Genomic DNA, 60,948 nt, shown 5'->3' on the forward strand with positions numbered 1-60,948 from the left:
GCCTTGCACGCACTTGTATAGAGCAGCACATGCTAATGCAACTGAAACCATAAAAAAACACACCCAAAATTACAAGAGTAATTAGAAGAACAAAATGTTGGGGTTAGTGCGGTTGGAGAAGTACGTAGCTGTTGTGCCTGCAACTGCAACTACGACAGTGATTAACAAAAGAGTACTATGAAACAGTAAATAAAACGTCCTGAGTAAGGTCACATGTAAAAGGGTAGTCACCGCCAGTACAAGAATAAGTAAAATTATCCAAAGCCTGTATTTTTAGCCCTTCTCCGGGGTTTTGCAATCAAATGTGGTTTATGTGTTCTATTTTACTTTTTGATGAAGCTGCACTTAACCGCCGGCTTGAGGTTCCTTTGGTATTCCTCATTAGTGACAAATGTTTACCAGTAATGAAGGTTACCGGTAAGTAGTATAACATTAATAGCCTATTTTTAAGTACATTGACGAACAATGTTTATAAATGTGTTGTCAAAGGATGACCTTGGAGTGTCTGGTTTTAACACCACAGTAACCGGAGCGTGGCCATTTCTGTATTTTCATGTGTTCTAAAGTAGCTGAGAGGCCCTATATATAAAAGCCAGCTTCAAAGACATAGCGATGGCAGAATGCTCACTATACAAATTTGCAGGACGTATTCCACCAAAAGGTGAGGAAAAGCACTGCTCTAATGTGAAACCAGCAGGAAGCCTCAAACAACACGGTATTGCAGATGAGAGCTGAGACTCCCCATCCTCTTGGCCGAGATTGTGAGTTTTCTTTTTTTTTCTAGTGAAGGATACTGTGCTGTCAAGCCGAGATTGTGTCGTTTTTTTAGGTCTCGAATGCGCTGTCTCTTCGAGACATTTAGTGAGTGGCTTTTAAAAGTGTCACCAGAGGCTTTTGCTGGCCTACAGCTTGCGTTACGAGCTTGTGCATGTGCAAAGCTGCCATCTGTGTTTTTATTGCTGTAATCAGGCTCCTCTGCTTGCACTACCCCCTCCCTTTTCCCCCTCCCTACCGGTCAGCTTCATTTGTATCTTCCAGCTGTGAATCATGCACCTCTGTTCGCGCTCCCCCCTCCCCCTTCCCTTCTCCCCCTCCCTCTTTATCAGTTTAATTTGTGTCTTCTATCACTGTAAATGCTCCTGCTTCCACCAGGCACACACATCATCAGTCGTCAGTGCACGCTTTCACAAGGCACACACACCATCAGTCGTCAGTGCACGCTTCCACCAGGCATGCACACCATCAGCTGTTGGTGCATGCTTCCACCAGGCACACACAGCACCAGCCGGCAGTGCACACTTCCACCAGGCACACACACCACCAGCCATCAGTGCACACTTCCACCAGGTACACGCTTCTACCAGGCACACACACCACCAGCCATCGGTGCAAGCTTCCACCAGGCACACACACCACCAGCCGTCAGTGCACACTTCCACCAGGCACACACACCACCAGCCGTCAGTGCACGCTTCTACCAGGCACACACCACCAGTCGTTAGTGCACGCTTCCACCAGGTACACACACCACCAGCCGTCAGTGCACGTTTCCACCAGTCACAGACACCACCAGCCCTAAGTGCACGCTTCCACCAGGCACACACACCACCATCCGTCAGGGCACGCTTCCACCAGGCGCACACACCACCAGCCATCAGTTCACGCTTCAACCAGGCACACACACCTCCAGCCGTTAGTGCACACTTTCACCAGGCACACACACTACCAGCCGTCACACACTACCAGACGTCGGTGCACACTTCCACCAGGCACACACCAGCAGCCGTCAGTGCACGCTTTCACCGGGCACACGCACCACCAGCCATCAGTGCACACTTTCACCAGACACACACACCACCAGTCGTCAGTGCACGCATCCACCAGGCACACACACCACCAGCCATCAGTGCACGCTTTCACTGGACACACACACCACCAGCCGTCAGTGCATGCTTTCACCAGGCACACACACCACCAGCTGTCAGTGCATGTTTTCACCGGACACACACACCTACCAGCTGTCAGTGCACGTTTCCACCAGGCACACACACCACCGCCGTAAGTGCACGCTTCCACCAGGCACACACACCACCAGCCGTCAGTGCACACTTTCACCAAGCACACATACTACCAGCCATCACACACTACCAGCCGTCGGTGCACGCTTCCACCAGGCACACACCACCAGCCATCAGTCCACGCTTTCACCAGGCACACACACACCACCAGCCATCGGTGCATGCTTTCACTGGGCACACGCACCACCAGACATCAATGCACGCTTTCAACAGGCACACACACCACCATCCGTCACTGCACGCTTCCACCAGGCACACATACAACCAGCCGTCAGTGCATGCTTCCACCAGGCACACACACCACCAGCTGTCAGTGCACGCTTCCACAAGGCACACATACCACCAGCCATCAGTGCACGCTTCCACTGGGCACACACACCACCAGCCGTCAGTACACGCTTCCACCAGGTACACACACCACCAGCCATCAGTGCACGCTTCCACCAGTCACACACTACCAGCCGTCAGTGCATGCATCCACCAGGCACACACTACCAGCCGTCAGTGCACGCGTTCACCAGGCACACTCACACCACCAACCTTCGGTGAACGCTTTCACAGGGCCCACACACCACCAGCCGACAGTGCATGCTTCCACCAGGCACACACACCACCAGCCGCCAGTGCACGCTTCCACCAGACACACACACCACCAGCTGTCAGTGCACGCTTCCACCAGCCATCAGTGCACACTTCCACCAGGCACACACCACCAGCTGTCATTGTCGCTTTCACCGGGCACACACACCACCAGCAGTCAGTGCACGCTTTCACCAGGCACACACATCACCAGCCGTCAGTGCACGCTTTCACCGGGCACACACACCACCAGCAGTCAGTGCACGCTTTCACCAGGCACACACATCACCAGCCGTCAGTGCACGCTTTCACCAGGCACACGCACCACCAGCCAACAGTGCATGATTCCACCAGGCACACACAGCACCAGCCGCCAGTGCACGCTTCCACCAGACACACACACCACCAGCTGTCAGGGCACACTTCCACCAGGCACACACCACCAGCTGTCATTGCCGCTTTCATCGGGGACACACACCACCAGCAGTCATTGCACACTTTCACCAGGCACACACATCACCAGCCATCAGTGCACGCTTTCACCAGGCACACACTACCAGCCATCACACACTAACAGCCATCAGTGCACGCTTGCACCAGGCACACACACCCCACCAGCCGTCGGTGCACGCTTTTACCAGGCACATTCGCCACCAGCCGTCAGTGCACACTTTCACCAGGCTCACACACCACCAGCCGTCAGTGCACGCTTTCACCAGGCACACACACTACCAGCCATCACACACTAACAGCCATCAGTGCACGCTTGCACCAGGCACACACACCCCACCAGCCGTCGGTGCACGCTTTTACCAGGCACATTCGCCACCAGCCGTCAGTGCACACTTTCACCAGGAACACACACCACCAGCCGTTAGTGCACACTTTCACCAGGCACACACACACACACACTACCAGCCGTCAGTGCACGCTTCCACCAGGCACACACACACACTACCAGCCATCAGTGCACGCTTCCACCAGGCACACACACCACCAGCCGTCAGTGCACGCTTCCACCGGGCATACACACCACCAGCAGTCAGTGCATGCTTTCACCGGCCATGCACACCACCAGCCGTCAGTGCACAATTTCACCGGGCACACACTCCACCAGGCGTCAGTGCACGCTTCCACCAGGCACACACACCACCAGCCGTCAGTGCACGCTTCCACCAGGCACACACCACCAGCCGTCAGTGCACACTTTCACCAGGCACACACACTACCAGCCGTCACACACTACCAACCGTCAGTGCAGGCTTCCACCAGGCACATGCCACCAGCCGTCAGTGCACATGTTCACCAGGCACACACACCACCAGCCTTCGGTGCACGCTTTAGCCGGGCACACACACCACCAGCCGTCAGTGCACGCTTCCACCGAGCACACACACACCACCAGCCGTCAGTGCACGCTTCCACCAGGCACACACACCACAAGCCGTCAGTGCACACTTTCACCAGGCACACACACCACCAGCCTTCAGTGCATGCTTTCACCAGGCACACACACAAAACCCGCCATTGGTGCATGCTTTCACCGGGCACACACCACCAGCCGTCAGTGAACACTTTCATCAGGCACACACACACCACCAGCCGACAGCGCATGCTTCCACCAGGCACACACACCACCAGCTGCCAGTGCACGCTTCCACCAGGCACACACACCACCAGCCGTCAGTGCCACTTTCACCGGGCACACACACCACCAGCCGTCAGTGCACACTTTCACCAGGCACACACACCACCAGTCGTCAGTGCATGCTTTCACCAGGCACACACACCACCAGCCATCAGTGCACACTTACACCAGGCACACACACTACCAGCCGTCACACACTACCAGCCGTCAGTGCACGCTTCCACCAGGCATACACCACCAGCCGTCAGTGCACGCTTTTACCAGGCACACACACCCCACCAGCTGTCGGTGCACGCTTTCATCGGGGACACACACCACCAGCAGTCAGTGCACACTTTCACCAGGCACACACATCACCAGCCATCAGTGCACGCTTTCACCAGGCACACACTACCAGCCATCACACACTAACAGCCATCAGTGCACGCTTGCACCAGGCACACACACCCCACCAGCCGTCGGTGCACGCTTTTACCAGGCACATTCGCCACCAGCCGTCACTGCACACTTTCACCAGGCTCACACACCACCAGCCGTCAGTGCACGCTTTCACCAGGCACACACACTACCAGCCATCACACACTAACAGCCATCAGTGCACGCTTGCACCAGGCACACACACCCCACCAGCCGTCGGTGCACGCTTTTACCAGGCACATTCGCCACCAGCCGTCAGTGCACACTTTCACCAGGAACACACACCACCAGCCGTCAGTGCACACTTTCACCAGGCACACACACACACACTACCAACCGTCAGTGCACGCTTCCACCAGGCACACACACACACTACCAGCCATCAGTGCACGCTTCCACCAGGCACACACACCACCAGCCGTCAGTGCACGCTTCCACCGGGCATACACACCACCAGCAGTCAGTGCATGCTTTCACCGGCCATGCACACCACCAGCCGTCAGTGCACAATTTCACCGGGCACACACTCCACCAGGCATCAGTGCACGCTTCCACCAGGCACACACACCACCAGCCGTCAGTGCACGCTTCCACCAGGCACACACCACCAGCCGTCAGTGCACACTTTCACCAGGCACACACACTACCAGCCGTCACACACTACCAACCGTCAGTGCAGGCTTCCACCAGGCACATGCCACCAGCCGTCAGTGCACATGTTCACCAGGCACACACACCACCAGCCTTCGGTGCACGCTTTAGCCGGGCACACACACCACCAGCCGTCAGTGCACGCTTCCACCGAGCACACACACACCACCAGCCGTCAGTGCACGCTTCCACCAGGCACACACACCACAAGCCGTCAGTGCACACTTTCACCAGGCACACACACCACCAGCCTTCAGTGCATGCTTTCACCAGGCACACACACAAAACCCGCCATTGGTGCATGCTTTCACCGGGCACACACCACCAGCCGTCAGTGAAAACTTTCATCAGGCACACACACACCACCAGCCGACAGCGCATGCTTCCACCAGGCACACACACCACCAGCTGCCAGTGCACGCTTCCACCAGGCACACACACCACCAGCCGTCAGTGCCACTTTCACCGGGCACACACACCACCAGCCGTCAGTGCACACTTTCACCAGGCACACACACCACCAGTCGTCAGTGCATGCTTTCACCAGGCACACACACCACCAGCCATCAGTGCATGCTTCCACCAGGCACACACACCACCAGCCATCAGTGCACACTTACACCAGGCACACACACCCCACCAGCTGTCGGTGCACGCTTTTACCGGGCACATGCACCACCAGCCGTCAGTGCACGCTTTCACCAGGCACACACACCACCAGCCGTCAGTGCACGCTTCCATAAGGCATACACACCACCAGCCGTCAGTGCACGCTTCCACCAGGCACACACACCACCAGCCGTCAGTGCACGCTTCCACCAGGCACACACACCACGAGCCGTCAGTGCAATCTTCCACTGGGCACACACAACACCAGCAGTCAGTGCACACTTTCACCGGGCACACACACCACCAGCCGTCAGTGCACAATTTCACCGGGCACACACTCCACCAGCCATCAGTGCACGCTTCTACCAGGCACACACACCACCAGCCATCGGTGCAAGCTTCCACCAGGCACACACACCACCAGCCATCAGTGCACGCTTCCACCAGGCACTCACACCACCAGCCGTCAGTGGACGCTTCCACCAGGCACACACCACTAGCCATCAGTTTACACTTCCATCAGGCACACAACCCACCAGCCGTCAGTGCACCCTTTCACCAGGCAGACACACTACCAGCCGCCACACACTACCAGGGTCGGTGCATTCTTCCACCAGGCACCCACCACCAGCCATCAGTGCACGCTTTCACCAGGCACACACACACCACCAGCCGTCAGTGCACCCTTTCACCAGGCAGACACACTACCAGGGTCAGTGCATTCTCCCACCAGGCACCCACCACCAGCCATCAGTGCACGCTTTCACCAGGCACACACACACCACCAGCCGTCAGTGCACCCTTTCACCAGGCACACACACCACCAGCCGTCAGTTCACGCTTCCACCAGCTACACACACCACCAACCGTCAGTGCACGCTTCCACCAGGCACACACACCACCAGCCGTCAGTGCGCGCTTCCACTAGGCACACACATTACCAGCCATCAGTGCACGCTTCCACCAGGCACACACACACCACGTCAGTGCACGCTTTCCCCGGGCACACAGACTACCAGCCATCAGTGCACGCTTTCACCAGGCACACACACCAACAGCCATCAGTGCACGCTTTCACAAGGCACACACACCACCAGCCGTCAGTGCAGCAGGCAGGCTCTTCTCAGAGTTTCTTGATAAATATGTGTTCGATGCCTGGGAGGGAGTGGGTCGAGTTTCCTTAAACCATGCTGAGTATGCAGGTGCAGTGCATTAACTCCTTTGTGAGTGAGTCATGCTGCCTGGGGCTCACTCACTCCACACTTGTAATTTGCGCCTACACCAGGCTTTTGCTCATGTGCATAGTTCGGCGCATGCGCACAGCTAAGCAGCCCCCACACCCCCGGGAATGACTGCTTTCTACAACCAGAATGGAAACAACATTCAGAGCAATGAAAACAAGTTAATTTGATGCAAAGAACTGTTAACAAAAACCATGTCCAGCTATTGTAGATCTGGCAACTTAAACAAAAAAGCAACAAAAAACAAATAAGCATTGGCATAGCCAATAGGTCTCGCTTTTTGGACGCTATAAGTATTTAGTTATGCAGCAGAATATCCTTGGTGCAACAACACCAACTGTTGCATGGTTAAGCACTTATAAGGTCCCAAAAGCGAGGCCTATTGGCTATGCCAATGCTTATTTTTCTTTTTTCTGGTGGAGGATACTGTGCTGTCAATAACATAGGAAAACATAGCAGGAACATAATATAACCTTAGACCTCATGATACATACATGCCAATAGACCCGATTCAGGCGGGAGACTCTTGGGGGGATATGTACAAGGAAGTGGCGGAGAGTGTCGTTAGCATTCCTGGCTCGACGACATCCTCCACCACTTCTGAAATGCAATGCTGCACCTTATTTACAAGAAAGTGGGTAGGCGTTGCGTTTCCCCCTGCAATGGCGCTAAGTTAATCAGCTTAGCGCCAATGCAAGCACCCTTGCACCAGAGTGCAAGGGTGTCTGTGTGCAAGGGAGGGTTGTTTATGTGTAAAAAGGTGTCCCTTCCTGCCTATAAGCAATCCTAGAAATGCAGTTTTGTAACTTCTATGTGTGCTGCTTCATGCAGCAGACATGAAAGTGACAAAATGGCATTTTTTTAAAAAGTTTGTTTATGTGCAGGATGGGACACCTTCCTACACATAAACAAACAATGGCATTTTGCTTTTTTCATCCGTGCTGCACAAGGCAGCACACATGGAAAAAGCAAAACCGAGGAGAAATAAAGCATTTCTCCTCGTTTCGCCATCTTAAGACCAGTTTTTTCCTGGTCTTAATTTTGGCGGTGCCTCCTATGTACGGCAGCCTTGTACAAGGGGGCAGCGCCAAAATGAATGGGTGCTGCGGTGGAACGCCCACTGCAACACCCACTGCCCACCCCTTTCACGCTAATCATAGCATGAAAGGGGGCCTTATGTACAAGGAGGCGTTAATGCTGCCTTGTACATATCGCTAGGCCCCTATCGCCGCTGGAACGTCACAAAAAGTAACGTTCTAGTGGCGATAGGGGCTTGTAGATATACCCCTTGTTTTTCTAATTCAAAAATGGCTTTATTTTGGCAGTCAGTCGTCTTACATTGCCTCTCATTCAATAGAAGTCAACAAAGGAAATACACTCTCCCGACTGTGTTTGTCAAAATCTCCCAGTTTCCTCTTCTAAAATGTTGCAATGTAGGAATACAAAATAACACATTATAAAACACTACAAAACAAAATATAAAACACACAGCATAACATTTAATTGAATGACATCGCATAAAGTAGCAAAACGTAACAGAAATTAACACAACATAGTTTCAGAAAGAAACAGAACAGATCAACATCGCATAAAGAAACGTATTATTTAAGAGACAAAGCACAGCCGAACAGTCAGTCATATCTCAGTGCTTTAAGGTACTTTTAGCGTGAGACAAACAGCTGAGTCACTGACAGTCTCCCCGCCCCACACTTTCACAATCCGAGGACAGAGTCCAGAAACAAATATCTTACAGCTCGAAAATTTACAGGAAGCGGTGTAAGTTTAAGTTTCCACGAAGGGCGGAGAAATGAAACCGAAAGCTTATTGCTTTTTTTTCATAGGCAGGCGAACCTCGTCGAACAGCAGACCCTCTCGCTGCAGCAGCTCCCACGGTCTCCACAACTGAAGGTGAGTGGATTTTAAATATTGTTTTAGCTCCTAAAAGTCATAATAACCCCAATCCGCTTCGCCATAGCGAGGCTCCCGGCTTGTCGGCGCGTTAATGACACTTGTGTGAGCTTGCGTCTATCACGTCTTAAAAACACCTCTGCCCAATGCAGATAGCTACTCAATTTCCTCTTTGCTCCTGAGGCAAAATATGTTGGGGGATAGGGAGCGGGAGGTGGTGGTAGTTTTGCCTCTTGGTCGGTTTTTTACCGGTACAAAATAAGTACAATTACCCAAAGCCCGTATTTTTAGCCCTTCTCCGTAGGTACTTCAAACGAAAAATATAATCAGAAAGCACTTTAAAATGCGCTCTACACCTGCGATAACGACCTCTTAAAGAAAACAAAGGCAGAAAAGTCGTGTTACAAATGAATACATACGACTTTGTTTAAAGTTGTATTTAGTGTCATGTCCGGGTCCTTGCACGCTCTTAAAACAACTACAATTAGCCGATATGTTTCTCTTACAAAGTGGCAACCGCGGTGGGGGGATAGTCGGTGCTTGAAATGGAGAAATGGAAGTTCAGGTGCCCTGTACCAGAGTACCTGCTTGTTTCTGAGAAGTGTCTGTACTCAGCGTCTGTACTCTTGAGAAGTGCTGGTACTCTCCCTCTCAAAATAAAAAGGTGCAGGTGCCTCATACCGTACAGTACCGGCCCATTGAAAGCACTGAAGATAGTATAAAAACGTATTAAAATAACATTGGTTCTATTGCAGTGGGACAACTGTCCCTGCATGCAGGGCCGGTCCTAGAACTCCTGGGGCCCCGGGCGAAAGAGAAGATGTGAGGCCCCTCTAATTTGCATATATCTTCCAGTCGCAGCCGGCATGACTCGCGGGTGGAGGATCTCGCGGGAGTTCGGAAGGGGGGGTGGAGAACAGGAAGCAGGCAGCCTCCCTCCCCTCCCTAAGCCAATCATAATGCTGCAATGGCAACGTTGTGATTGATCAGGACGCCGACCAGCCAGGCGCCTATGGGGAGGCCATTTTCCCCATGTAGGCAAAGGCCAGAGTGCACATGACTGGTTTGGCCGAACAGTCAGTGCCCTTAGCAGTTGGCAAGGTAATCCTCTCTAAAACAGACCCGCCCGCCCCCAACGAAACACTTGTGCTTTCTCGCAGTGCTAGAAGCAGAAACATAAAATGGTCGTTTTAGCATTTTGTGTTTCTGCTTTTGCGAGAAAGTAGTGGGGCGTCGCTCCTCCGCCCTAGTGAAGGAGCCGCCCTTGGTAACATCACAAGAAGTGACATCATAGAAAGTGACATCGCAGGACTATTGATCTTATTTGGTATCCCTGAAGAGACCTAACGTGGATATCAGTAACATGGACAAAAAGATAAATATACAAATGAAATAAGTCCATATATTTTAAAATTGTTAAATGGATTACATTTGTCTCATTAGATGGAAAAGCTAGGTGCAGGTCTCACAAAGATGTATATTATTGATCACCGGAGTTTCATGACATTTTTGTTGTTGCCGAAAATTCCTGGAGACCAGGAAGGAGGCAGCAAGTGCTTTTAGAAATAATATATTCGCAAACATGACCCAAAGTCAGCGCTCAATGCGATCTCACCGTTTGCACCGCCCTAGAGCCTCCCTGCTCAAGGGTCCTGTGACCTCAATGACAGAGTCACTGTTGCTCTAGGGTGTGCTGCTTCGTAGGCCTGCCCAAAACACTTGCGGTGGGCTTCAATAGGGATTGTGGTAGACAGGCCTTCAAGGTTAACCCACACTTGCCACTGCTAGGGTTCACCTGCTGGTGCTAAGACACCAGGGCTTCTAAAGTCGTGCGGGTCCTTCCAAGGTCTAGCATGGAAATGTGCTCCCTCAGGTAGATTGGTCTGGTGGACTGGTCATGAAGGCTGAACCTGGCTCCCCAGTTCCAAATTCGGCAGCTCTGACCATAGTGCCACATCCTCTCTCCACTGAACACCATACTACCCCACTGAGAGAAACTCGCACTGCCTTCAACTACAACCCAATTGTGCCCCGCTACTAACACCTAGAGGCGACTCATTTCAAATTACGCACTAGACAAGAGCAATATGCTGCCTAAAAAAAAAAGTGACAACATTCTGGAAAAAGCAAACACTCATAAGGAATGTAAGATTAATTAAAGCATGTGAAATGTAAGCAGGAACAACATGGTTACCTTAACGCTTTAGCACTTATTCAGAAATGAATGAGTGCTTTTGCATGAAAAGTTAAGGCCATGACTACAGGGCCGGAACGGACCTGCTTCAATGCCCATTGAATATATCCTTACAAAACAAAAGCAATATGGTTTAAAAAGATCACATTTGTGAACACAGAGCAGCGGTATGCACTTTATTTTCCAGTCCGCCCATCAAGGAGGTATTGCAGTACATCCAGAAATGGTACACTTCCCCACCTGGGGAAAACAATGCTGTTTAGAGAAAGACAAGAAAACAAAAGTAGCGCTTCACTGGTAAACTCTGTGTAGTGGCACTAATGTGTTTTGGGTGTGAATAAAATCAATCTGGCCCCTTTTCGACCCACTCTGTCTTGCTTTAGTTATATTTTACAGTTTGAATTTTGTATTTTTCTCTTTCCCAAGGCTGCACTTTGGAAGTGAAAAATTTCACAAAAAAGATGACCTTTCCAGCAAAAAAGTTTTTCTTTTTTGGATTCATTTCACAGGGGAACAAATAAAGGAAAGGAAAAGAAAGAGGGAGTAGTGGCTACAAGGCGCTGGGAAGGGGGCCCCCACACCCTGACCTTGCAGATTTCTATAGTGCTTAGAGGCCCAGGGAAAGGGGGGCCCCACACCTGGACCTTGCAGCTTGTTCTAGTGCTTCGAGGCCCAGGGAAAGGGGGCCCCCTCCCCTGGGCCTGAAGCAGTAACAAGGCCTTTCTTAAAACACTGCCCCAGCACCAGTTTCTCTGGCTGCTCCCTCCTCCCCTCACCCACTGCTCCTTACCTGTGTCCGGCTGGTCCTGGAAACAAAGGGGCCTTCTGTCACCTAGCAACAAAATGCAGACAGGGATTGGCAGGTACTTAAGAGAGGTGTTGCCTCGCCCCTGACACTCTGAGCCCAAATTGCTGGCCCTGCCGCTTTGACTTCCCCACTCTGTTTGTCCCTCCCCCCCCCACCCCTGCACCCCCAGGAATGCCACCACGCGGTCGTCGACACCAGACATCTCTGATGTGTATTGTAATGTGTGGGGAGGGGGCCCTGGTGGAGCAGGGGGGCCCCCTGCCTCTCACCTGAGCGTGAGGCCCTGGGCGGCTGCCCATACTGCCCATGCCTAGCGCCGGCCCTGCCTGCATGCCCCTGGGCACTCCCTGTCACAAAAGTAAGCAGCACGGATTGGAAAGCGGGCAGTCAGGCATTGGGCATTGCCTAAGGGTCACCTGTGAGCTGGTTAGGTCTCACTACAAATGCAGCAGAGCTGCTTCGCTAGCGAAGACTCTATTGCTGTGGCTTTGGTGCGCGAAGGGAGACAAGAGGTGGTACGCGCGGACAGGAGATGTGCACTCTGTGCGTGTGCACATCTCCTGTCCCCGGAGGCTGCCATCACGCGCATCGCGCACTTTCAGTTACCCTCCCTCCGCCAGCCAGCTTGTCTCAGGGACGGTGGTGGATCCTTTCTCATCGTCCACAATGACAGGCAAAAGCATTATTTTCACGCGCTTGTATCTTTTCCCCCGTGTGCTTGTCGAGTGCGATTTCGGCCGTAGCGACCTTCTTTTAATAGTCTAGTAATGGTCTATAAGAACAGGTAAGCATGTGATTGCTGAATATTTACACCTCTTAAACATCTCACCCCAGTATGTAATCCGTGTGTCCTTCAAAATGAAGACGGCACCGTTCAGCGACTGACTATGAAAAACAAAAGTGATACTAAATAGTGTGTACAGGAACTAGATCCAAAGTGAAAGCACTGACGAACCCTTGAAGACCAAAACTGCAGTTGAAAGGTGGATTGTATTGCATCCTTGAGGCTGCAGACAGAAGCTGGAGTTGGAAGAGAACACCCTATACGCTTTATCAGAGACTCATTACCATAATAATCCTGCTCTATTGAGCATAGTATTTCGTATCGGGTAACCGTCAAGTATTATCATAAAATTAGGAATATGTACCAAATTAGAGTTTTTCAAAACCATATTTTTTTTTTGTTAGGAGCTCTGCCAACCGGTCCACAGAGCGTTACAGTCTTCCCTGCCAGGCCACTGTAATGTAGGGCCAGTATCATAGGCAGACAGGCCCTGAGGGGGTAGTTTAAGCAGCGTCGCTAGGCCAGTATTGATCTGTCTGCTGTAGACGTTTTCTTGTTTTAATAGTCTGCAAAGACTGGAGCATAATATTGAAAGAGGATTCTTCATACAATAATAAAAACACCCATATTCCTTCTTAACATGGGTTTTCTGCCTTTGTTTAATTTTAACTATTATTTAGGGGCATTAAAGCAGTTTAAAGACCCACATTTGACACTGCTTTTACCTTACATTAACTGTTTAAAGTACATATTGTTCAGAGAAAATATCTGCTTTGGTTAATTTTCTTCATTTTTGTACTGGCCAGGACATTAAAATACCGGTAATGCAGTAAAACGACCAGGTAGCAAACATAGCCAGATCAGGAATTGTGGCCTGTGGGCCGCCACTTCATTTCACCTAGCTCGTCCAGCCAAAATATAGTGCTTCTATTTTTCCACCAATGTTTGTGATGCTATGAGCTTTAAAATACATAATTTATCAAACATTTCTTTAAAAATGAGCCCAATGACACTAGCCAAATGCTGTTTCAAGAACAAGTGTGATCCAGGAATGTGGACCACTTTTTGGGGGTGCCCGGACCGAAATGTGATCCCAATCCGACGCTGAAAGTATTGCATAAACTTTTCATTCACCTAACACTTTAACTATTCACTTATATTCAAATGCCTCATATATGTTGCATCCCCATTACAGGATGACTACTAGCCTGTCATTGCTTATTTTCCCTTTTTTCTTCACAGCCTGTTAAATAAAGACCTCCTTTCCACTATTTACCCGGCCGCTGTAAAAAATGTACATCATCTCTACTGTTTAGCCTGTGTGCGGCTAAACAGCGTAGATTATGTACTATTTGCCAGCCTTTGGTTAAAATGACAGGGATTATGTACGGTTTGGCCGGTGGCTGAGTAAGTAGCTACTTCCTTTATTAAAAGTGATGGTTTTAAACTTTAGAGCTGTTCTTTCCCTGTGCCCTAAAAACAATGCCATTAGCGAGGCTAGCTAGTAGAATGTTATTATAATTGGAAAAACATGAAAGAATTAGTCCAGTAAATCAAACATGCAAGGTTTTTGTACAGCGCACATTCTGAAGTTCCATATTTTGAAGGTGCTTTCATATGTTATAATTAAGGAAAAGGAGTCTTTTTAAATAAAAAAATTGCTTAGGATCACACAATTTGGCCAAACGGGGAAAGCAGGATTGATCCCAGGCTTTCTGCTATCTAAATAGTGCATGTCAGCCACTTAATAAGTAACGTTCTCTCACCTTTTTTTTTAATTCAAAGCTTAATGCTTTGTTTTGAATTCTTTTCGAACCAAGTTAGTGTGTGGGTGGCAGTCAGAAGCCACATGCAAGCTTGGCTTGTTTTGGGCTTGAGGGTCCAAGGGGATCTCGAGCTTTCAGTGGCTTGCCCACATTTACTTTTTATTATTAATGATTTAATTATCATGCCTTCAAGCTGACAAATTCATTTTTTTTTAAAAAAATTTATTTGGCAAACAAGTCACAAGCAAAAAGACATTATAACAAAAAAATAGCATATCATAGTTTAGAGTGATATCAGGGATAGCATCAGTATACTAATCCATCCAGTATTCTTTAAATGTTACAGCTTCAGCCTAACAAAAAGACATTTATAAAGAAAAAGAAAGAGAAAAAACAAGAAAACAAAAAAAAAAAAAAAAAAAAAAAACAAGTAAGTTCATCTCATAACACTTTAACGTTTATACAAAATTAGCCCAAATCCTTTCCATTCTATCTACAGATTTTCGGCTCCTGTTCTTAGCAAGAGCCTTTTCCATAGTATATATTTCATGTAACAACATTAACCACTCAGTCCTATTAGGTGGATTCGGTGAGATCCAAGATCTAGCTACTACCAATCTAGCACAGGAAATCGCTATGTCTAACCAACTTAGATTATTTTTGCCCCTCTCATGTATAGAAAGTAAAACCATAGGTGTAGTAAGTGGAGAACTAATCAGTTGTTTTTGATATAAAGTAATTTCTATTTCTCGCCAGAATAGTTTCAGTGCCGGACAGGAATAGATCATATGAATAAGATCTGCTGCCACCAGATCACACTTAGGGCATTTGGTACGCTCATTATTTTGTGACCATTTAGCAATTTTCTGGGGAGTATGATAAAGTTGACTGACCGTCCTGTATAGTTGAAGCTTTAGACTCGAAGAATGAATAGTCTTATTAAGAATTGTAAAAGCATTTGAGATATTCTGTGGTGTCACATTACTTCCTAATTCCAGCGTCCATTTTTGAGACAGTCGAGGACAATCATCCAAGTTATGCTGAATTAAATGTTTGTATCCTGTACTAATTAGTGATTTCTCTTTAGAGCTATACAAAAATTCCCAAATGTCCGAACTAATATTTTTTTTCAAATTCATTTTCCGTATAAAGTAATCCCTTACTTGCAAATATTTGAGTATCATTTCACTTGGTAGCGAATATATTAATTGTAAAGTCGAAAACTGAAGAAAGCCCTCAGGGCCATATAGGTCTCCCAATCTCTTAATACCATAGCTGGCCCACTCTCTCCCGACTTTATCATTAAAAATACCAGGTAACCCTGGGTTGTCCCATAATGGTAAGTCTGAGTGAAAAAAGGAAGTATCACAAAATTTCATAACTAAATTAAAAATCACTACCAGGTCCCTTGCGGTCTTGAATTTGACTCGTTTGAAAAAATTTGGGTCTTGTATTCTTGTTAAAAATTGAGATGAGTTTATGCCTAGCATAAATTGATGAAAAAAAAAGGTTTTATTCTTATTTAATAAGCTCCTAAAGCGTCCTATAAAAGATGCAAAATAATATGACTTGAAATCCGGAAAATCCAATCCTCCCTTCTCTAGGGGTAACTTTAGTATCGCCATAGACCTCCTAGGTTTTTTGTAGCTCCAGATAAAGCTGCTGCATATTCCTTCTAGCTTCTTAAAAAATATATTATTGACTCGAAGGGGAATAGAACGAAAAAAATATAAAAATTTGGGCAAAATATTCATTTTTATCAAATTAATTCTTCCCAGATTATTCAATGGAATTTTGTGCCATTTTTTAAGCATCGATGTAACCTGTTTAAGTAAAGGTTCATAGTTCAGTTTGATTATTTCATTTATTTTAGAAGATATGGTCACCCCTAAGTAAACGGCCGAATTACATAGCCCAGTAACTGATTGGTTAGTTTGATAGTTCATGATAGTTTGGGTTTTATTAAAGTTTAATTTATAGCCGGAAATGTCTCCAAATTTTTTCGCTTCATCTGTAATTCCTGATAAGGCATCTATTACATTGGTGGTAAATATAGCTAAATCATCTGCATATGCAGTAATTTTGAGAGTTTTATGTTCATGTTCTACCGGTGTTATCTTCTCTTGATTCTGCAGGGCATTTATGAAAGGCTCCATAGAGAGGGCAAAGAGCAGGGGTGAAAGTGGACACCCCTGTCGAGTCCCCCTTAATATTGTGAAAGTTGATGAAAGTACCCCCGCATAGCTAATTTTAGCGTTAGGATCCCTGTATATGGCCTGTATACCTCTAAGGAAGCGATCTTTGAACCCATACTGCATTAAGACTTTCCACAAATAATCCCACCCCACTCGGTCAAACGCTTTTTCTGCGTCCAGTAAAATCATACCGAGTGGGGTGAGATTAGTTGCCGCTATGTCGAATGCCGTAATCGCCATATTAACGTGGGCTGTAGTATCCCTTCCAGCTATGAAACCATGCTGTTGATCATTGACTAACTGCGGCATAAGAGATGCCAATCGGATTGACATTAGTTTAGAGTAGGCCTTAGCATCAGTATTTATTAAAGAAATAGGCCGATATGATCCACATTCCATTGGAGGTTTGTGTTTTTTTTTAAAAAACATAATTTTCGCCGTTTTCCAGGATTCCAGGGCCTTGCCAGATGTGCCTATTGAGTTCACAACTAAGCAGGAAAGAGGGAGTAATTCTTCGGCACAGATTTTATACAATTCAATGGGGATCGTGTCCTCCCCTGCCGCTTTATTAGAAGGGAGTGAGAACACAGCTAAACGTAGTTCCTCTATTGTATAGTTCTGTTCCAGATTATCTAATATCTCCTGATCTAAAAAGTGTCTTGCAGGGAGATTATCATTTAAGTAAGATTGAATCTGCTCTGGACTAGCCCTAATCTCTGGAGTGTATAATTCTTCATAGTAAGAAACAAATTGCTCCATTATATCTACTGGCTGTGTATATATAATACCATTGGGGCCTTTTATAGATTTAATTAATGTTGAAGCTCGGTCTTCGGCTACCTTATATGCCAGAAGCTTTCCTATTTGATCCCCGGATTCATATTGTGAAATTTTATATTTAAGTATCTTGCAGCTGTTTTTTTCCCTAAAAGAACTTTTCATGTCTGTGCGTATGTTCATAAGTTTATTTTCCAGAAATGATATATCTATGCTATTCCGATCCCCATCTCTAAGCCTGTCGGCCAATAGTTTTTCGATATGTAAAATATTATCTGTCATTAGCTTTGTTTCTTTTTTCCTTGTTACATTTTGTTTAAATATATATTGTTGAGAGGGGCGTGGCTAGCAGCCGATCATGGCGGCAGCATAAGGGACAAGCTCCGCGGCTGAAGCAGTCTCTTCGTCGATCCGCCACACTATCCGTCACTTTTGCGAGCCCCTCAGGCGGGTGCCAGAGCCCAGGACCGGGCGGTGTGAGCAGCGACAAGCGGCAACAAGATCCGACGTCTGCTGCCGGAGATACGTCGGAGCCTCGGAGCGGCCTGCAGCGATCTCCTGAGCCGGGACCTCCCCTGGTCGTGGCCCCAGCAGGAAGTGAGTGCTGACCGGGAGTCTTAGACCGGAAGTGCCCGCGAAGTGCCGGAGCTGGCGGACTAGGTGCGAGCTGAGGGGTCGGAGGTGAGGACCCGTGCAGATCGGGGGAGCGGTGCCTGGTGGTGCGCTCTCTGATGCCCCGACTGTCTCTGCGGTCGTTACTGGAGGCGCCGGGAGCACGGGAGACGGGGACGGAGACGGGGACGGAGGGGACATCCGCCATCTTCCTGCCTGCAGTGATAGCTGAGCGCCCGGTGCTGCACGGGCGCCTCTCGCCTTCCGGACTGAGCCTCTGGGGCCTGATAATCGAGGTGCTCACCTAAGCGAGTGTCTGTACCGCTCTGCATATCCTGGAGCGTAGGGGCGCAAGGAGCGCGACGCTTCGCGGTATGGGGGGGAAAGGCCCCAAGGGCGGCGTCCTGCAGACCCGCATTGACCGCTATACCTCAGACAAACACACTGTCTCCCCAATGGGGAAGGAGCTGGGTGGAAAGGCGGCCGACACCCCGGGAGAAAAAAAAAAAGCGACTTTGGACGATGTCATGCTCGCCCTGGCCCAATTACAAACGACTGTTGGCGCCATATCCACGGATGTCTCCCTACTCAGAGCAGACCTCCACAAAATGTCGGAGAAAGTTAAGGACATGGAGGTGGTCACAAAATCTCTTGTGGAGGACGTATCGGAACTCCAGCGGGAGATGGGGAGGATGGCGCAGGACAATAGAGTGCTCCGAGAGAAGCTGGATGAGCAGGAGGGGCGCTCGAGGCGCAACAACATCCGCCTTATAGGAGTGCCGGAGTCGGAGGGCATACAGGCCATGGATCTTTTTGTAGAAGGCCTGATCACGGAGGAACTGAAGCCAAAGGGACTGTCAAAATTTTTCTTAGTGGAACGGGCCCATCGGGTCCCGGGGGGGCAACCGAAGCCGGGGGCTCCCCCTCGACCCATAGTGGCACGTTTGTTCAATTTCCGAGACCGGGACGCGGTCTTACAGGCGGCCAGAACCTCCCCTCCTCTCAAAATCCAAAACGCTACTGTCGCCATCTTCCCCGATTACACTGCGGAGGTTGCACGTCGACGACGGACGTTCTTTGAGGTGAAGAAGGAATTAAGATCCAGGGAGCTGCCGTATTCAATGCTCTTTCCTGCGAGACTACGGGTGGTGGCGGAGAACAAAACGTGGTTCTTCGACAACCCTGAGAGCGTTCTGGAGTGGCTGGAGGGTTGGAGACCGGGACAGAGTCACAGACGGGCGAACCGTCCCAAAAAAGATCGAACTGGAGGCCACCGCCAGGACTCCCAGGCCTCGGGAGGTGGACCAGACGCCGGTGATTCGTTGGGAGCAGAAGGCGGACGGGAGGACATCGAGGAACAATGAACATTTGACGGTTATTTTTGCCGAGGAGACTTTGACGCTGTGTAAGCGCTTCCCGCCATTGGACACTGGGTGATGGGCCTCCGAGGGTGTGAATGAGAGACTGCCGGCGGCGGAGAGTCCCTCACCCTAACGCGCAAGTACACTGTTTTGGGGATGGGATATGCACTCTGCTCAGTTGGGGGGGCGGGCAGTTTTGAGTCCGTGCAGCAGGGGGGCAGGGAGGGGGGGGGAACGGGTGTTGGGTAAGTTTGCATCACGGGTCTTCTTGGGCCTGCAGGTTTTTGTTTTAAGCACACATAGGTCCATAGGTATGTTTCACTCCACTGAGGAATTCTGGTCTATTCGGGACACTGTGAGAAACTGTTTTTCCTATGGCTGTGACAGATAATCGCACCGCACCGAGCCCTTTACTTGTCATGTCATGGAACGTTAGAGGTCTCGGGGATAAGATTAAGAGGGGGTTGGTGCTGCAGGGGATTAGGAGACAGGGCCCTGCTCTCACTCTCCTACAGGAGACACACTTGACCGGGGCAGCCACGAAGGCCCTAGATAGGAGGGGGTATCACATGGTAGTGCACGCTGAGTTTACCTCGGGGTCCCGTGGCACGGGTATCCTGCTGAAAAAATCGTCCCAGTTTATTGTAAAGTCCACAGCGACCGATACCCATGGCCGCTTCGCTGCAGTTCATGGTCAGTGGGAGGGAAAACTGTTCAATGTAGTCTCTGTGTACATCCCACCAGCATTACACTCTGAGGCATTGCCAGATCTTGGTACATTCTTACTGACTCTCCCTGAAGGGGACCTACTCATAGGGGGGGATTTTAACATGGCACTCACGGACACCATGGACCGGTTCCCCGCGCGCACACACAGGGACGGGCCCAGTAGGCTACAAACCTTTTTAGATGCACAGGGGTTGGTGGACATATGGCGCACGCTACACCCTAATCAGCGACAATACTTGTACTATTCGGCCACACATAACAGCCTTTCTAGGATAGATTATTTCTTCGCCTTGACCAACGGGCGTCTTACTGTAGACGAAACGACTATTCAACCCCGGGGCGTCTCGGATCACTCACCACTTACCTTGACAATCGCTACCATGAACACGAAACAGCGGAGGGTATTTCCGATCTTCCCTGGTTATCTTAAAGTTCCCCAGATCACCAAAGAACTGAAGAAGGTTACGAGGCTCTACTTCGAGGAAAACCGATCCTCAGTGGACTCTCCCTCTACATTGTGGGAAGCGTACAAAACCGTATTTAGGGGTCAGGCCATCGCCGTGATTGCGAATCACAAAAAGACTCACAGACGCGAGGTCCTGGAGTTGGAGTTGGGCCTCGAGAGGGCCAACACCGCCCATATGGCGAGCCCCTCGGAGGACACACTTCATGATCTCCAGGTCCATCAGCGCCGCCTCACTGATCACATGAAGAGGATTACGGTGTCGGACATTGCGGCAACGCAACACAGGGTCTACGACATCGGGGACAAAGCCAGCAAACTTTTGGCGTGGCTGGACAAGAGGCATGGGGGGGGGAGGAACATCCTCCAACTTACTGACCCGAGTGGCAACGTCCACACCCGCCCCGGCGAGATAGTGGAACTCCTCGCGGATTATTTTGCTGGGGTGTACACCCCTGAGAATGTGGTGGAGGAGGGTGAGGTTCGGGTCGCACTTGAGCACGTCCCCCTGCCGGAATTGACGGCAGAGACGTCAAACGACTTAGAAGCGCCTCTAACGGTGGAAGAGATCCAGCAAGCTATCGGTGCCCTTCATCCGGGTAAGGCTATGGGCCCCAATGGGATCCCCATTGAATGGTTTAAAACTATGACTGAGGCCCTGAGCACGCCCCTACTTACTATGTACGAAGAATCTAGAGTGAAGGGTAGACTGCCACCGGATCAGCGGATGGCATCCATTGTTGCAATCCCGAAGCCAGGTAAACCCCCCAGCGACTGCTCGTCGTATAGACCTATTTCCCTGCTTAACCCGGAGGCCAAGGTTATTGCTAAGGTATTGGCGGGCAGGCTCCTGCCGTGCTTACCTCACGTGATCCACCCGGACCAATCCGGCTTCATGCCACATCGTAGTACTGCCTTAAATCTCCGCAGGGTACATGGGGTAATGGCACGAACTCCTCTACTACGGGAACCGGCCGCGATCCTTTCATTGGACGCCAAGATGGCGTTCGACATGGTGGAGTGGGAATATCTCTTTGCAGTGCTCGCACGCATGGGTTTTGGCCCGGTGTTCATCTCCTGGATACGTATGCTATACAGGGACCCCACAGCCAAAGTGGTGGCGAACGGTCACATTTCCAGGACTATCTCCCTGGGCCGTGGCACGAGGCAGGGATGCCCGCTTTCACCCCTCCTTTTCGCTTTGGTTTTGGAACCATTGGCAGTTACGATTCGCACCACGCAACTCCTGAAAGGTATTCAGTGGGCCCCACACTGGGAGGATAGAGTGTCCCTCTACGCGGACGATATGCTTATCTACCTTACAGATCTAGGGGTCAGCCTTCCTAACCTCCTGGCCCTCTGTACTGCACATGGGCGAGTCTCGGGCTACACCATCAACTGGGCGAAGTCTATAATTTTCGAACTACGGGGACCACTCCCGCCACTCCCGGACTTCTGTCCGTTGGCACTAGCGCACACGTCCTTCAAGTATCTGGGGATTCACATTACCCGGGACGAGGCGGAGTTCGCACGGCTGAACCTGCAGCCCCCCTTACTCCGCCTCCGTAGTGATGTGCAACATTGGAAAGGACTCCCCTTAACGTTACTAGGAAGGGCAGCACTCTTCAAAATGATGGCGCTGCCACGCTTCCTGTATGTCCTTGAAAATGCTCCGTATTTGGTACCGGATGGCTTCCTCCAGAAGGTAACGGCACAAATCTCAGGCCTGCTCTGGGGCAGCCAACCGGCCCGAATCTCTCACGCAAAGTTGAACAGGGGATGGTACGATGGTGGCATCGCGCTACCCAACGTACAGTTGTACTACTGGGCGGCCCAGCTGAAAATCCTTAACCAGTGGATACACGCCCCGCAAGATGACCCGGCGTTTAAGGCAGACAGGGAACAACTGGGTACGAACAGTTTGCTGACCCCACTGTACCACCGAGGTGTAGCGGCAAAGCTGACTGGGCCTACGAAACACACAGTGCGTCTCTGGTATAAGGCACTGGCAAAGTTGAAATGGGGTGGAATCATCACTAAACTTACACCTCTATGGGACGCGAAGGCATTGGGCCACTTGCGGCGCTATAAGGGCTTCACGCAGTGGGATAATATCGGCATCTCCACAGTGGGTGACATGTGGACTGGGGAAGGAATAATCTCCTTTGCAACCCTGCAGGAGCAATATGACCTAAGGGGAACGGAACTCTACAGATACACCCAGATTAGGCATGCACTGCTAGCGGCGATCCCGTCTGACACGTCCCCACCCGAATCCTCCCCACTAGAAGACCGTCTGCTCACAGACTACTTGCAAGAGGGGGCGACTTCAATGACGTACCGTAAATTGGTGAACAACATGCCTGACCCGCTGGGTAAACTGAAGGACAAATGGGTGTTGGAGGTGGGCGATCTAGATGAAACCGAGTGGAACGCAGCCATGGCATCCCCACGTGAAGCGGGCGTATCCTCCAAATTCCGCCTGATACAGTTAAAAATCCTACACCGGGTTTACTACACTCGCACGACATTACACAAACTGCACAGGGCTGAACATCCTTACTGTCTCAGAGGTTGCGGGGCGGAAGGCTCGTTCATACACACGATCTGGGAATGTCCGCTGATGGTTAGTTACTGGCAAAGAGTATTGCGCACCATGGCCCAAACACTTCACACCACACTTGCTCTGGACCCACGTATGTGTTTGCTGAATGTCTGGGGGCCGACTGACCTCGCCTTTTACGCGAGAACTTGGGCAACGGTGGGGTTGGTGACGGCGAAGCGCGACATAGCGCAGAAATGGGGGTCGGCTGAACCTCCCACACTGGCTCAGTGGATCCGCAACATGGATATGCTCATGCTGACTGAGAGGGCGGTTTATAAACTGAGGGGTAACCCGCGTAAGTGGAACGGGGTGTGGCGAACCTGGAACTCCTACAGGGGGGACATATGTGACCCATTAGAAGAGGATGATCTCGAGGGATCGGAGAACGAGGAGGAACACTGATTGACAGTGAGGATGATTACTGGTGTTGTACACGGGTGGGGGTTGGAATGCTTCAGGGAGGGCGGAGTGGAGGGGTGAAATGAGGCGGGGGGCAACGAAACACATGTTAGGTCCCTCTATGGATAGACTGGGATGCAGGATACTGGAGATGCTGATTCACCTACTTGCTGAACTATGTGTGCAGTTTTTATTGTTTAAGTTGTTTCTATGCAAATCACGTTCGATACACAAAACAAAAAGCAAACTGTATTTTTGGGATATGTATATCTTCCTTGTCACCATGTCACCTGAATTGCAATAATTTCACTTGAACCTCGAAGGGCCAATACGCCTTGTGAACTTTTCCGTTTCTTATGTTCTCTATAGGGACCCTGCAACTGTATGTGACCACGTGACTACTGAAGTTATCTGTACTATTTGTGTTTTGCACCAAAAAAAATAAAAATAAAAAATAAAAATATATATATATATATATATTGTTGAGCTATTCCTCTAATAAAGGCCTTACAGGCATCCCAAACTGAGAGTATACTAACAGAATCTTTGTTATATGTAATAAACTCCTTTATCTGTTCTTTAAGCAGGGTTACAAAGACCTCATCAGAGAGTAGGTATCTTGGGAAAGTAAAAGAGCGCCCTTCTTTTATGCCTAAGGCTAAATCAAATGTAAATATTATGGGATTATGGTCCGATGAAATTTTTGGCATGACCTTCATATCTCCCCTACTCAATAATTCGTCTGAGGCCCAAGCTAAGTCAATCCTAGAGCAGAGTTTATGGGGAGATGAATAGTATGTATATCCAGGTAAAGCTGGGTATAGGCTACGCCAAATGTCTTTTATATTATGAATTTTAGCTAGTTCCAGTATTGCTGCTCTGGTTTTACGCATACGTAGTCCTACTCCCTTTTTAGTTGTGTCCTGTTGATAATTCAATACACAATTAAAATCTCCCATTAAAATAAGCTCTCCTGACCAAGATAATAATTCAATGTTCAACCAATCAAATAACCGTGGCTCATCTTTGTTGGAGCCATACACTGAGCAAAAAACATATAGGGTACCCTCCAATCGTATTTGCATTATTGCCCACCGCCCTCCCTTATCTGCTGCCGTTTTAATGACCTCCCCTTGCCAATATCTTTTCTTTAAGATAGCCACCCCTCTTATTGGTGCATTTAAAGTCGTGCAAATCACCATTTCGTAGCCACATGCAAGCTTGGCTTGTTTTGGGCTTGAGGGTCCAAGGGGATCTCGAGCTTTCAGTGGCTTGCCCACATTTACTTTTTATTATTAATGATTTAATTATCATGCCTTCAAGCTGACAAATTCAATAAGCAATAAATAAATATCCTAGATTCTTTGTAGCACCTAGAGGCTATTCAGTTGTTTCTGGTGTGAGATGGGAAACAGGCATTACAGTGCGGCTGTAACCACAAGAGTATCCTTACCATACATGCGTTACAACGCATGCACTGTTACCACGCTTAGCCATTACCACACATATTTTTACAATGCATATGCCTTTAACATGCATGCCTTTACAATGAATTAACGCTGTAAAGTTAGAAATAGTAAAGACATATATGTTGCACTGGTGGTAAGGGCATATGCTGGTAACAGTGGTAAAGGCACCGGCGTGGTCAAGGAAAGTGGCGTTGTTAGAGGAAACTGAGCAACCCTTCTGCTTCCTCTTGACGACCTCTGCCGCATCGCGCCACATAAGAGCAGCCTTGTCGTTCTGTCGAGGTAAGTGGGATTGGGCCTCGGGCGGAGGAGGGGGGCACAGATTTAGTGCTTTAGACTGGGGTGGTTTTATTTTTGAAAAGTTCTTCGGATGTGGAGGCCCGGGGAGCAGGGGTAAACTTTTAGTGCTCAGGACAATGGTTGGGTAACAAGGGCTGGAGGCCGAGGCAGTGCAACAGGGACCCGTTTGCGGGCTGGGGTCAGGGAAAACTTTTACAACGCATAGGCCTATAACATATATGCCTTTACAATAAAATTAAAGGCATGTGTTTTAAAGGCATATTCGTTAAAGGCATATTCTTTATAAAAAATGTGTGGTTAAGGTTATGCGTGCTAAAGGCATTCATGTTGTAACACATGTGTGGTAAAGGTATGCATTGCAACAGAATGTGTTGTACCGTCATTCATTTGTGTGAGATTGGTAGGTACATATTTTAATTTTCCATGCCTCCCGTATATATTACTGTGCAGTTAGATAACGTTTAAAACACATACAAACACAGGTTAATGTTTAAATACTTAAACAGTGTTAAACCGTTTACAGAAGTTTGTTGTGTGTTATGTTGTGTGTTATGTTTAAAATTTAACAGCTCAAACCAATTTTGAAATAGTTCTAATAGTGACTGTAGGAAAGTAGGATCTGCTTTGCTGGCTTCATTATATTTTACTGACTAGTCTGATTGGTATCCTGCTAATCAGGACCCCAGTCTCTGCTTCCTCCCTAAATTGGACATGGTGAGTACTTAGGGACACCCTAGGTTGGTTACTGATGTACATTGGTAAGTCCCTAGTATATGGTACTAAAGGTATCCAGGGCATGTTTTATGCCACCCATGGGAGATCATTCAAATTGTGACCACAGGCCTGCCAGACGAGAGATATAGTTTTGCTTATATCTGAGGCCACTGCACTTAAAACCTATAATGCACCCCTAAGACAGGCCTTTCAATCCTGAAGGCTGGGTGCTTGGCTCTAAGTATGAGGGTGCCACTGCATGAGCAAGACACCACTACAACCTACGGAGCCCATTCTCCAGGTTGTAAGTGCTTCAGCTATTACGATACATAGAGTGACCAAGCGCATTACACAATGGCTATCTCTAAGCTGGCTATAACGAACCCTGTCATGTTTAGTATCAAATATGTTGGAATCATACCCCAAAGCAGTGAACAGTGTGGGGGTATGATTCCATGCACTGAAAGGCTCCTACCGGAGGCCCTCAATGCTCCCGGTACCAGTCTCCTAGACCTGGACAGCAACCTATGCCTGCTGCCGACCAGAGACTTGATTCTGCCCTCCTGCTGCTGAGCGAAGCTCGAACAGGGGAAGGCAGTACAATTGGGTTTCCTGTCACATGGATGTGTAACCACCTCCCAGACAGGACTTAGTGTATTGGGACTGGGTGGGGGTGTTTTTCAGTACCAGTAGACTGCTTTGAAGGGCACATTTGGAGCTCTCCTTGCATACTCCAGTTGGAAGCAGCTCAGGGAGTTGTTGGCTCCCACTCTGGCGTGAAACTGGACAAAGGAGAAGGGGGGTATCCTCCCCACTGTCCAGCCCCTCCTGTGGGAGGGACCCCTAAATCACCTCAACCCTTTCCTTAGGGTACTTAAGGGCTTACCTGTGGCTGGCTCCTTAGATTCATCGTGGGACAAGATTCATATCCGAAACCACTTCATCTTCAAACATCTGGGCACTCTGGACTTCACTTTGGCAACTGAGACTGCAACTGGGAAGACTCCTGCTGCTCCTGGTCTCGTCGTTCTGCCAGTCTTCTGCATTGTCTGTGCATGTGCTCCATACAGGTTCTTCTTCAGGCCTGTGGACATCCTAGACACTCGAAGGAATCTCCCTTGAAGTGAAGGAGTCACTTCCCTGCATCTGCAGGTACTGCAACAAAGATGACCGGTCTGCAGTTCCTGAGCTTCTATGGACTCCAAAAGGCTCAGCAACACTATTGGTGGTTCTGCAACTCCTTTGGGCCTGCATTGTCTCCATAGCAAGTTTGAAGCCAGTATCCCTCATCGGAACCTCTGGAGCAGTACCCCTGTGCACCGCATTGACTTGCCGTTGCCAAGGCTTGTTGACTCTCTTCACCAGAGATCTTCTGGCTTCAAGAAGCTCCAGCCTCAAGCATCTCCTGCAGCCAAGATCTTCACTTGCACTGCATCCTCTGCACCGTGGGCCTTCCTTCTTTGGTGAGCTGCTCGAGGCCCCCCTGCGAATCCTTTGCCTTTGGCCCATGGGATCTCTTGACGATCTTTCTTTGGCTCCAGTGGGCTCCCCTGCTTGCTCTGGGCCTACTCTGACATACCTGCTCGTCGTGAGTCACTTGAACTTTGCTGATCCAGACACCACATCTTTTTCGACTACTACATTGGTTGCCGTTGCCAAGGCTTGTTGGTGCCCCAGCTGGACACTGACCCCCTGGCTCTTGACATCTGATGTGGGACAGCTTGTGAGTAGCTCCTGGTCTTCCACATCATCGCCTGATCCGCACAGGTTGCAACCTCCATGGCACCGTGAACTCTCCTGCATCCCCCCCATCGGTGGGCATTCGTCTTCCATGCCTCCTGGTCACTCCTGAATGGCATAGATTCTGTCTTCTCTGCTTGCAGGTATCTCTCATCTTGAATCCAATTTTGGGTTCCACGGACTCTTTAGCCTTCTTCGCCAGCAGCATCTACACTGAAGTCCTCCATTGTGGTCAAACGGCCGTTTCCGATGTCACTTCGCACCTATGCACCTGGCTTCTCTGGTGTAGGTATCCTAGTTCCTTGGGTATCCACAGGTGGAGTGACTCTCCAACCTTCCATCTTCCACGAGGTTTCTTCAGGGTCCACTGGGATGGGTCCTTCTACTTTAAAATTGAAGCTGCGACTTACCCATTGATTTGTATTGAACACACAGTCGTGTTCCCACGCTGCACACAGCCTCCGTGGGGTTCTTGGGTACTTACCTTGGGTGGTTCCTTTGGTCCCCGGCTCTTCTACATCTTCTGGGTGCAGTCCTGACTTAAGTTTTGGCTCACATTCCACTATTTTAGTATATGGTTTGGTCTCCCTCTGGAGACCACTGTGTATTTGTGATACTTACATTTTCTATTATCAAAGTATTGTGTGTATTGTGGTTATATCTCCGGGTAGGAGATATTGCAATGTGTTAGTCAGTGCTTATAATAAATACAAACTACACTGTGTGTTTTTTTTTCACTTAACCTTCACCATAAGATTAAGTTCTGGTAAAACAAGCTGCCTTACACTCTTTCTGGGCTAAGACTGTAGGCTTCTCTCCACAGCTCTCACTTAGAGAGCTTTCTAAGGTTGTCTAATACCACTAAAATCACCATTAGGGTTGTCTGGATTAGTGCTAGGTGTTACACTTACATAAGTGTTCACCATATACTAAGCCAGCCTCCTACAGTGACGTCTCTAGCGGGGGCCCTATGGGGCCCGTGCCCCAAACCCATTAGCTCTGCAACTCCCCCACCACTTGTGCCCACCACCAAAGCTGTTGAATGTCACAGAAAAAGGAGACACGACAATTTGCCACAATTATTATTATAGCTGACCACTTCTCACTGCAAAGAAGCAATTGTCTTCAGAAATGCACAATCCTACATGTTTATTCAAAATGATGAAGTATGATTTTGTATGTGTGTGTATATAGATATATACATCACTATGCGTATTTATAAATAATATATATGCATGCAGACACATACGCACACTGTTCACGATTGCCCCTTTGGAAGTAGCCCAACCAGTTTTATCTGTGGCCTATTGTCTGCCCCACTTTTTAAAACACCTCTAGATACAACACTGCTTCTATATTTTAACCATGAAGGTTTAAGCATTCGGGAAAATGCACCTGACATTTTACTCTTGGTATTTTATTTGCAACACACTTTGAAATATAGAGAACAAAATACTCGTACTTCAAAATCTAATGTTCACTACTGGTGACAGACAAAAGAACTGTACTGTTTTCGGCGTTTCTACTACCCTCATTTAGAAAATATTTTGAGGGGTAAAAGTCTTGTTAAATCTGTGGCATGGAAATTCCTGAGTATTTTTTTTAAACTTCTTTTTATTACCAAATGCTCTGCGTGCAGCAAATATAGCACGCAAACCAATTGTACAGTGCTTACATCAGTTGCAGAAAAACTCAACAAGACTTCCCTCCCTCCACCATTCTCCTAGGACGGATTTGTGCTGTCCCTCTATAGTCACTCTATAGTATCAAACTCTTTCATATGCGTATCCACGGTCCCTTCCCTCCCCCTCAGGCATTATAGCGAATATTTTGCTATATAGTCCGCTCCTCTTACGCACTAGAGTGGTGGGCAAATGACTCATCAATAACCTGCGACATGACCCCATGATTCGATACTCCCCCCGTGGAAAGGCCGCCTCTTATATCCCCAAAGCCCCTTACAGTTGAGCCGTTAGCTCCCTCATCACACCCGCATCTGACCATTGGTAATGTTCAAGTTTTGGGAGCCACCCCTTGGTACTCTCTCCGAAGTTCCTGAGTACTAAGACCTTTTTCTTTTTAATCTTTATCATTTTATGGATACAGATTAAACTAAATATTCAACCACAAAACCACTCTGTCGTGTAATTATGGATATCTCCATCTGTGACCTCTGCCAATGAACTTGTCATGTTGGCCCACATCCCTTGTTCACTTTGCCAATGGATTCAAGCTAGCCTGGCTGATGAGGGGTGCTACACCGAAACCGGTCCCAGGATGCTTGTTTCCGGTCCAGGATGCTTCTTTCCAGTCCAGGGAACACCTGGCTTGGCAGTTCGGGCTGGATTGTTCCCATGAGGAACCGGGTCAAGACTGATTTGCATATGGCTGTGTCTGAACTGGGGTGTTGAAGTGAGCTAAAGAACGATGTTGGATCCAAACCAGATCTGTGACAGGGTGTGAGTGTCTGAAAAGTTTCAGCACTCCGTCCATCATGTCCTTGTGTTTGCTTTGTTCGCCCTAAGTTGGCAGTGTATGCCAAGACGTGGGTCCCTTGCTCACTTTGCCACTGGATTCAAGCTAGCTTAGCCGATGAGGGGTGTTACCTCGAAAGCAGTCCCAGAATGCTTGTTTTCGGTCCAGGGAAGACCTGGCTTGGCAGTTCCGGCTGGACTGTTCCCATGAGGAGCAGGGTCAAGAGTGATTTGCATATGGCTGGTTCCAGTGCTTATTTTGAGCCGGGGCTTTCCGGTGCAAAGCACCGGCACTTAATTGGTTTCTGGTGCTTCTTGTCAACACCATACTTAGAACAGTCCACCACATGGTGGCGCTGCTCATCTAATTTAGAGATGAGCAGAACAACGGTAGTTTAGGAATACAATATGCATTAAAATTGCTAAAACCTGCCTCACCAGCCATTCCTTTAGCTTTGGGGACCTGGAATAATCTGAACTGTTGCATTTACATGCGAGAGCGATGGTTAGTTGTTGTGTTGGCAGCGATGAAAGGGCGATAGGTGGAGCAAGCTGCAGTGGCCTCCTGGTCAGAGTCCTGGCACTTAATATTTTACAAATTAAGAACTGGCTGGGTCTGAACTGAGGTGGCAAAGTGAGCTAAAGAACGATGAAGGATTCAACCCAGATCTGTGACTGGGGGTAAATGTCTGAAAAGTTTTAGCGCTCCATCCATCATCTCCTTGTGTTTGCTTTGTGCCACAAGCTCCTCCCTAACAACCGTCCTTCATGGCCTCATATATGTGTGGTTCTTCAGCTATGACTGATTCTAGCATTTCCTTTACCCATACCTTTTTAGTGGGGCCTTTGGGAGAAAACCAGCGCATCACTATTTGTTGTTTTTGCTAACAGAAATTACAGCTCTACAAATTTATACTTGTTGGAATGGCCAGTTTTGCAGTTACCCCAGACGTTTTGCCTTCCTCCTCCTCTTTTTGCTGAATTCTTTTTGTTGGCCTTAGGACTCTGAGCGCTTTACCACTGCTAATCAGTTCAAGTTATTACTTTATTTTTGCGTAGCACTTATCAGGACGTTTCGCAGTTTTTAACTGATTTACACAACAGCTGCTGTGCAATGCAATGGTACTGAAGTTATTTTCTGCGGGTGGACGAAGGGCCGAGGTGACCTTCCCTAATTATAATAATAATAATAATAATAATCCACATTTGTATAGCGCACAATCACCCGTTAGGGTCTCTAGGCGCTGGGGGGCCGTCGGGAAGATTAAGCGAGCTATTGCCCAGAGTCACATGGTGCTGGGCTAACCTGCCGCCGGAGCCGGGGATCGAACCGTGGTCCCCAGATTCCAGCGTCAGTCACCCTGGCCGCGGCGCCACACCTCTCCCACTTTAATTATGAACTTGCGAATTGTCAGTCACATATAAAAGTCATCGCTGTTAACTCACTGATTTATCTTTTTGCATACATTTAAGGAACTTTTCATGAGCTAACAATGATTTCTTTTAAACAATAGTCATAAGATAAATTGGCTAACTTGAGGATGTACTTAACCAAGATTTGGCCCTTCACCAAATGTGACACTTTCAAGGTATTGAAAAGAACCCTCTCTGCATTGGTTAGAATATTTAGGCCAAACCAGTTAAGCAAGCCCCCTCACAGCTAAATTTAAGATCAGAAAATTGGTAATCTTAAAGTTGGTGGTACTGTATCTCTTCCACTGGCCTAATTGTCCCGACTCCTTAGTTTAGCCAATTTCCAGTGGGCACACCCATGGAATTAATTCTTTATGTGGATATTAAGGATTTTTTCAATTTTATTTTACAGAATTTTATATAGCGCGAACTTGACCCAAATCGGGTATCAGAGCGCTTACGTAGTACCAGTTGCATTGCAAGAGGACACATTCATTTTTTGTTAGGCACGGGGAGATTACGTGATTTTCCCAGAATCATAGGATGTTCAATGTCATTGCAGAGACTCAAACCCAGTTTCCCAGATTCGAGGTCGACCACCCTAGCCGTTAGGCCAACTCCTCTCCCAGTAGTTTTGATATTAACAATATGTTATTTTGAGCTTGAGACTGCACGTTTACATGTGGCTCAACCTTCCCACTCAACCTGGGGTGAAATTTAATCCACTCCAATGTAATCTTTGAAAACCAGATCCAGTGTTTAGATGTTTGTGTTTGAAGAGGACTATAGCACACGCCTCTTACAGCATTAAGCAGCTTGGAGGTGGTTAAGTAACTAGTTGTGTAGATTTTTGGGATAAAATACAAGGACAGATTTCCTCGATAGATAGGACTTGAGGACCTTGGACGTCTACAGTTTGGCAGATATGGTGCAAAGGGCCTTATATTGGACATCAAGTAGGTCTTTTCTCAGTTATCCATCAACAGATTATCATTCCCCTATTATTAGAACATTGGAATGCTGGGAGCTCCTTTGAAAACAATGGAGTGTTCCGGGCTTATAATGGCTGGTATAAGCCTGGAGCTCCAACATTCCAATGATTCTTTGTTCACAGCTCTGGCTGTGAACAAAGGCTTCAAGGAGTCTGAGGGGATTCCAATCCCCTCACGCTCCCATAAGGCTTTGTTCTTTTTTGTAAGAACATTCTACCCTTTAGTGGCAGAATATTCTATAGCCTTATAGCCCTTCGCAGCTGGGCTATACCGGCTATTAAAGTCCCTCTCCCTTGTTCAAGGCCCTCGCCTTCGGCACGGGCCTTTAACGCTGGAGAGGGCCTTTAATAGCAGATATAGCCCTCTACGGCGGGCTATAAGGCTATATTAAAAACAAATATATTATACTAGTTGCAATTTATAAGGTTCCAGAACAGGACATTTGAGCCTAAATGTGTTATGAGTTATGTCAGTCTGATCTGTTCAGAATGTGTTCTACATGACCCCTCTGCTTTAAATATGGGGATTGTTTTCTCTGTTCTGTTTCATAGATGCTGGCATTTTTAAGTCAATTTCAATAGTGTCCACGTCCAATGAATTGTAATTATTACCATGCGAACATGCTCTGTGAAAGAAGAAGCCATAATGGGGATTGAAGTACAATTTGAGAATTGTAGAAAATATACATTGGTAGATGCCTTTTAATGGATAGTGGGACAAAGCCATTCAGCAAGCTGCACAGCTGCTGTTTTGGTTCTGATGATGAGCTGCGCTCTGCTGCTTGTGGAACTTGGCCCTGGGATGGAGATTTTTCTGAGAACTAGTGGAGGCATAGTGAGCAGTAGAGCAGTGTTAGCTGTGCTGAGTTAACTGAGAAAGTGGTGGCGCAAAGGGGCCTTGAGTTGGTGACCAAAACCAACCTTGCTGGTGCTGCACAAATAGAGCTTTGTAGTCACAAGCGCTGTCAGTGATAGGGGGACCTCCACCAAGAAGAGACTAAGTTATTGCTGCACAGGTCCCCTTTCTTTGTGCAGTGTTGAGAGATGACATAACTGGAGCTGACACAGAGGTTTTCTTGGCAGTGGTGGCAGCAGCGGTAGGTGTTACCAGTCAGAGAGCATGTGAAGCTGGGGCCTGAATAAGCCGTGCAGCAATATGAATGCAACAGGCCTTGAAGCTAGAGTGGAGTGACATGTAAATACTTAAATTGATAAACAGGAATTTTTCTTGTCTCAGGGACAATTTAAGTGGTAATCTACTAAAGGCAAAAGAAGAAAATGATGGGAAATGTTAGACTCTATGATGAAGAAATTGGATAAAGGGGAGAAGTCTCTGTTAGAGGTGGTGGTGAGGCCAGAGGGGATGAAGTCCAGGGGTTTAAGAGCAGAAGTGGAGATTTCAAGCATGGCGATATGAATGAAGGTGGTGTAAGAGAAATCAGAGACTGCAAGTTCGGTATTGTGTGTGTTGATGATCTGTCATAATGAAATGCTGTGACACTTATCAACAGTAAAATGGAAGTCATGGAAACAGGTGTAGCACTGCCAGTCTCCTCATACTAGGGTCTCCTTCCGTAACCACCAAGAAAGTCAAAAGAGGGCTCATGAGTTCTTTCGATGTCAAAGCATACCAAACAGCTGCGCTGTCTGGTATGCTAAAGACATCTCGTTGAATTTCAGAAAGCTTTCCTAGGAATGCATTCTGCCAGTTGCTTACCATTAGTTTTATGATTTGTAACTCACATTTTCTGGCTATTTGCTAGCTTTGCGTGTTTTCGGCTGTCCAGGGTGAGTTCATCCTTCCCAAGGAGCAAAGCCTTTTCACATCAACTTCCTTTGTATTCTTTTTATATTTTTTGTATCTTGTCACATTTGCTGTGCATGCAAAGACCGAGGTCAAATGTCAGGCTCTGTATTCCAAGGGAGCTTTCTCTGACTTACAAAGTAACAGGATTTATGTGACAATCTTGCTGGATACTGGAGGTAGGAAAGGTTTTTTTTCAAGTACACAACAACATTTAAATGAACTGTGCAAGAATGTCAGAATATATCTGGCTTAGAAACACACACGAAAGCACATCTTTTGTTAATTCAGAAGTGTGTTACAAACAAATACTTGAATATGATAAAAACAAATAGTTACACTGGATGATGCCATTTCCACACATTATCATTTGTGAGCTGTGTAGTTTTATGAGTAAAACTGTATGTCAATACAAATGTAATGGGCATTTCAATAAAAAATGTGTTGTCTGTACGGCAGTGTGCTACTACACCATACATACTCCCTTCCACAGAGCGGCACTCTACTCTGCACCACTCCACAATGCACCAATGCATTCTATGATGATTCATTGTACGCAGTTGGATTCAGTGCAGCTGCAATCCCTATCACTGCACTCTACATCGCTATATTCTACAACACTCAGAGCCACTACACTCTGCAACACTCTACACCAACGCACACCACACCAGTCCACTCCACTCTACGCCGCTCCATGTCACTGCACTCTACTCTACACCACTGTACTCAATGCCACTGCATTCTATGCCACTCTACTCAACACCAGTCTATGCCACTTCAATCTACATCTCTATACACCACTGCAATCCATGATACTACTCTGCAACACGGCACTATACGCCATTGTACTCTGCACTACTACATTCTATGGTAGTGCACTCTACACCACTGCACTCTATGCCACTGCACTTTACGGCACTGTATTCTACTCTGTACCACTCTACGCCACCCTACTCTGCATCACTTTATGCCACTGCACTATGTTCCACTCTGCTCTACTCTGCACCACTGCACTCTGCACCACTCCACTCTACGCCGCTGAACTCTACTATGCAACTCTCTTCTATGATGCTGCATTGTATGGTTCTGAATTCTATGCCGCCCCCCTCAACGCCAATGCACACTGCACCTGTCCACGCTACTCTGTCACTCTACGTGACTTCACTCTATGCCATTCCAATACACAATACTCTCTGCCACTCCACTCTACTACACTCCACACCATTAACTATTAGCCATGCTGAACGGCAGCCACATTGGTGTACATCATAGCTAAAGCACATTGGCAAAGCCAATAGCTCTTGCACAGGTGAGACCTGTTGGCTTTGCTAATGCTGTTCATGGATCATTTCACTCCTGCCTCGACCCCAGCTCCTTTGTGGTGCTGTGGGCTTACAAATTCTCCCCAAAAGTGGGTGCTACAGACAATATTCAAGATGGGCAAATCTCGAAACAAAACTTGACTTACAGCAGGCGGATCCTTATTTTGCCTGACTTTAAAGTTGACACTGAGAAATAGAAGCATCAAATGTTGACCCTGAAGAAAAAATGGTTGGCCCTGGGTGCACTGCAGACTCTTTCATACCCGCAAAGCTGAATGTGTCTCAAGAAAACCCCTCGTATATTTTCTCATGCGTTGCATCTACACGATGCTTCCATGAAGGTGTCAAGGCCAGCACATCCATAGGTTGGTCATAAGCGACTGTTGTTGGTAACAATTGTTTTCTGTAAATGGACCACTCTCGTCCAGTGCATAGTTTGATTCTCATCATTGCCTCATGAATGGCGGTGTTGAGTGCTAGAGAACATCAGTTGTATGTGTTCTCTTTTTTTGCTTTTGTGCATAAGCTCTATGGGAACGTGATACCTCTGCTTGCCCCCTTCAGCTTCCCATTTTCCCTTGTTCCATCTCCCTGCCCCTTTCCTTCCTATTGACCTATTCTTATATATACTCTACTTGTCTCCCACTTGGTGGGGATATGTTGTGTTTGTAAAACCGAGCTGTTTGTCAGCTTAAAATTGTAGTATATTAGTTGAATATGTGTTGGGGATATGTGCTTGGTAAGCAACTAGTCGCAAATGTGTTTTCTTGTTTCATGCTTTGTAACAAGTATTTCTAGCACATACAGTGTGCCTTTTTGTCTGTGTTCTACGTGATGAAAACATTTAAACCTAAATGCAGTGGCGTAGCTAGACCTACTGTCACACGGGGCGGCGAGGGGAGCTTGAGGGGGGGGGATCTGGTGGCCGACGGATGACTTGTTCTCTGGGTGCTGGTGGTTGTCCACAGACACGACTTGCTCACCTCCGCAGTTTCCAAAACACCACCCTTGCTATGCCACTGCCTAAATTAAAATGCCCAAAATGCCCCAATCACTAAAAGCAGAATATAGAGACTTTTAAACAGTCATTTCCATAAACATGCGATTTACAGTTCGCAACAAAAATTCAAGTCAAATGCAAATAAGGAAAATCATAAACCAAAGGTGCTGAGGCAGAGTTAGAAGTTGTAAAAAACGGGGAAGAAGAATGACCGAGGTTTGTTAAGCATCACTATGTTGTTGCATGTTGCCCTACTATGGAACTGTAAGATATAAATGAAGTCTTCAGAGACATGAAGGAGGCTTCTGGAAAATGAATTATTCCAGTCGCCCTAATGAAACATTTCAAAACAGAGGGTGTGCAGAATTAAAAGCCCACCACTGAAGTTTTCCTAAAGTGACAAAATAAAAATAATTTTCTCATAATTTTGGCCTTTTTAGTCTGTGCTCAATTGCATTTGTGAGTGATATTTGCTCCTCAAAAGGTTTTGTGTTAGATTTTCCTCAAAATATCAATTTTTCGCTGGAGAATTAGCTGGGAATAAGATATATTTTTTCTTTCATATAGCAGTATTTTGTGGTACATTTTCACCCATTATGATTTTAGGTTGAGCTTCGATTGACCTGTTATATCGCGACTGTGGGATTTGGCAAACCCACTGATTGCCAATGGTTACTATCTGTGGCATTCAGAAATGCTGGCTTCTTATTGGTGCATTTCATTAAAAGTCCCTCCTTTGTGTGTTTAACTCTCTTTCCAGCGATTTCACACAGAGAGCATTTTGGTTGGCAATCACACAGTTCAGCGTGTGATAGCCTCTCTTCCCTCCTCCCATCTGGCTATTGCAGGTCAGGCGTTGTTTTTTTTTGTAGTTATAATAGTGCAAACCGGACCCGAAGGTCACCCGTTACGTTACTCAAGGACACATTCATTATTTGGTAGGCACAGGGAGATTTAGTGAATTGCCCAGAACCAACCATGTGCTTGCTGTATTGTGTGCCTTGTAGTTTGGCTTTTTAACAGTTTTATCATGGGCTCAAAAAGAAATCTGTCTTTCTGACGTTTCTTAGCACAAAGGATAATATGCTGCATAGCCAAAAAACCTATAAGGTTCCAAAGGCGAGACCGATTGCATTAAAAAGGCTTGTTTAAACTGCACCAAATTCCAAAAATTCATAACGTTGGCAATGTATTTTGACAAAAATCTTAACTATGTACGCAAAAGCCAAATTTACCAACTTCACATTGACATATCTTCAAATGCAACTAAGCATGGAAGAAAAGGTAGCCAGAAAGGAGCATTTTCTATATTTGTTTGCATCTGTATCTGCAAAAGTAATGATGTTTAGGTCTCGCTAACGGCCAGTTTTTTTGTCTGCAGACAGATTTAGTTGTCTGTTGGCAACAGGCCTAGTAGTACAAACAACTTAGGCAGCGTGCCTCATTTATGAGAAATTGGCGTAGGGCAGCGCTGCAATTCGTTTTGCTGCGCTACCCTACGCCAATGTGAAAGGGCAGGAATGCACCATATTTACAATTTGCTGCCTAGCACCAATGTAGGTACCCTTGCACCATGGTGAGTGGGTGCCTCCCTTGCAGGGAGGATTGTTTTGGTGCAGGAAGTGGGCCCTTCCTGCACCAAAACAAACGCTAGAGGTGTTTTCCCCTTCTTATGCGTGCTGTATTCTGCAGCACACATGAAAAGAGGAAAAACAAGGAGAAATAAAAATATTACTTCTTGTTACGCCTGCTCCGGGGAGGTGTAAGGTTTTGGCACTGCCCCAGGTTTATATAATTAAGTCTGGGCAGCATCAGCAGGGCTCGACAAGATCCACTCGCCCGCTCGCATTTGCGAGGTAGAATTAATGAGGACAAGCTATTTTTAGGTCCTACTCGCCCTTTCTGGCGAGTAGGAAAACAAACTAACTTTTGTCCTCTGTCTTTGAAAATGAAGCAAATGTGACAAGATAACAAGATTTAAAAGCATTTTTATTGCTCACAAAGTGAATGAACAATAAAGATGCCTTTCAATCTTGTTATCTTGTCACATTTGCTCCGCTTTCAGAGACAGAGGTCAAGTAGGTTTCAGTTAGGTCGAGGAGATTTTTCAAGGTACTAGACCTGCAGGACTAGTACCAATTTTTTGATTTTTCGAGCCCTGGTCAGAATCCATGGGTGTTGTTCGGAAACACCTACCGCAGCGCTCATTGAACACCTTCTTGACACAGAGTAAGGCAATGCAGCAACTTGCTCTGCTTTGTCTTAATACATATCTACGAAGTCGAGCAAAGTCGCACGGGATGGCTTTGGTTCACCTCATAAATATGATTGACAGAGCGTAAAACAAAGTGACGCTTCAGTGGCTCAGGCCTCTCATAAATTAGCCCTTTAGAGTAGACTCGGGGTCTACCACTTGCTCATGATTCAATGACTTTCTTGGAGATCTCAGTGTCCTGCTCTTTGGTGTGGGTGGCTTTCCTCCTTATTCTTGTTTTTTTGCTGCCCAAGTAGCATTTGGTGTCACTGTGTTTTAATTGGATACGTTATATCCTTCTACTGAGGCGTCAGGACCATGCATTGCTGTGCATGAGAGGCAATTTTCTCTCTCTCACACACACTTACACTTTTACACGACCACCATCTTAGAATGCTTTTTAGTAGAAAATCTAGTCCAAAATGGAAATGTCACCCATTCATGCACCTTTACGGCAGGCATCTGGCTTGAGAAAACATTGGCAAAGACAATAAGTGTCATAGGTGGGAACAACTGGCTTTGTCAGTGCTTGTTTTTAACTGTGTTCAGCTTTCAAGTAACAACACAAGGGGTGGAAAAAGAAGCAATTGTAAAATTAAAGTAAAATGCTGAGGTGTCTTTCCTTGGACAATGGAGTTAAATCGCTCCTTTAATCGCACCAGAGGTTAGGGGTGGGCGATAAATCCTGCTCCGCTGGTGGACTTCTCAAAGTTTTCCCAGTCCGTGTTGTAACGTGGAGTTCCAGCAAAACTCCGCCAACCGCCGTGTGACAAGTTTTTTCTCGTGCGTGGCTCGCCAGCAGTAAGTTGGCAAGCTCGAACGAGAATTTGCATCCTGTAGCATTATTTTCAGGCGCTAGGACAGTACCTGGCAAGATTTTCTCAACATGGGCAGTCGCAACTGTTTGCGGTTAGAAAGCTGCCACCCGAGTAGGAAATCTTCTCAAGGTACAGCAAAGAAGCAGTGCCCTCTGGCGCGCCATGTGGTGCCTTTTGCGCTGCTTTTGCAGCATGGAACAAGCCCCCGCTGCTAAAAATCAGCACCAGCAGAGCGACATGCTGGAATCCGCCTGCTTGTGGAACTCCGCGGCATCTCGCAAAGATTTTATGTTACTCTGTGGAATTCCGTAGAGTGTAACTCCACAAGGTCCAGCCACCCCAGTTTAATTGAGGAGAAAGCTCAGAGATCCTTAAATAAATTAAATGTATATATTTATGTACATTTTTTGTTTTGAATTACACTCAAGTCACCTCTTGGTTGCCTCCAAATACATGAAATGCAAGACAGTGCCATAACTCGTCATTGCAATATCTATGCCTCTTCCAAAAAACCTTTTCATAAAGATACTTGAAATGAACATCTATTGATAATGAACTTGTCAGTGCCTTAAATCAAAATACTGTAAATTCGGTGATAAGGCAAAAGAATGTTTCACCAATAAACACAATATAGTGTAAAACATCAAGAAAAATCTTATTAAAATACTATATTTTTTATTTTTATTTTATTTCTAAACAGTATGTACATAAATAGTTCTATTGAATAAAACCTTGGGATGACATATGCTAAATCTATTTGTGGGAGAAAGTCTAAAAAAAGCCGTTCCACTATTGAGGTAGGCGACAACACCACCACAGGCAGAATGCGCGCTGACGGAACACTCAAACAAGGAAGAGACCTTGGTGGTTCGACACTCCAGCATACCCTGTTCAACTACATGACCAAAACCAGTTTGACAAAGACCAAATCAAAACATCTGCCCTGCAAAGATGCTGATACTGAACCTGCATAAAGATGGCTACTTCGTGGGCTCAGATAGATATCTACAACTCACTGCAGTTAAAAAATGGACCTGCTGTATTATCATCATCCATGTTGTGCACTTGCAAAGATCAATAGAGAGTCTGAAATATATACACTTAAATGCATTATTTGCGAAGTCATCATAACAAAAGTGCACAAAGGCCACAGTAAACTGAACAGCGCAATTAAAGATCTCAGGAAACTGCAAAACTCCTCTTAAAAGATTCAGGACATTCAGGGAATCAATCACATGTAAGACCGACAAGCTGACATAACTAAAAACAAAAAAGTACCTATGGACTGAAGCAGTGTCACCAGGTGCTGACCTGTGGATTGAATTTATATGCTGAATCGCTGATGATGCACAACTCCTAAAAGTGCTGATTCTGGATTATGATGATCTTGACAGCATCGCTACATCTTTGCGGTATAACTACAGAAGCAGTAGAGACAACGAAAGCTGAGCGGTGCACACTGAAATGGCTGTTTGCTGTGTCACATGCAGGAATCCTAGAACCCATGCGGTGCTCCTAGCCTTACAAGGTGCTGTCACACGTGCAAGCCTCAGGCATCCCAACACAGTTACCTACGAATGGGAACACGGTACCAGTCTGAGGGAAGCAGCGTGTGACGTAACCTACCACAATGCTACTTTGGTGGAGATGGTGCTTGGAAATCCTGCATCAGGCCACCAGATCCATCATTACAATTTGCAGAGCAATATTTGCCCATTATTACCATGGCTGCGTGGATTCTCTTTCTACCACTATGAACATCTGTCAGTACACCGCACGTACTCATCTGCGACTGCGAGAGCCAATGATAGAGGTGAGAATAATGGTTGAACTTGGCTAGTATAGATGTGTGCTGTGCTGCTGCTACAAAATGTATTTGCCTTGTATTTAACTACCTCATGTCTCTTTTTCTTCCATACAGGTGTGCGGATGACTTTGCAGTCTACATCAGCCATGTAGCAACCGATAAACCGGTGTGGTGTGACAAAACACCCTACGCCGCTCCATTGAGGCTGTATGGTAGCTTGTCCCACTGGGTAGTACTGGGGGCCTCTTCCATGGCCAAACATGAGCTTTGCTTTCAGTGAATCAGTGCAGCGCCTACATGCTCATGTGGATCTCTGCATGTGTTTCTTGTGGCCTGTATTTCATTGATTTGTTTCATGTCAGAGGCAGATATGTCCTGTGCAGTGGATAGAAGACCTGCTGAACATTCCAGCTTCCTTACTCTGACAGATAAATATTCCCCAGAACTTATAATGGAAAGTTTGGGCACATGTAAATAGGTGGGATACCTGTGTCCTGTTCATGTTGTATGCTATATTAAACCCATCCCTTCCTTGTGTGTCAGTTTATAGCATCCGTTTTGTCACTTGCACTTAGGGCATGCACCTCACTGCAACCTTTATGGAGCGTCCACTGCATTGTTTCTGTAGTTCACTTGTTATTGTGTTATGTAATCAATCACTTTCACTAAAGGTGTTCCCTCATTAACATTCTACTGTCTGTTTTATTTTCACTTGTGTGGTAGCACATCTATTCTTGTGGTTTTTGTCCGCTAATGGCTGTGTTGGTTGCATTCACTGGTAATGCAGATGTTTTGCCTGTATTTGTTTTATTTCTGAACATTGTTTATGAGCCTAAACTTGTTGGCATGCTTTGTAAAGTTTATTTTCTCTTCCAATCTTCAAAAGGCTATATAATTGATGAAATGTTTGTTTTTACACACACACCAGTAAAAGAGCAAAAGCTTTGCCAAGGCCTTTGTTCGAAATGATATCAATAAGTCTTTGCGTCTTTTCGGTGCACAGTGAGGCTATACATAAATATTTATTGCTAACCCTGACTATGGGAAAAGCACCTAGAACCAGAATGAATTAACTAGGAAAGAGCTGATAAGACACACAAGTTTCAGACACTCCGCTAATCAATGTAGTTGAAACAGTTCTACTTTGTAAAACATCTAGCTTCAGAAAATCATGTAGGTTATGTTAAGTTCATTTCTGGTTTTAAGAAAAATTAGGTTCAAATAAATCTCTTAAAGATTGAGCTAAATAAAAAAAATGCAAAGTCTGGACTCTTTGCAAAAGCTAAATTAATCGTGCTTGGCGGATTAGGATGGAGAATGAATTTGCCATCATTTGTTATCATTGTGTTTGGATCCTGGGCACACATATTCGAAGGAGGTCTGGGTACATTTGTACAGACGTAGCCCGTGCTTGGGGTCAGGTCTGTTCTATCGCAAGGATCCAAAGTAAAGCAAAATATAATAATGATACAAATTCATAAATGTTAGTGATGCAGCAAGCTTACTGGTAAACTGAGTACAAAGCTGAAATCCCTATAGCTGTAAGCAGGATGCATGACTGAGAAGGGGAAGTGCACACTGATATTCTCAAAAAGTGCACATTTTCAATCTAATATATCACCACTGGCTTAGTCATGTTGGTCTGAAGGACCTGCATGCCAATATTGTATTTTCTTAGGGGCATATTATAAAGAAAAGGCGATACAATTGTCGCCACTTTATCGGCAGGAAACTGCCGCTAAAGCGGCAATAATGGGCTTGATAATAGACCCTTGTGAATTCCCATAGCAGCCCAGGTTCTGGCGTTAACCTGGGCTGCTATGGGAATTCACAAGGGCATATTATCAAGCCCATTATCACCGCTTTAGCGGCAGTATCGCATGTTCTTGATAATATGCCCCTTATTTTTTTATTTTTTGTTCCAAAGTGTAGTCGTAAATTACAGGTGGCCAGTTGCCTAGGAGTGGGATCCACCTTTAGCAGAGTAGAGGCAGACAAAGGGGCCTTCTGCCCTTGGAAGGCCTGTGCACCTGTGGTTTTGCCTTTGGGTGGCTCTTTTTGTGCCTTGCATGTGTATAGACTTTGCACAACATGGCGTCTATACACAAACTCTTGGCTGAGTGACTGATCCTCACATGCTATTACTCACCCACCCTGGTACCGATTACTCCGCCCCTGCTACTCTTTACTCACCTTGGGGAATTTTCATTATCTCTTATCGAAAGCTAAGCCCTACTCAGTCTTGTGCTGATCTGCAGTAGGGATGTTCATTCTACCATTAATTATGACATAGTATGATCAGAAAGATAGTGATTGTGTTAAAACCTGTTCCAGAGTATGATTAGATACAAGCAAGCAAAGGCTCACATCTAAGCAGGGCTGAATAGTTAAGGTCCCACAGTTCATAAAATCTATGTATCATTGAGTTGGTTGATAAGCCCTAAGAGACAGTCCATATTGTGGTGTGTTGATTTATATGTTTATGAATATTGTTATGTGAATGCAGGTTTATTGATAATGTCTAATTGGTTACTAATGGGACATTATAATAAGAATACAAGCTAGCGTTGGGACATGTCCTTGATACAGGCTCCAAATAGTATAAAATGTGTCTTTGGTCAAAGATCAACTGTCTTGCATTTATTTCATCATACTGCTAATAGTTTATGTTTTCAATTCAATCTTACAGTGTTTAATGTATAAAAGTCTTTTAAGGTAATATTTTATGCGGATTATTCAGAATCCAATGGTTCTGCAAAACCTGCTTTCACATTTAGAATTCTGGGCCATGGCCAACTAAATTTAGACAAAATGGGAGCATAGTAAACACGCAAAAAAAAAAAATTATGATAAAGGATGCAAAGCACACACTATGACAATTATAAAGCAGGTGTTGTGTATGTAATTCATAGTTCAAGAGACTGTCAAATTTCTATTTAAAGGAAAACTGTCAAATATAACGAGAAACGGCCACTACAACGCGGCCGTTTCCACGCACACCATAACCACGCATGCATTACAACGCATGCGTGGTTACACCGAGAAACCTTTACCGCGCATACCTTTACTACGAAAAACGTAGTAAAGGCATGTGTAGTAAAGTATAAAAAAAAACAAAGGAGGGGACTTGGGGGGGTCTCCCCCCAACACAATAAAAGTGTGGGTTTAAAAAGAAAAAGACGCACCTGTTTGAGAAAAAAGATGTGAAGGAGATCGGCGTCTTAAGAGGAAACGGAAAAACACTTCCGCTTCCTCTTAATGACGTACAACGTCACCACGGAAAAACGAGGAGAGGTAAGGAGGAATGAGTGGGTGTTCTAGCAGAGAGATAAATTAAAAAAGTACATTTAAATCCGTTAACATGAAAATACCGTTTACATGCATACTTTTATAACGAAAATCGTTGTAAAAGTATGCGTGTAAAAGGTATTATCGTGGTAAAGGACGTGCGTGGTGACTGCATTCCATTGTAACCCATGCGTGGTAAAGGCATGCGTTACAACGGAATGCGTTGTAAAATCATACAACCAAATATAACTACACAATTAAGTTGAACTAAAAATGTATTAATTTTTTTGTTCCTTAAAAGAACTCAGAAAGTCAAAATTGGCAGAATGTGTACATTTGGTGTCTGCTAAATTTCTATCTTTGAATAATCATAGTTCATATAAACATTCATATCCATTTATTCAACAGGATCCAAGGAATGGCTACTGACGAGTCTATCTCGTTCTTTGGATGGGAGTCTGTATATGATCAACAGGAACATTTAAGAAACACACAGGAACCCAAAGGACACCTTGAGTACACAATGTACCATGGGACCCATAAGCAGAATGCAAGAAACATAGTAATATCAGGATTTAAACGTTCCAAAGGAGGACTTTTGGGAGCAGGAGTTTATGTGAGCCGAAATGTCAGGAAGGCCATGTGCTACCCACAAAAGACCAGGAAAGATGAGAAAGTAGTCTTCAAACTGAGAGTGAAAGTGGGCAAAGTCAAGAGAATTGATTGTGATGCCCACCCGTTACAAAAGACTTGGCATGAGAATGGGTATGACACAGCCTGGGTGCCTCGCAAGAGCAATATCGCGGCTATTAAAAGTGGAAGGGAGGAGGACTGTGTTTGGGACCCAAAAAACATCCAGATAGTTGGGGTTAGTTACTGTGAGGACGCCCGACTCAAAGAAGAACTTATAAGATTGATAGCAGCACGGGATAGAGGATCAACGAGTGACGGTGCCCGGGAGGATATTTGCAGGGCGTGTGACAAGAGAATGGATCATTCCCATCATATACTTCCCTGCTGGGCATGCGGAAAGCTCATCTGCCCTTTCCTAGGCAAACATAAATGTAGAATTGTATTGGGTGATTGCCAGTTATGACATTCTTTTATAACGACTTAGGGCCTGATGTACTTATCTATTTTCATGTCACAAATGACCCGATTCACAGAATCCTGACTTTTACGACCAAAAAATAGGATTTTCCCATGTACCAAACCCAATTTTCCTATTTTATAACCTATTACCGAATCGCAAAATGGGTTAGCAATTCAGTATTAGGCGGGGTGCATTAAGGGCCTCCCTTCCTTATAACGACCTGCAGTGGTATGGGTGAATGTTTTGCGACCAAAATGTGGTCGCAAAACACTCCATTTTACCACCTACTTCAAGTAGGTGGTAAGCCATCCGCAAATGGGAAGGGGCCCCCACGGGACCCCTTCTTCTTTGTAAATGTATGCAAAAATATTTTGTAAGAGCAAGCAGTAGTCTCATGGACCACTGCTTACTCCTAAAAAATGAAAAGAACACTTTTCATTTTTGTTTTTGAAATGCATCCCATTTTCCTTTAAGGAAAAGTGGCTGCATGAAAAAAAAGTTGTTTCATTTAAAAGCAACCACCATCCCTGTGTTTTTAGCGATTCCCAATGGGTCGCAAATGGCGACCTACCTCATGATTATTAATGTAGGTGGGTCAATTTGCTACCCACTGGGAATCGCAAACAGTGTAAAACAAGCTGTTGTACATAGCTGTTTGCGATTTCCTAATAGCGAATCGCACAAATTTGCTATTGGGTAATCGCAAACCTGAGTCTATGTACATCTGGCTCCTATTTCCTTGAGAAGGTAGTAGTACATATTGTGAGTTTAAAACACATTAAAAAGGCATGCAAACAAATACTAATAAACTAACACAAAACAAAGTTTGGCACTGCTTGGGTGCCAGCTCCATGGACGGGAGGATAACTGTGTTTGGGACTTGAAGGTCATCAACATGATCTTCAAATTTAGTTTGTTTCCCAACCAAGATTGTAACTTAGAAAACCAAGACTGTGGCATGGATTAGAAATGTGGATTTCTCTTCCACCAACAAGATCTGGAGTGGTCATTTACAGTTCATAAAGACACTTGTAAACCATTCTAACTCCCATATTGTCAGTGAACATATTGTACGTAAATCAGCATCAGGTCTCAAATGAGTGTCATGACCAATAAATTGCATACTTGTACATAGTCGACAAGACATTGCACGCAAAGGGAACATTTGTGTCTGTCCAGTTGGCATTTAGCTGATTTCTCCCATAAAATCACCCACAAAGGAAAAATAACCACTCTACATAGGATCACAAAACATGAAGTAAACCTTTGGAGCTGGCTCTTTAGAGTTTATATCCCTCACCAGGGAAACCAAGTCTCATTGCCCATCAAAGGCAGAGAACGCCCAATTGCATGAAGGAGATGATGGAAACCTACCACTTCATACAAACTTGCAGCTGCAACACTCTTCTCCTTTTAATGGTGCTAAATAAGCATATAACTACAAAAAGCATCTGAGACTTCAATGCACAACGTTTGTGACTTACATGAGACTGCATCAGAAACCTTAACAACCACCTCTCGTGACAAACGCAATACTCCACCTGTAGCTGCAACATTCAGAACTTGCAAGATACACAGTTTCTACATATACCACATTTTACCCGCATGAGGTACCCATGTCTATACTTGAGGCTACAGCATCGCACCACTGTGATGAGGCTTCAGGAGAGGCATCACCCCTAAACCGTGAAATGTACACAAGACAATTGTTGCAACTCAGTGCACTAAGAGAAGTTTTGTTGTGATCCGAAAATATGAGTTCACAGAGTGACAATTTGCAGCAGGATTTCTTCAACTATGAGTATACCAACCAGCACATGTTTCTCGCTTGGAAAATGTTCTCCCGCTGCTTGTACCGATCCGAGTGTTAAGGATGCTCACAGAAACCAAAGAGCACCACTCATACAACTCTGAGAGGAAATCTAGAGCAAAATGTCAATAGAGCAAACTTTCCTAACTTTATGTACACAAGTCATTTATGGCATCCTGGGAGCACTAAAATACCCAAACCAAGATGGCGAACATAGTAGATTCCAGTATAACTGCCAAGAAATACACCACTGTTGACAATAACTGTACCCTTCCATTTTGCCAAGGTGAGATGGCACCACTGTTTGTAAATATATGTATATAATATTAAATGCGATTAAATTAAATACCAGTCATTTACAGCACTTTAAACAAAAACATCAGTATGAGAACACAGTGTCAATGACTTAGACTGAGCAGTGTTGTAGAGGGCCTAATTGAAAGATTGGTTTGTTAACTTAAGCTCATAGTAGATTTACAAAGATGCATTTGCGGGGTTAAATCCCGGACCCCAAGTCAAAAATCAGACAGGATCAGTGGAATCAGTTTAGCCTCTGAAGGGGCAATTGCAATGCAGAAATTCCACTAGCAAGTCAGAATCTCTGCGCTCATCAATTTATGGTTAAGCATGGGTGTGTGTATGTTAGAGGGAGATATTATCTGAAAAGGAATTGAACATTCACAAACTATTTATATGCATCTTGTAGGTAGTTTCGCATCCTGGAACACATACATTTGTAAGATTTTTACTGGCAGTTTTAAGTGCATTTCTATTGTGGGAATAAGGAGGGAACACCTCCATATTACATTGGTTTTGAAGAAGTGGTGTCTCCATGGGGGAAAACTTTAACCCTAATGGCAAAAAAAGAAGTGGGTGAATGCAGATTTGTGCCAGGTATATATGAGCAGAATCTCCACTTGGAGGAAATTCTAAACGTGTAAAATCTTCACATGTGAATACTCGTGTACATCTATAGCCACAGTAGATTTAAGGACTATTTCTTGGAACCTCCGGATCTGTCATGAAAGGCGTCAGAAATTTTAGCCGAATTTATATCTAACTCAGCACAAGCAATTCTCCAACTTTTCAAGTTAGCTCTTTATGAATTGTGCTCAGTGGATTTAAATCAGGGCTTAAATAGCTTTAAATAAATGTAGGACGTGTTTTCACATTCATATAGGATCATATGTATTTCTTTAGAGCTTTGACAAATGCAGCATTTGCCACTTACTGTTTGAAGAAATACCTCTAATCCTATACTGACGGGTGTGCTTCTGGTGTTATTACATATAAGAAATCTGAGTAGTAGCCAAGCCAATGATATGATTGTATTGCAAATATTAATATAAGACCAACATTTCTATATGTTTAAGTACAGGAACAGTGGTATCCCTAGCCTTAATTGAACTATTGGACCATCTCACTTTATGCTATTAAAAGTCCATCTAAATTACCTAAGTACCCATTTAAAGTTGAGACCCCTCTATTTAAAAAGTTTTTGTGTTCTACATGCTCAAATATTAATTTGTGTGCTGATCAGTTAATATGAAGCAAGTGCACAAAAGCAAATCCATGCCACACCAGTCAGTTCACAGGATCAAATTATTTCAGTTTGCGTCAGTCCATTTAATATTGGTCCATGAACTTTAGTGCACTTCAGTACATACACCCAGGCAAACCATCTTTTTTATGTCTACATGTATTGTATGCTGTAAAATTTACAAAGTATTTCAGTGGACTGTAGATAGTAAGATAGTAGGGAATGTTTGGAAAGTGTGCATACAAGGGGCCACAGTGTGCTGTGCAGAGCTAAGCAGCTGTTTTTTGGTCTTGCCTGTTAAAAGCTCATGCTCTGTCGCTGTGAGACATATGGCAACCTAAAGGGACCTTGGAGCCTGCCCATGACTCACCATTTGTTGGCTTCATTGTCACTCGTATATGCTGCCTCCAAATTGGCCAGTGCTTGACAATGTCACTTCCTGTTCTTTCGTTTGGAGCTTGGTCTAAGTACTGATTGATATACTTTGATTACTGTCCTTCCACTGTCCATCCGCATCTCGATGTGAATCAGGTTCTATTTTTTTTCTTTGTGCTTCCCGATCGTGTTGCTTCTTCGCCCTCCAATCCCTCCCCGTGTCCATGCAGCTTCTTGTACTCGCAATCCCCATTTTTGTCCTTGTTGTTTTTTTCCTACCACCCCCCGCCCTCCCTCCTGTTTTCGGTGTTGCTTCTTCCCTCCCACCCTACCTTTGTCTTTTTTACCCCCCACCTGCCATAAGAAAAAAAGAAGTGATATGACCTGGTGAGCATTGGTTGTGCCATAGTGATTTGTTATCATTACCACCCCCTCCCGTTTTCTGTGCTGCCCACTTCCACCATACTCCTTTTGTCAGTACTACCGACCCCCAACCATCATAAAAAAGAAGCGCTATGGCGTGCTCAGTGCTGGTCGCGTCATAGTGCTATTATTCTAAAATTGCTTTTTTCTAACTTTACCGTTTGCCATGCTGAACAGCCACGCTGCTGTGCAGTACCGCTAAAAGACATTGCAAAAGCCAATAGCTTTCTTGTAAGTGAGACCCATTGGCTCTGCCAATGCTTGTTTGCATATGCAAAGTCTAAAGGTCAAGTATTTAACAGTTTCTTCAGGTTAATACATGATCTTCAAAGCTCACAAACAGACTATGTGAATTGCTGCATATTGCTTCTAAGCTGCCCTTTCGTAGCTCATGCATCTACAAGGAGAAATTTCAGGATAAATGTATGCACTTTAGACACTGAGAAAGGCAGAAATACAGGTGCTGAGGTCTGCCCTGAGAGCAAGAACCATGCCTCAGCTGACTATGTAAATGAGTGGTATATTTAATCAATTCTATTTAAATGTATGTTATGTTGATATCATGAAGATTTGGAATGGTTCTAGTCGCATGGACCTCTGTTGGATACATTTGATGTACATAAACTTAGATAGGTATTGGGATTGGGGACATTCTGACCTCTAAAAATTTTGGACAAAAGAGGAGTGGGAGGTCTCCTCACCATTAGGCACTGGTAGCAGGTAGTGCAGGGAGGATTCTTATCCCTGGTGACCTAGGTCCTTTACAAAAGTGGGGAGTGGTGGGGCCGGCCTTATCCGTGGCTGAATGTTGTTCCAGAACCTGACCTTTATAGTCTGAATGTTTCCATCCTGCACTACAGCATGTCAGGTCTTCATTCCATTGGTCTCAATAATTATGGTCGTAATACCACATCTAGTGAATACTGATACAGCGATTTACCAGGTGTGCGAATACTGTCCCATTCAGAGTTCTCCAACTAAGAATGAGTGCTAAAGCAGTAGTACTGCAAGTTTTACCCTGGTCCAAGGAGTGGTATTCTGAATGCTGCGGATTTTGTACAAAATAAATACCAGGTTTTATCTGGCATTGTTTTGCAATGAAAATGTGTGGAAATATCATCATCAAAGCTTTATTTCGATATACAAGATATCATAAAAGCACATACAAAACATAAAAGCCACAGTTCATAAATGTTACACTTTACAGTTTAGGGCACAATGAAAACATTCGTATTACAATAAATAGTTTAAAAGGCATATTAAACATTAGCAGCTTTGTGAGTATTAAAAATTGTGCTAAAACTAGAGTCATCTCATAGCCTTTAATCTAATCAGCCAAGCCCAGCTCAGGAATTTGGCGACCCCACACACTAGGATGTGGAAATATAGTCATTCTCACTATAGCTAGCCTTAATGCTGAGCAGTGTTTTGTTCAAACACTGTAAATAACCAAATGAACAATATTTGACAATGCCAGAGAAAAAGAATTGCAATCAAGAAGAATTATCCCTAAGTCTTGATGTTCTAACATCACATAGTTGATAGAATAATAACTATTCATGATTAGGTTTGACTAACATTGTGTAAATCTCACGGACTATGTAAACATCATATCAGTTATTAGTTGCAAGGGCAATGCTCTCTTTCCCAGTCGCTCTAGAGTTTGGATTCTTCCATCCAGTGACCAGTTGGCACTCACAAGGGTCCTGTGAGGTCCAACCTTTACACCACTGTATGACAAAACACCTTATTAAATCCTGCATTACCTGCTTCACATCACATTACAGTCTTAGGTTCCACGCTACATCCCAGGTGCATGATTTTGCTTGTAGTTTGTTCTGTCACTAAACTCTCCCTATAGTACGTCTCAGTGGTGGGGCTTTCATCTGTATCTTGGTTCCTACGGTTATTATGATTCTTTTCATAAACAGATTCTGGACTGTTCTTTTTCTGCTCCGATCTGCTCTTCGTTCCAGACTTTTCTGTTTTCTCTTTTTGTACCTATTAGTTTTCCAGGTCTTACTGTTTCCAAGTCTTAGTATAGCCTTCCTTTTATTTGTGGTTACCTGATTTCTAGCACCTGGGGACCCCATCTAAGCAATTTCTACGATTTGAACCACAAAACAATATACAAAACGACAGAAACCAGTTTAAATTTAGCAAATATATACATTATTAAATAGTATGTGTAATACACAGACAAAAGATATATAAACTTAACTTTAATTTCAATGGGAACTTTAGAGTATTTCAAAATGTGGATTCATTTCTAAAAGATAAAGCTATATGATTGCATACTGCTTTGTTATTTGTGCTCCTAGTGTGTGCTTTCTGCCGGTGCATAGTGGTGCTTGAATGGAGGTCACCAATGGTCCAACTACTGCTCGCTGTACTTGTGCTGCTCCCACAAACCCAGATAAGGTTACCAAATTAACTTTTAGCTTTCAATTTCAAATACCTTCATATTTACAGAACGTTTGAAAATTCCCAATTTAGCATTTTTCTTTTTAATGGAGATATACATTATTAACCGCTTTAATTATTAATTTTTTTACACAATTACAGACTCAAAGGGTCCATGGACCTCAGGTTAAGAATCACTGATCTATAGGGAACAGCAAAACATTTAACAGCTGGGTGATTGGGACGAAATAAACAGAGTGAGTGTCAGGAAGGAGAGAGAGAGTCCCTTTTCACAAAAAGTGACAGTGGTCAGTAGTGTTGCCACATTTCTAAAGCAAGTATCCATCCTTCCACAATGTTTATAAATTCTTATTTTACTATTCTATAATTCAACTATAATTTGACATAGAGGCCTGTAGTTTTTTAAGTAAATTGTTAAATTGCCATATTTCCACAGTGTCAGGAACTCACTCACCATTTGTATGTTATATTCAGTACTCTTTACAGTATGATTCAAGAAAGCATTTCTTTGATTTGTGTTTGATTTTCACACATGCAAGTAAGAAAAAAGTGGAAACTGTGTTAGCTGAATTCAGAAAGGGCCATGGGTGCAAATTGTCTATGATAGCCATACTCGGGTACCCTGTGTTCAGATGTTGCTCTTTGTTTGGAGCTGAGGGTTAAAGAGTGTGCATGCTGTGTGCTTGTGTGATCGTATCTATTATTCATAAAGGGATAGGCTTACAGATGCACCAGCTTTAGACCTTCTTTTACCTATGATGCTTCTGATCATTGGCATGCAAGGCTGGTGGCATTGTGTAAGGCAAACAGGGGCCACATTGGTCTCAGAAACGGTGCAGGAATATTCAGCAAGCCATTCTGGTATTTTCCTAGTATGCTACAGGTTAGTGGGTTGTTTTTAGAGGGATGTTGACTGCATAAACAAATCACAAAAGCCCCCAGGGTCCCATTGTTATTTGCTAAAGTCTGTAGTTGGTGACGATTCTACATTTTTCAAGGTTTGTAGTTGGTTTCCAATCTGCCCCTGAATCTTTGTGCTGAAGTGCTCCTCATCAATGTTAAAAGAGCACATGTCTGGACCTTTCTCAGTAACTTTGTATCACCGCTAGGTTGTACACTAACGGGCTGATTTATTTTTAGGCCATCGGCCCGTGGGTCTTACTTGAGGACAGAATAAACGTCTCCATTCCCATGGTGGGGAGGCCGGCCACCTAATCTATAAATGACCACCCAGCAGGCAATCATTTATAAAGGCATTTGTAGGAGCTGTCATCACAGCAGTTCCTGACAATGCATTTTACTCTTTGCTACAGGGCTGCGTTGCAAGGACATGGGATTTTGTTCTTATAAAGAAAAATAATTAATGCTTTTCTTTGCCTGGGAGGCTTCTTCCATGGCAGGAGAGCAATAAAATTGTTTTACCATAAATCCGTGGCGATAAGTAACAGTAAATAATGACTACAAGTCTGCCCATCTAAATTGGGCGGGTGGTCATGTAGCTATTTCTCTGATGGCCCTTACTCCCCTGGGCCTTCGAAGAAGTTTGGCGATGGCAGAGACAGAATAGTCTCTGTCATGGCCAAACGTAAGGTCCGTCCGCATTTAAATTGGGAAAGGGGACCATCATATTAGTGGTATGTATACTCTGGCACCATTCAACGGAATATATATGCCACCAATATATAAATCAAGCCCTAAGTCTGTTTCCTTACACCCCTTAATTGAAGCACTAGCCCTGTAGTATGCCATCTGGATGTCCAACCCTAATTTATCACGCACTGCATCAGTTTAGTCATACATTTTCACATTTCTCCTCAATTAGGTGTCAAAAAGAAAAAATTGTATTTCCGAAGACCGGTATCTGAAGACCAACCCTCCCACAAATGCCCCTATCACCCATCTGTGCGGTTGGGCTGATAATTGCCAACTTCAGTTGAAAACACAAACACTGCTGTGCTCGCTTCAGAGCAGATCATCCTATCTATAAGCCTAACACCTCATGCCCTACCTGAAATACTTCCAGAAAAAATGGTTTTGGCAAAGAACTTTCGTTATGACCAAACCTTCTTGTACCATCTTGCCTACTTCGTATTTTATCAAGAGCTCCCTCTTGATGAGTTTGAGTCTGCCCTGGTGGACCTATCTTACCAGGGTGGGATGAGGTTGCCTATGATGAAGCATTCTACAACTAGTGGGTAAGGCTTCCTCATCCACTTAAATTAGCACTCTAGGACTGATCTAGATCCCCTTGTGATCCCAATAAAGGGGGAGGTTTAGAAAGTCTGTTCATAAATGAAGTGGTATGGGCTTCCTTTGATGGTGTTACAGTGTGTATCCTTCTGCATTATGTACATCTATGATAAGTCAGTTGTATGAAGCCCGCTTTCTTTTTCTTTTTACAGGATTAAGACATTAATATCACAATGTCTATTTCATTTGCTGGATGGGAAAATATTTATGAACAGAAGCTAAAGAAGCATGATGAGCCTAAAAGAGGTGGTCAATACTCGATGTACCATGGGACACACAAGGCCCATGCAGCATCCATCATCACTAATGGCTTCAAACGTTCCTCCGATGGACTTCTTGGAGCAGGGGTATACATCAGTCGGAATAAGCAAAAGGCGATGTGCTACCCACTGAACAGCAGTGACGATGATCGAGTAGTCTTCAAGCTTAGGGTCAGAGTGGGCAAAGTAAAGAAGATTGACTGTGACAACCACCAGATGCAGAAGACTTGGCACCAAAATGGATACGATACTGCTTGGGTGCCACCTAACAGCAACATATCTAGTATTAAAAGTGGTCGGGAGGAGGACTGTGTCTGGGACCCCAAACGAATCACTATTCTTGGTATCAGCCACTGCGAGGATGAGCAGCTGAAGGCTGAATTGAAACGCCTGATTGCAAAAAAGAAGCGTGCGTCCAGTGCCAGGAAGTTCAAGAAAAGACCTTGTAAGGCCTGTCGGAAAGAAATGAAGGACACCCATACTTTGCTGAAGTGCTGGTCCTGCGAGAAGACCATTTGCCCTTTTCTCTCCGAGCATAACTGCAAGGAAAAATAAACACCCCTTGCTTACTGAAGACATCTAACCTCCATACTTTCGTGATCTTAGTGTGGCTAATGATGAGGGAGACAAGAGGTGATGTCAAACTTGTATAAAACATCCATTCGGATGAAACCGCTAGCCAAGTGCGTGTGTTAAGCCCTTAAAAACAATATATCAATATGTAAATGGCTTCCGGTTGGGCAACGCAATTTGGTGATGGAAAGGAAGTCCACCCTATGGACTAAATGTTAACTGCCACTCATGTAAGATTTAGTAGTGACTAAGTTAGGGGATAGGTTTGTTCATTCTGTAGGCCTAAGTTACTTTCAACCAACCAGCAACAGCATTTCAACAAAGGGTGTCTAAATTTGTAATACTGCCAGCATCATTTCACAAGATTAATAATTGTGGATGTCATGAAACTATTTTTTGGAAGCTTCCGAAGAAATTCGCCAATTTGTTTTAGAAAACTATTTTGTCGTGGCGAATACAATGTTTCAAAATAAATTTGCTGGGTTTCATTTCTTTTGGAAACCAATATTTGGAGACTTTTCCCGAAACTAAAAAGATAACTTTGCAAATTTCATGAGATCCATGAAGGTTTTCATAGAACTCAATGAAACTGGCAGGAATTAAGTGCCTCGATTTCTTTTCAGTCCTGATCTGTGAGTCCTGGGTATTTATGCGACTGCACAGGACATGTAATAAACTATGCCATGGACTCAGATGTGAAATATATGCATTATATTTTTATGTTCACTATGTCTTATCTTGTACAGTTGCTCAGCCCTCTATTTTATATGTCAAATCAGTATGTACTCACTCTTAAAATATTTTGAACGCTGTTAAAAATTAACTGCCATCTCTGTACGCAAATTACTGATCATGATTCCCAGAATCACAGTGATCAGATTTGAATCACTACATATGGGACTCTATAAAGCAGAAAATATGCCAGTGAAGTGTAGCTGTGGGTCACAGACTAGAAAATAAGTGTTACCATGAAAGGCATAGTATATATATGGCACTGCCAATGTGGTGAACACTCACAACGTGATATGTTTACATACTTTTCCACTGCCTTATCCTCGCACTTGTTGAAATTCCATACATGCAACTACATGAGCTAAGTGATCGTGATGCAAAGAAATGAGAAAGTGTCCAAAACACCCATCCAATGAAAAGTTCCATGACGAAACCAAAAAAGCATATACTTAAAAATACAGACTTGTAAAATATCAATTTGTATTAATAAATATGACCCTAGATAAACATTGACCTATTTAAATTCCTAAATACGGTCACACTCATAGTAAAGGTGTCACAAGTATGAGCAATCTGTTTGAAATGTTGAGGTTGGATCAGCCAATCACAGTGCTTAGATTTGTGGCAATAACTACTAGTTGCCTATTTTCTGCGTTCAGTGACATGAACGTGAAGTAGACTGTGAGAGTAGAAGTGTTTATATACAATAATAATTGTTAATTGCCCTGCCGCTCATTGTGTGCCCTTGTTTGGCTAATGACTAATATTGTGGGGCATGCCGTTAACCAGTTAATTCCATTTGCAGATGGTTTTAACCATTTTCAGCACTCTGTATAAGGTTGTAACACAATCCCCGCACCCAACAACCCCCCCTCACCGCCCCCCAGCGGCGTGAGACCCTCACGGGTGAGTGGTCGCGCTTAACAAACGCTTGATTGATTGAATTATATTTCATGTGTGGCAGTGTTTCTGGACAAGTTGGTATGCATTGATGGCACAATAGTGTTATCTTACATGAATTTCTAGAGGACATTAGGATGCATTTGCCAAATGTCATTCAGTGATAGCTCACTTACCTCATACATGTACCTTAATGTTTGCCTTTGATGAGGAGAAACACACCAAAACCAATCGAACTTTTGCCAAACATATCTTATCAGTGCTAAAAATGTGGCTATATGAACACAGTCATCTATGGAATGTTCACATCACATGGACTGTCCAATAGATATGAATGTGTGTGTGTCCAATTCTGTATGACTTTTATTCACGTGATCTGTGTTTCTCAGCCCGCCTGCCTAACTAAGATAGTGGATTTGATATAGACACTTCAGTTGCGCTCTCCTCAGCGCTGTGATATCCATACGGATGAATGTTGCGCTGTATAAATAAATAAATAGAATACGCATGCCCCGTGAAAGCCCAGAAGAGGACGATCCAAGCCAGATTTTCAGGATAAACAATAAGTGTCAAAGATTTCCACTTGTTGCAATGCAGTCATATTTTTAGTCAGGTTATCAACATACAAGAAAGCCACAGTTTCTCCTGGTATGTATGATAAGCTTAAATATAGTATTTGAATTCCTTGCCTTAAATTTGACAATCTGAGGAGTTTTTTTTAGCAACCAGTATCGCCGGTTGGTGGGGCTTTATGTACTTACGTTTTGATATTTGTGTAAAAATTGTATTGTTTGATGCTCCGACACATGAAATGGTTTGATCAAATAAATGGTGTAAAAATAAATCGTAAATAAAATCAGTAAGTAAAGGCATTTCTCCATTAAGTTCTCCAATTTTTGTTGGTGTCTTCTATAGATTAGCTGGCAAAACACTCCTACATTCATGCATTGTATTCAGTGCTTTTAGTACAGCTGACGTGTTCTGTGATTTATGAAGTCTGAGGGTGGATAGTGAGTGCATCGACACATTTTAATATTATAGCGGGTTGAAACAGTGAACAATAAAAACAAACAACAGAATCATGCAATAGATAAGATCGTTATGATTCACAAAACCTTTTCCCCCAGTTGTTTTAGTGCAGATTAGTAAAAAGTGCATTTTGCAAATGTGAAAATTCACAAAGTGAATTTGTGCATACGAATAAACACTGCACGTGTACATATTTGTGCACATGCATCTCGCAGCTAACACAATATTTGCCCTTGAGGTACGACTTTGGCAGCTCAGATTCTAGAACATATTTTATTCACAAAGGAATGCATTGAAATGAGCACTGAATGCATCACCCATTTCCATACGGTACTTCAGTCATTCCCCATTCTGTTTTTTCAATAGAAATATTGCAATACCGCATAAATTCCTGACCGGAATTACACCACATTTGGCAGAAATCTAGACCTTGGTTAGCGTTCTTTTGTGATTTGGTGTAAATTCATTAAGTAGTTTATGAGAAATTAAGGTTGAAATATTATGTATATATCACACCGCAAAGGATCTGCGGAGCTGATAGATCCCAAGATGAAATCTGATTGGCTTCACCATGATGTTGCGGCGTAGCCCCTTAGGAAGCAGGATTCAGTTTGAGTCCAGGGTCGTAACACAGGCCCCCCCAGCCCACGCGGTGCGGGGGGGCCCGTAGCTCCAAGGGGCCCCCTCGGCACTGAACTCTGGTCGGGAGAGATACTGATTAAGCCCGGAGGGGGCCCCCCCTAAGTACCGTGCAGGGAGACCCCCTCACTTTTCGTTACGCCAGTTAAAAAAACAGATATAAGACGGCAGGATAGGGATAGTCTGCCCCCTAAGCCTGCTAGGGGCTCCCAGAGGGACTACTGCTGGGGCCCAAAAAATATACACGAATTCACGGTGAATCCCCAAATTTGTAAAAAAAAAAAGAAAGAAAAAGCACAGGCTCCCACAATTAAACAAAAACTCCCTGTGGGGACAGCACTTTTAAATATTTAGGCGAAGGAGGGCTAGGGGCTCCTTCCGCAAATATTTAGGTGTCCCCAGGGACCTCATTGCAAGGGTAGATTAAAAATGTAAGGGGAGAGAGGCACGCAGCCCCCACCCAGAGCCTTCAAGGGCCCAGTGGACCCTATCTCCAGGGGTGAAATTATATAAAGTGGGAGGGGGCACGCCCTCCTCCCCTAGGCTCATAAGACCCGGTGAACCCATCCTTAGAGTCACTATTTGAAAAAAGGGAAGGGGGCATGCAGCCTTTTCTGCCTGAACCTCTAAATGCCCCAGAGACCCTTTCCCCTCCATGGCCGGCTCTATTCTTGGGTCCCTGGGAGCCCATCGTCGGGCACAGTTTCACTGCCCGCAGGAGGGGGGACAGGGAAATGTGTGCTGCGACCGGGAGGGAACTCCAGAAATGCTCCCGCAGGATGGGAACACACAAGTTTTGCCCTGAAAACGCTCTTGAGGCTGGGAAACAGAGTGGTCCCAGGAGTAGAGAAAACAAACTACTCCAGCTGGGTGGCAGCAATGCCTGCTCCCACTGCACCCAGATGGATGCATGCAGGGAGGTGCGGGGGCCCTGGGGCTCTCTCCGCTGCTGTGTGTAGTGAGTGCCCCCCAATACTTTTTTTTTTTCTTGGCTTACAAGATGGGTGCTGGGATGCCGGTAGAGTCCCGGGGCCCTAGGTCCACCCCACAGTCTCCCTAAAAAATATAAAGATCTGTATCTACTGGGAGGGCATTAGGAAACCGAAAATATATATTTTAATAAATGAATAATAAATAAGCAAGCAGGAGCCACTGATTTATTTTTCAATGCTCCTGGCAAGGAGCACCCCAGAATGCTCTGTGATGGCTTTTTTAAATACAATTTATTGCAGTTTTATTTGGCATAACGTCCAGGCCTAAGGCCTGCACATATACATGTATCCAGCATTACATCAGTTATGCATGCTACCAATGTTATATAACTTCAAAAACCAGGCACAGACCAAATACTATTCCCCGAGCCCCCTACAATGCAAGTGTCCATAACATTTATGTGATTAGAAATAAGGGCTACTGTTGTATCTAAGACCTATATAACCCCACCTCCATCTCTATAAGGGTTTTGGTAGGCTGTACAGGAGGCAATTCGATACCCCAATAATCCGCCCATCGCTTCCAGATTTTGTTATACTTCTGGGGACAGCCCCTTGCCTGGAGGACTGCTATTTCCACCCCATGCACCTGTCCATGGCCCCATTCCAGCGACCCACTGAGGACGGAGAGTCTGCTTTCCAATGTTGGGTGATGTCACGCTTAGCTAATGTCAGCCTCCGAAACAGAAG

General features: G+C 45.3%; 1 protein-coding gene across 2 annotated transcripts; it reads left to right on the forward strand.

Annotated features, from left to right (window-relative positions):
- The first annotated feature begins 8,998 nt into the window (after window positions 1-8,998).
- On the forward strand, window positions 8,999-58,470 carry LOC144823379 (uncharacterized). 2 transcript variants are annotated; one of them, XR_013608781.1, is made up of 3 exons: window positions 9,000-9,131; window positions 45,627-48,407; window positions 55,286-58,470. XR_013608781.1 is itself a non-coding variant. In XM_078681841.1 (2 exons), exon 2 carries the CDS (start codon window positions 55,307-55,309, stop codon window positions 55,946-55,948), a length of 642 nt encoding a protein of 213 aa, XP_078537967.1. In that variant the 5' UTR covers window positions 8,999-9,131; window positions 55,286-55,306; the 3' UTR covers window positions 55,949-56,785. The 2 variants fall into 2 exon arrangements, 1 of the variants encoding a protein (XP_078537967.1); XM_078681841.1 differs by lacking the exon at window positions 45,627-48,407 and having other exon boundaries at window positions 8,999-9,131; window positions 55,286-56,785.
- Window positions 58,471-60,948: the final 2,478 nt, after the last annotated feature.

The sequence above is a fragment of the Lissotriton helveticus genome, chromosome 3_1 (assembly GCF_964261635.1).
Source record: "Lissotriton helveticus chromosome 3_1, aLisHel1.1, whole genome shotgun sequence".
In the NCBI taxonomy this organism is placed as follows: Eukaryota; Metazoa; Chordata; class Amphibia; order Caudata; family Salamandridae; genus Lissotriton; species Lissotriton helveticus.

What these genes read in the sequence shown, in the direction of transcription:
- LOC144823379 (XM_078681841.1), top strand. Translation starts at nt 55,307, where the DNA reads ATGTCTATTTCATTTGCTGGATGGGAAAATATTTATGAACAGAAGCTA.